The 52,500-nt window shown below is 41.9% G+C and overlaps 2 protein-coding genes and 1 non-coding gene across 3 annotated transcripts; 1 reads left to right on the plus strand and 2 right to left on the minus strand.

Annotated features, from left to right (window-relative positions):
* Nucleotides 1-14,260: 14,260 nt before the first annotated feature.
* Nucleotides 14,261-22,034, minus strand: LOC137650867 (golgin subfamily A member 6-like protein 7). The gene is made up of 2 exons (XM_068384021.1): nucleotides 21,836-22,034; nucleotides 14,261-14,499 (listed from the first exon to the last, which is right to left on the minus strand). Exons 1-2 carry the CDS (start codon nucleotides 22,032-22,034, stop codon nucleotides 14,261-14,263), a joined length of 438 nt encoding a protein of 145 aa, XP_068240122.1.
* Nucleotides 22,035-28,181: 6,147 nt separating this feature from the next.
* On the plus strand, nucleotides 28,182-28,387 carry LOC137651365 (small nucleolar RNA U3). The gene has a single exon (XR_011046097.1). It is a non-coding gene; the product is annotated as a small nucleolar RNA U3 (small nucleolar RNA).
* A 2,399-nt stretch (nucleotides 28,388-30,786) lies between these two features.
* Nucleotides 30,787-32,184, minus strand: LOC137650868 (golgin subfamily A member 6-like protein 7). The gene is made up of 2 exons (XM_068384023.1): nucleotides 31,829-32,184; nucleotides 30,787-31,021 (listed from the first exon to the last, which is right to left on the minus strand). Exons 1-2 carry the CDS (start codon nucleotides 32,182-32,184, stop codon nucleotides 30,787-30,789), a joined length of 591 nt encoding a protein of 196 aa, XP_068240124.1.
* Between the last annotated feature and the right edge of the window lie 20,316 nt (nucleotides 32,185-52,500).

Here is a 52,500-nt window from a genome sequence, read left to right on the forward strand (position 1 = left end):
ATGAAGGAACGGAAATAGTTTCGGTTTCATCAGCTCCAGTAGCAGAGCCCGTCCCCTCGACCTCCTCTGCCCCTCAATTGGCTGACATGAGCCAAACCTTGTCCTCGATTCTCTCTATGGTCGAAGACTTAAAGAAGCAGTCGACTGAGAAGGAAGTTGCGCTACTTATGGAGATAAACCAACTCGCAGCTTCTTGTATAGCTCCAAAGAAGCTAAACGTAAAAGATCTTCCCCCTTTCTCGGACGTCAACCCATGGAGGCATGCTGAGCACATGCCCATTTCAGGAGGAAAGATCTTCATCTCCGACAAGCTGGGCACATTCCCAGTCGAAGACGTGGAATTCTGGCCCAGTCAAGGGGCCTACCCAGACTGCTATGTTCGTCTGACGACGGAACCACCCTCGAAAGAGGAAACAGAGCCGAAAGAGGTCATAATCCTTGACCTCCCCAAAGCCCAAGCCTTGTTTTCAAGCACATTGAAGGAGAGGGCCTTCACTAACTCCAAATTGCCGGACTCTGAGTAATAAGCACCCGTCCTTCGTTGCTTCTTCATCCCGTGCCTTCCCCTTTATGGAAAAAGGGTTTAAGGCAGCCTTGAAGGCAGTTGAGGCAGGGAAACCATGCCCCACACTCGAAGAGTGTAGGCCATTCTCCCTCGCCCTACCATTGGACGAAGCTGATTGGAAGGATGTTCATCATACCTTCTCAGTCGGGAAGTTGGAGGCCGAGATTGCCGGACGTCAGTTCGGTGAAGACCTCCCTAATCTGTCAGACTTTCACCTGCGTCGGGAGCAGAGAAACAAAAGAAAGACTGGCAGCCTCAATGTCTCTTCAAACCGGACTGGAGACGATGGCAAGCGTCTCCCCATCCCCAATTATGTACATGGTCTTTGCCAAAGCTCACCTGGCAACAGTTACAAAGGACCTGTACAACTTTATCAAAGCCAGAAGGGCTTGTAGAGAGTTCATGTTCGCCTCGGCTGCGGTGAGGCACGAACCGAGGAAGCTGAATCATATCATCCAGCATCTGGGATAAGGACCTCTTTCCAAGCGAAGTGGTTAAAGAGGTTGTCGACAAAGCCACCACAGAGAATAGAAATCTTCTCCAAAAGTGGGGCTTGTCGATGAAGAGGAAGTCTTCCCAGGATGAGGGTCCCCAACCCAAAAGAAAGACTAAGAGGCCAAGGGCACCCTCTCGCCCACCTAGACAGCAACACTTCCCGCGGCCACGGTGTCCCAGACGGTGGCACAACCACCCACCACGTACCAATTGGTACCCCAGCAGCTGGCGACACAGTTGCCTGTCTTTACCCCAGCCTTCGAAAGGCAATCTACGACCTTTTGGCCGAAATCTAGAGGCTCCTCTAGATGCCCCTCAAGAGGCAAGGGCAACAGGTGTGGACGTGGCCAAGGAGGCAAGCCCTCCGGCCAGCACTCCAAGTGTGATGCTTCCGGTAGGAGGGAGACTCTTCTCTTTCCGGGATCATTGGACCTTCGATCCCTGGGCCCACAGCCTGATCAAGAACGGACTAGGTTGGTGCTGGAACACAACTCCGCCGACTTTCCCTCAATTCTTCCAACACTCAACCCCCATTCAGGAACTCTTAGACAAGAGAGTTATAAGGAGAGCAAAGTCCGTCAAGTTCCAAGGAAGGCTGTTTTGTCTTCCGAAGAAGGACTTGGAAAAACTTAGGGTCATTCTGGACTTGTCACCACTCAACAAGTTCATAGTGAACCACGAGTTCAGGATGCTCATCCTTCAACACATAAGGACCCTACTGCCCAAGCAGACATACACAGTCTCCATAGACATGGCGGACGCATATTGGCATGTCCCAATCAATCAACAAGTTTCCTCCTACCTAGGATTCAAGCTACAGAAGAGACAATACGTCTTCAGAGCCATGCCCTTCGGACTAAACATAGCCCCAAGGGTATTCACAAAGCTTGCAAACGCAGTCATTCATCAACTACGCCTAAAGAGAGTTCAGGTAATAGCTTACCTGGGCGATTGGCTGGTGTGGGCAGCATCCGAAGCAGAATGCATGCAAGCCTCCAAGGAAGTGATCGAGTTCCTGGAATATCTAGGATTCAAGATCAACATGGAAAAGTCTCGACTATCTCCAGCTCAAAAGTTTCAATGGCTCGGCGTTCATTGGAACTTACAGTCACACCGCCTCTCCCTTCCATCAAAGAAGAGGAGAGAGATAGCGGGATCTGTCAAGAGACTTCTAAACTCTGATCGGATATCAAGACGGCAACAAGAGAGAGTAATTGGCTCCCTCCAGTTCGCCCCAGTGACAGACCCAGTGCTGAGGGCACAATTAAAAGATGCATCAGGAGTCTGGAGAAGATATGTATCAAACGCTCGAAGAGATCTGACAAGACCAATACCAACTCGTCTGCGATCACTTCTCAAGCCATGGTCGGAGGCCAAGCACCTTAAGAAAAAGGTGCCCTTACAGCCACCTCCACCCTTAGTCATCGTTCACACGGCTGCCTCAAAGGAAGGATGGGGAGGCCACTCTCACCAACGGAAAGTCCAAGGAACCTGGTCCTCCCTCTTCAAGACCTTCCACATCAACATTCTGGAAGCCATGGCAGTTTTTCTATCTTTAAAGAAACTGAAGCTTCGCTGCTTGATCCACATCAGACTGGTCCTGGACAGCGAAGTGATAATGAGATGTCTAAACCGACAAGGTTCAAGATCGCCCCAAATCAACCAAGTGATGTTGGCCATCTTCCGTCTGGCGGAAAAGAAGAGATGGCACTTATCAACAGTTCACCTTCAAGGGTTCCGCAACGTGACGGCAGACGCTCTATCCAGGCTCATCCCGATAGAGTCGGAATGGTCCCTAGACTCAAGATCATTCTCCTTCATCTTACGCAAAGTCCCAGGACTGTAAATAGACCTCTTTGCGACGAGCGACAACAAGAAGCTACCTTGATATATAGCCCCGTACGAGGATCCTCTAGCGGAAGCAGTGGACGCGATGTCCCTAGATTGGAACAGATGGTCCAGGATTTACCTGTTGCCTCCAACCAACCTCCTGTTAAAGGTCCTCAACAAACTGAGATCCTTTCGGGGAACAGCAGCGATAGTGGCTCACAAGTGGCCTAACAGCATCTGGTTTCCTCTAATAACGGAACTGTGACTGAAGCTGGTCCCGTTGCCAGATCCAGTTCTGACTCAACAAGTGCAGAAGTCGACTGTCTCCGCTTCATCACAGAAAACCCGAAACCTTCATCTCAGGATTTTCTCGCCTTAGCAGTCAAGAAAAGGTTTGGGATTTCGAAGGACAGTATAAACTTTTTAGAAGAATATAAGTCGAAATCTACTAGAAGACAATACGAGTCATCCTGGAAGAAATGGGTTGCCTTTGTCAAGGCAAAGAAACCAAAAGAAATCTCGACAGATTTCTGTTTATCATTCTTTATTCATCTCCATGAACAAGGTTTAGCAGCCAACACAATTTATACGTGTAAATCTGCCTTGACTAGACCCTTGCTTTATGCCTTCCAGGTGGACTTCTCTCACGAAATCTTCAATAAGATCCCTAAGGCCTGCGCTCGGCCTCGGCCAGCAGCACATTTTATTTCAGCCGATTTTTACCGGGTCTTGGAAGGTAAATATAAAGGTGCTTAATCAGTATGCTGCTCTTATAGTTGTAAGGAATACGAATGTCTAGATTGGTGACAGTAGCCTGTAATTATGTGAACTATCGTGAAAAAAATCTCTCCACCGATACGCCTTTGGGTCTCGTCTGTGGATCGGTTATATACTAGGGCAATATGTCTAGTTCTCCTACCTCATTGATGGAGGATGCTGCAATCCTTGGAGGACAAGATTGGTACCTGCAATCAGTACCCCTCCCTGCTCCGCCGCTGGACATATTTACCCCAAATCAATTAATTAAATAGTGTTTCCCAGTAGAGGTATGGGCGTATAAGAAGAATATCAACACTAGCGTTAATATAGACTACTTTTTTGAAAGGGGATTTCCATTGTTTATTGTTCATAAAACCAACGTAAATCAAGATGTAGGCCATTTTATGTATTATCCAGTCCAATTAGTGTCGGCTTAACGGGATAATGTTCGGCAGTTTTTGAGATAATTATTACTAAGTAAATACAATAAATACTCGGTCAGTCAGTGGTTCTCTCAACCTCGTTTTCGCCATGCACCCTTTTCACCATGTAAGACTGTCATTCTCCTTCACTCCTTGCCATGATTATCTGCAACAAAAGTGTATTTCAAATATGCAATTATCATCATCATCATCTCTTACGCCTATTAACGCAAAGAGCCTCGGTTAGATTTCGCAAGTCGTCTCTGTCATAAGTTTTTAATTCAGTACTTCTCCAATCATCATCTACTTCGCGCCTCCTAGTCCTCAGCCATGTGGGCCCGAGTCTTCCAACTCCTCTAGTGCCTTGTGGAGCTCATACTATAATACAGAAAAAAAAAATCATATAAGTACACAAACATTTACAATTTTACATTGATTAATTTTTAGTGTTCCCTTGGGAGCTGTTAAGGCAATAAAAACACCAACAATTCTAACAGTTTGAATTTACCTATCTGTGGTCCCAATGCTCCCCTCCCCTAGAAATGCCACTTACCCCCTTCCTCCAGAAATCCCCCTTCCCCAGAAATCCCCCTTCCCCTTAGGTTGAGAACCCTTGCACTAGATTATGAAAGGTTAATGAATGGGTTGTAGTAATACCGGTATTATTGGAAAATGGGTATTATTTGTTCCAGTTATAGATTGCTCGTTCAAATGTTCTTTTATGAATCTAGACATAGTTACTGTATAGTAGTTAAAAGATAATACTTTAAACTAAAATGATTAAAAAAAATAGTTTTTTTCCTCTTGCTAAGGATATAGTTTTCCGGAACAAATAACAGTATCAATAGAGTTGAAACTCAATATCCGACATAGGCCTATGTGATATACTCGGGTTTTATTCCCTACAAGCTATTGTAAGTTTCATTTATATATTTGTTTATATTCTTCTTTACGCCTAAATTATTATTATTATTATTATTATTATTATTAGCTAAGCTACAACCCAAGAACTATCAGAAGCGAAGCTATATGAAAAATGAGTTTATATGACCATACTTTGGATTTATTGTTTCCTAGGATACGACAATAAAAACGAAACTTGACACAATTGCTGATATGCTGATCGCAAATTCTATTCCTCATTGGGCTATTTTCCCTGTTGGAGCCCCTGGGCTTATAGCATCCTGCTTTTCCAACTAGGGTTGTAGCTTAACAGAAAAGAATAATAATAATAATAATAATAATAATAATAATAATAATAATAATAATAATACCACTAGAGATGTATTGGTTTCTTTGACTGGCCAAACAGTAATACATTGGATCCCTTTCTCTGGTTACGGCTTATTTTTTTTTCTTTGCCTACACATACACAGAATAGTCTAGCATATTCTTTACATATTCTCGTCTTTCCTCATACAACTGACAACAATGAGATATTAAACACTTCTTCACCCAAGGGGTTAATTACTGTACTGCAATTGTTCTGTGTCCTTTCCTCTTGGTAAGGGTAGAAGAGACTCTTTAGCTATGGTAAGCAGCTCTTCTAGGAGAAGGACACTCCAAAATTAAACCGTTGTTCTCTAGTCTTGGGTAGTGCCATAGCCTCTGTACCATGGTCTTCCACTGTCTTGGGTTAGAGTTCTCTTGCCTGAGGGTACACTCGGGCACACTGTTCTATCTTTTTATATTTTTTTTCTTCCCCTTGTTTTTTTGAAATGGCGTGTTGGGCAGGCTTAATAGAAGGGCCATGGATGCCTGGTGGTTTACCAAGAGGTCGTCTTTTCCTTTTTTGATTCTTTTTCTTCTCAAAACCATCCTTACTGTCCTCCCTTCAGTTGAAGTGGCTATCCAGGAGGGTATTTAGCCTTGCATGGTGTATCGGCTCCTCCATGTTGACCAGTTTTTCCGACTTTTTACTATAGTCTATGGGTTTCATCAATCACTTTAATTATAATTCTGTACATGTTGTTTTTGTTATAATTCTTGTTAATCTAGTTTTTAAGTATGATATCTCCTTTTTATTTCTATTAATTCTTATGCTGTCTGGAGACACTGAGCGAAATCCTGGACCAGTACGTCCTAGATTTCGTCAATGTCATCTTCTGTATTGTAATATTCGTGGTCTGCATGCAAATATTCAAGACCTTACAGTTGCGTCCAGACAGGATGATATTCTTTTGTGCTCAGAAACTTTGGTTTCTAATATAAGGCACTCATTTGAGCTCCTTATAACTGGTTTTAAGAAGCCAATAATGTTGAAACGTGTTGCCATCCCTAGGGCCAGGGGAATGGCGGTGTATATTAGGACTGAGTACCCAGCTTCTCATAAGTCCTGCTATCAATGTGGATGTTATGAGATTCAGGTAATAACAACTTTTATTTGTGTTCAATCTACCGGAATCCAGATATGGATGATTCTATCTTCGATTGTCTTGTTACCATCATGGCTAAGATACAAGATGATAGAAAGACCTCTTTTGTCTTTGTTGGTGATTTTAATGCTCACCATAGGGAGTGGTTCCCTACCGATCGCCATGGCTTAAGAGCTTTAGACTTTGCCTCTGAATCAGGCTATGAGCAAATCATAAATGAAGCTACTCACAGGTCTGGTAATTGCTTGAACCTCGTTTACACTGACTCCTCTGTCGTTATAACTAGTAAGGTTGGTTCTTCAGTCGGGACATATGATCATGCCTTGATTTCATTAGTAGTGAAGACTGACCAGCCTGTCCCTGATGTATCATACTCTTGTAAAATTTATACGAAATCCCAAGCAGGCTGGAATGGGATTTTGCACGATCTTTTGTGCTTGAATTGGTTACATTTATATAGTAGTGTAGATCCTGTTGTCCCTTTGAATGAGAATCTAGTCAACATAATTGATAGGCTTATCCCTTCTCGTGTGCTAAGATACCGAGTGAAGGACAAACCGGGGTTCAATGATGATTGTAGACGTGCTTATTTGGAGAAGCAGGAGGCCTCTCATCCTTGGAAGGGTAACAGATCAGATTTGACCTGGAATAGCTATACTCATCTTCGAGCTTTTGCTCAAAGAGTTTATGCCTCTACTGAAAAGGAATACAATTTAACCATAAAAGAAACCCTTTCTGGTACAACTCAGGAACATAAATGGTGGTCTACCCTTAAATCTGCACTCCTTGGTATAGATGCAACAGTTCCTCCTTTACTTAAAACCAAATGGCTCAGTCACTCACTGTCCAATGGAAAAGGCAACCCTTTTGGCTGATGTTTTTGACAGTAAACAGAGTAATGAAAAACTTGAACATCCTCATTCCTGTTTTCCTGAGGCTAAACTAACTAGTTTAGCTTTTCGATCTCATGAAATTAAAGCTCTATTGAGGGACCTTGATGCTTATGGAGGTGTAGACCCAAATGGTATTTTTCTTTTGTTTTTTATATAGACAGCAGATTTCTTAGCTCCAAAGTTATCTGTTATTTTGCGCAAGTTAGCAAGAATAGGAGCTTTTAGCACTTTTTTGGAGAATTGGTAATGTTACTCCTCTATGTAAATGTGTTTGTGGTAGCTCAAGTCCTACTGATTACCGCCCAATTTCCATAACTCCCATACTATCTAAAGTTTTTGAACGTCTTCTGGCAAAACGTCTTAATAGGTTTGCTGAAGGTAATCATCTATTCCCTAGTTTGCAATTTGGTTTTCGTAAAGGCTTTGGAGCATGTGACGCCCTTCTTACAATCTCCAGTGCTGTACAGAAATCCCTTAATTGTGGTCAGGAAGTTCGTATGATTGGCCTTGATTTTAGTGCTGCCTTTGACCGTGTTATTTATGAGGGCCTTGTTTTCAAACTCAAACAGGCGGGAGTGGGTAGGTCGTTTCTTAGCATTATTATTGATTTTTTAAATAATAGATCTCAAAGAGTTGTTGTTGATGGGCACCATAATGAGTATAGGAATGTGATATCCGGTGTTCCACAGGGTAGTGTTCTTGGCACATTACTTTTCATACTATATACACATGACATGAAGTTTGACCTAGAAAACAAGCTTGTTGCATTGCAGATGATGCTACTTTCTTTGTATCAATTCCATCCCCTGAATGTAGATCTGGGGTAAGTGAATCCCTTAATAGAGATTTAGCTAAAATTAGTGCATGGTGCAAATTATGGGGTATGGAGTTGAATCCTAACAAAACTCAAAGTATGGTTGTAAGTAGGTCAAGGACGGTGGCTCCTCAACATCCGGATCTCAGTATTGATAATGTTTCTTTAAATTTGTATGACTCTTTAAAATTTTAGGTGTGATTCTCAACAGCAAATTTACTTTTGAGAAACACATTAGGTCTGTGTCTTCTTCAATTGCACAAAAAAAAAATGGCTTATTGAGAAAGTCTTACAAGATTTTCGGTAATCAATCTATTCTGAAGAAGTGTTTTAATTCTTTCATTCTACCTTGTTTTGAGTATTGTTCTCTTGTCTGGTGTTCAGCTGCTGATTCTCATCTTAATTTGTTGGACAGTTCATATATTCCACAGAGGTGTTAGATAAGATATGTATCCAGATCTGTTTTTTGACGTTGTTAATAGTTCATATATGACATATCTGTTTTGACGTTGTTACTGTTTTTAGAATGATTTATTATTAATTTGTTCTCATCATTTAATTATTTCCTTATTTCCTTTCCTCACTGGGCTATTTTTCCCTATTGGAGCCCTTGGGCTTATAGCATCTTGCTTTTCCAACTAGGGTTGTAGCTTGGCTAATAATAATAATAATAATAATAATAATAATAATAATAATAATAATAATAATAATAATAATAATAATAATAAGTGCCCTGTCAAAATATTTTTCCTCATGCAATTTGATAAAAAAACCTAAAAAAAAAGTGTTGACCTCGACGAGGTAAAATTCTTCACTGACAAAAAAACATTCAACAGTATCTCTCTCTCTCTCTCTCTCTCTCTCTCTCTCTCTCTCTCTCTCTCTCTCTCTCTCTCTCTCTCTCTCTCTCCGGGATCCTTGGTAACGGCTTTAATAAAAAAAAAAGAATATATGGAAATCTGTTTTGAACTTGTTACGAAAATGGGAGGTACGAAGTTCTCAAGTAATGAAAATAGACATCAACACTAAACACAAAATGAACTTACAGACACAACATAAACTCAATAAAAAATAAACCTAATTTTCAAGATTTCTTTTTAATCATAGATTTTAGACTTTTAAGTTAATTTTTGTGTATTCCACGGAAGTGTTAGATAAGATATGTATTCAGATCTTTGATATTTTATGGTCTTTCAAACTTGATACGAGGGAATTGGATGATATGTCCCTTAAGGTCATACACGCAGAGGACTGGCGTGCTGATTTGATGGCAATTGGCACGAACCCGCGCGACTAGCCTAATTTCTCATCCTTTTAGTGTGCTGATCGGACAGGCCTGTCCCGCCTCGATTGGCAGTATGCCCCGCCAGTCTCTTGCGTGTGTGGGCACGGACTAGCATGGTGACTGGGTTTGGGTCACTATTTTGATACGCGCAGTATGAAATTATTATATGAACATACTTCGTCCCTTGATGGGAGTGCTTTTGAATTATTGCTATATTGAAACAATTTTTTGCTATATCATTGTTATATTACAAAAGATCTCTCTTTCTATCTTTTCCCAAAGTCAAAAGATTAATGAGGGTTCTGATCCCGTAAACTGTAGTAGAGAACTTTGGAGGAGTAATCCATGTGTAGGATTATCCAATCTTTTAATCCGACATATTTCACAAGATGTTATAGATACTTTTAAAACATGCTCAAAATATTTTCTTCAAATAGCATAAATTTTCTTCAAAAAGACAGATATGCATCTCTCTATACCCTTCAGTTTGTTATTGATTTCATTTGGCGTAATCATTTGCTCTCTTCTTATCGATGATGTTGTGCATGTAAAGAAGCACAGTGCATCTATTTTAATATTCTTAAAATATGTTATTCTATTTTAAATGTTCATTACTTCTCTTTTATTTTTTTTTATTTCCTTATTTCCTTTCCTCACTGGGCTACTTTTCCCAGTTGGAGCCCTTGAGCTTATGGACTCAAGACTATGGTATTCCAGAGTTTAGTAAATTTGAAATGATAAACCAGAACAACATTTTATCCATTCAATACATACTGTAATAATAATAATAATAATAATAATAATAATAATAATAATAATAATAATAATAGCCCTAGTTGGAAAAGCCCTGCAGTTCCATTTTCTTCATTTTCCTCATGCCCTGCAGTTCCATTTTCCCCATTTTGTTTTTGCCCTGCAGTTCCATTTCCCCAATTTTCTTTTTGCCCTGCAGTTCCATTTCCCCCATTTTTTTTTGCCCTGCAGTTCCATTTCCCCCATTTCTCCTTTTGCCTTGCAATTCCATTTCCCCCATTTCCTTTTTGCCGTGCAGTTCCATTTCCCCCATTTTCTTTTTGCCCTGCAGTTCCATTTACCCCATTTCCTTTTTGCCTTGCAGTTCCATTTCCCCCATTTTTTTTTTTTGCCCTGCAGTTCCATTTCCCCCAATTCCCTTTTGCCTTGCAGTTACACTTCCCCCATTTTCTTTTTGCCCTGCAGTTCCATTTCCAATTTTTTTTCATGGTGGGGGCGGGGGAGGGGTTATTTCGTTTCCCCTATTTCATTTTTCCAACCTGTTTCATTTCCTCAATTTCCCTTTTGCACTGCAGTTCCATTTACCCCATTTCTTATTTGCCTTGCAGTTCCATTTCCCCCATTTTTTTGCCGTGCAGTTCCATTTCCCCCAGTTCCCTTTTGCCTTGCAGTTACACTTCCCCCATTTTCTTTTTGCCCTGCAATTCCATTTCCATTTTTTCCTGGGAGGGGGGTGGTTATTTCGTTTCCCCTATTTCATTTTTCCAAGCTGTTTCATTTCCTCAATTTCCCTTTTGCACTGCAGTTCCATTTCAACCATTTCCTTTTTGCTCAGCAGTTCTATTTCCCTCAATTTATTTTTGCCATGTAGTTCCATTTCCCCCATTTCCTTTTTTTTGGGGGGTGGGTTATTTCATTCCCCCTATTTCATTATTCCAGGCTGTTTCATTTCCCCAATTTTTGCACTGCAGTTCCATTTCTCCCATTTCCTTTTTGCCCTGCGGTTCCATTTCCCCTATTTTCTTTTTGCCCAGCAGTTCCATTTCCTTTTTAGGGGGATATTTTATTTCCACTATTTCATTTTTCTAGGCTGTTTCATTTCCGCCCATTTCGTTTTTGCCCTGCAGTTCTATTTCCCCCATTTCCTTTTTGCTCTGCAGTTCCATTTCCTTTTTTTTTTGTGGGACTATTTTGTTTCGCCAATTTTTTTTTTCTAGGCTGTTTCATTTCCCTAATTTCCTTTTTGCCCTGCAGTGCTATTTCCCCCATTTTCTTTTTGCCCAGCAGTTCCATATCCTCCATTTCCTTTTTTCCTGCAGTTCCATTTCCCCCATTGTCTTTTTGCCCTGTAGTTCCATTTCCATTTTCTTTTTGCCCTGCAATTCCATTTCCCCCATTTCCTTTTTGCCCAGCAGTTCTATTTCCCCCATAATCTTTTTGCTATGTAGTTCAATTTCCCCCCATTTCCTTTTTTTGGGGGGTGGGTTACTTCGTTCCCCCTAATTCATTATTCTAGGCTGTTTCATTTCCTCAATTTCCTTTTTGCCCTGCAGTTCCATTTTCCCAATTTTCTTTTTGCCCTGCAGTTCAGTTTCTTTTTTGGTTGGGGAGGGGGGGGGGGTTATTTCGTTATCCCTTTTACATTTTTACAAGCTGTTTCATTTCTCCAATTTCCTTTTTGCCCTGCAGTTCCATTTCCCACATTTGCATTTTGCCCTGCAGTTCCTTTTCCCCCTTTTTATTTGTGCCATGCAGTTCCATTTCCTTTTTTTGGGGGGTGGGTCATTTTGTTTCTCCTATTTAATTTTTTGAGGCTGTTTCATTTCCCCAATTTCCTTTTTGATCTGAAGTTCCATTTCTCCCATTTCCTTTTTGACCTGCAATTCCATTTCCACCATTTTCTTTTTATCGTGCAGTTCCATTTCCCCCATTTCCTTTTCGCCCTGCCGCTACAGTTCCATTTCTCCCATTATCTTTATGCCCTGCAGTTTGATTTCCCTCATTTTCTCTCTTCCCTGCAGTTCCATTTCCCCCATTTCCTTTTTGCCCTGCAGTTCCATTTTCCCCATTTCCTTTTTGCCCTGCAGTTCTATTGCCCCCGTTTTCTTTTTGCCCTCCAGTTCCATTTCCTTGTCTTCTTATTTTGAGGGGTTATTTCGTTTCCCCTATTTCATTTTTCTAGGCTGTTTCATTTCCCCAATTTCCTTTTTGCCCTGCAGTTCCACTTCCCCCGGTTTCTTTTTGACCAGCAGTTCAATTTCCCCCATTTTCTTTTTTCCCTGCACTTCCATTTCCCCAATTTCCTTTTTTGGGGTTATTTCGTTTCTCCTATTTCATTTTTCTAGGCAGTTCCATTTCCCCCATTTCCTTTTAGCCCTGCTGTTTTATTTCCCCAATTTTCTTTTTGCCCTGCAGATCCATTTCCCCATTTCCCTTTTATGGGGGGGGGGTATTTCGTTTCCCTTTTCCATTTATCTAGGCTGTTTCATTTCCCCAATTTCCTTTTTGCCCTGCAGTTCCTTTTCCCCCATTTTCTTTTTGCCCTGCAGTTCCTTTTCCTTTTTTTTTGGGGGGGGGGGGGGGTATTTTGCTTCCCCTATTCAATTTTTGTACGCTGTTTCATTTCTCTATTTCCTTTTTGCCCTGCAGTTCCATTTCCCCCACTTCCTTTCTGCCTTGCAGTTCTATTTCCCCCATTTTCTTATTGCCCTGCAGTTCCATTTCCCCCATTTCCTTTTGGTCCTGCAATTCCATTTCGCCCATTTTTTATTTTTGCCCTGCTGTCTCGTTTCCTTTTTTTTGGGGGGGGGGTGTATTTGGTTTCTCCTATTTAATTTTTCTACGCTGTTTCATTTCCCCAATTTCCGTTCTGCCTGGCAATTCCATTTCTCCCATTTCCTTTTTGCCCTGCAGTTCCATTTCCACTATTTTCTTTTTGCCGCGCGGTTCCATTTCCCCCACTTCCTTTTTACCCTGCAGTTCTATTTCCCCCATTTTCATATTGCCCTGCAGCTCCATTTCCCCCTTTTCCTTTTGGTCCTGCAGTTCCATTTCGCCCATTTTCTTTTTGCCCTGCCGTCTCGTTTCCTTTTTTTTCGGGGGGGGGGGGGGCGAGGGGTGGTATTTTGTTTCTCCTATTTAATTTTTCTACGCTGTTTCATTTCCCCAATTTCCCTTCTGCCTGACAATTCCATTTCTCCCATTTCCTTTTTGCCCTGCCGTTCCATTTCCACTATTTTCTTTTTGCTGCGCGGTTCCATTTGCCCCATTTCCTTTTTGCCCTGCAGTTCCATTGCCCCCATTATCTTTTTTCCTTGCAGTTCCATATTCCCCATTTTATTATTGCCCTGCAGTTCCATTTCCCCCATTTCCTTTTTGCCCTGCAGATCTATTTCCCCCCATTTTCTTTTTGCCATGCAGTTCCATTTCCCCATTTCCTTTTTTTGTGTGTGGGGGGAGGGGGGCTTGGTTATTTTGTTCTCCTAATTCATTTTTCTAGGGTGTTTCATTTCCCCAATTTTCTTTTTGACCTGCAGTTCCATTTTCCTATTTTCTTCTGGCCCTGCATTTCCATTTCCGCCATTTTCTTTTTACCCTGCAGTTCCATTTCTCCAATTTCCATTTTTGGGGTTATTTCGTTTCTCATATTTCCTTTTTTTTTGGCTTTTTTATTTCCACAATTTCCTCTTTGGGCTGCAGTTTCTTTTCCCCCATTTCCTTTTTGCCCTAAATCTCCATTTCCCCCATTTTATTTTTGCCTTGTAGTTCCATTTCTCCCATTTCCTTTTTAGTGGGGTTATTTCGTTTCCCGTATTTCCTTTATCCAGGCAGTTTCATTTCCCCAATTTCCTTTTTGCCCTGCAGTTCCAATTGACCTATTTTCTCTTTGCCCAGCAGTTCCATCTCTTATTTTGTGGGTTATTTCGTTTACCCTATTTAATTTTTCTGCTCTGTTTTATTTCCCCAATTTCCTTTTTGCCCTGCAGTTCCATTTCCCCCATTTTCTTTTTGCCTTGCAGTTCCATATTCTTTGTGGGGGGGGGGGGGGGCCGCGGTTATTTCGTTTTCTCTATTTAATTTGTCCAGGCTGTTTCATTTCCCCTATTTCCTTTTTGCCGTGCTGTTCCATTTCCCCCATTTGCTTTCTACTCTGCAGTTCAATTTCCCCCATTTTCTTTTTGCCCTGCAGTTCCATTTCCCTCATTTCCTTTTTGCCCTGCAGTTCCATTTCCCCCATTTCCTTTTTGCCCTGCAGTTCCATTTCCTTTTTTGGGGGGGGGGTTATTTCGTTTCCCCTATTTAATTTTTCTAGGTGTATCATTTCCCCAAATTTCTTTTTGCCCTACAGTTCCGTTTCTCCCATTTCCTATTTGCTCTGCAGTTCCATTTCCACCATTTTCTTTTTTGCCGTTCAGTTCCCTTTCCCCCAATTCCTTTTTGCCCTGCAGTTCCATATCCCCCATTTTCTTTTTACCCTGCAGTTCCATTTCCCCCATTTCATTTTCCCTGCAGTTCTATTTCTCCCATTTTCTTTTTACCCTGCAGTTCCATTTTTCCAATTTCCGTTTTTGGGGTTATTTCGTTTGTCTTATTTCATTTTTCTAGGCTTTTTTATTTCCACAATTTCCTCTTTGCCTTCCCGTTTCTTTTCCCCCATTTCCTTTTTGCCCTCCAGTTCCATTTCCCCCATTTCCCTTTTGCCCTCCAGTTCTATTTCCCCCATTTCCTTATTTTGGGGTCTTTTCATTTCCTGTATTTAATTTTTCCAGGCTTTTCCATTCCCCCAATTCCCTTTTGCCCTTCAGTTCCATTTCCCCCATTTCATTTTTGTCTTCCAGTTCTATTTCCCCCATTACCTTTTTTCCGGGGTTTTCTAATTTCACCTATTTAATTTTTCTAGGCTGTCTCATTTTCCCCATTTCCTTTTTGCTCCGCAATTCCATTTCTCCCATTTCCTTTTTGCCCTGCAGTTCCATTTCCATTTCCTCTTTTTTGGGTTTTTTTCCCCTATTTAATCTTTAGAGGCGGTTTCATATCCTCCATTTCCTTTTCGCCTTGCAATTCCATTTCTCCCTTTTTATTTTTTTGGGTTATTTCGTTTCCCCTATTTCATGTTTCTTGGCTTTTTATATCCCTCATTTCCCTTTTTCCGGATTATTTTGTTTCCCCTATTTAATTTTTCTAGGCTGCTTCATTTCCCTTATTTACTTTTTGCCCTGCAATCCCATTTCCATGATTTCCTTTTTACCTTTCGGTTCCATTTCCCCCATTTTCTTTTTGCCCTGCAGTTCCATTTTCCCCATTTCCTTTTTTGGGGTTATTTCATTTCCACTATTTAATGTTTCGATGCTGCTTCATTTTCCCCATTTCCTGTTTGCCCTGCAATTCCATTTCCCCCATTTCCTTTTTTCCCTGCAGTTCCTTTTCCATCATTTCCTTATTGAACTGCAGTTCTATATTCCCCATATTCTTTTCTTTGGGTTATTTCATTTTCCCTCTTTCATTTTTCTAGTTTTTTTCATTTACCACATTTCCTCTTTGCTTTGCAGTTCAATTTACCCCATTTCCTTTTTGCCTTGTTCCATTTTTCCCATTTCTTATTTTTGGGGGTTATTTCGTTCAGCCTATTTAATTTTTTTAGACTTTTTCATTACCCCCATTTCCTTTTTCCCCTGCAGTTCAATTTTCCCCATTTCCTTTTTTTGGGGGTTATTTAATTTCCCCTATTTATTTTTTCTAGGCTGTTTCATTTCCTCCATTTCCTTTTTGCCTTGCAGTTCCATTTCCCCATTTCCTTTTTTCGTGTTTTTTGTTTCCCCTATTTAATTTTTCTACGCCTTTTCATATCCCTCATTTTCTTTTTTTGGGGGGGTTATTTCTTTTCGTCCATTTGATCTTTCTAGGTTAATTCATTTTGCCCATTTCCCTTTTGCACTGCAATCCCATTTCTCCCATTTCCTTTATGCCTTTCAGTTCCATTTCCCCCATATCCTCTTTTTTTTTTTTTTCATTATTTGATATTTCTAGGCTGTTTCATTTCCTCCAATAACTTTTTGCCTTGCAGTTCCTCTTCTCCCATTTACTTTTTTTGGGTTATTTTGTTTCTCGTTTTTTAGGCTTTTCCATAGCCCCCATTTCCTTTTTTTCGGATTATTTTGTTTCCCTTATATAATTTTTCTAGGCAGTTCCATTTCCCCCATTTCCTTTTTGCCCTGCAATTCCATTTCTCCCATTTCCTTTTTCCCCGTGTGTTTTCAATTCCCTTATTTCATTTTTTTCGGCTTTTTCTTATCACCTATTTCCTTTCTTTCAGATTATTTCGTTTCCCCTATATAATTTTTCCAGGCTGTTTCATTTCCCCAATTTCCTTTTTGCCCTGCAGTTCCATTTCCCCTATTTTCTTTTTGCCCTGCAATTCCATTTCCACCATTTCCTTTTTTTAGGTTATCTCGTTTACTCTTTCATTTTTCTAGGTTGTTTTATTTCCCCAATTTCCTTTTTGCCCTGCAGTTCCTTTTCCCCCATTTCCTTTTTGCGCTGCAGTTCCATTTCCTCCATTTCCTATTTTTTGGGGGATATTTCGTTTCCCCTGTTCCCTTTATCTAGGCTGTTTCATTTCGCCCATTTCCTTTTTGCCCTGCAGTTCCATTTCCCCTATTTTCTTTTTGCCCTGCAATTCCATTTCCAACATTTCCTTTTTTTAGGTTATCTCGTTTACTCTTTCATTTTTCTAGGTTGTTTTATTTCCCCAATTTCCTTTTTGCCCTGCTGTTCCTTTTCCCCCATTTCCTTTTTGCGCTGCAGTTCCATTTCCTCCATTTCCTTTTTTGCGGGGGTTATTTCGTTCCCTCTATTTCATTTTTCTAGGCTGTTTTATTTCCCCAATTTCCTTTTTGCACCGCAGTTCCATTTCCCTCCATTTCCTTTTTGCCCTGCAGTTCCATTTCCTCCATTTCCTATTTTTGGGGGAATATTTCGTTTCCCCTGTTCCCTTTATCTAGGCTGTTTCATTTCCACAATTTCCTTTTTGCCCTGCAGTTCCATTTCCCCCATTTCCTTTTTGCCCTGCAGTTCCATTTCCCCCATTTCCTTTTTTGGGGTTTTTTCATTCCCCCTATTCAATTTTTCTAGGTTTCATTTCCTCCATTGCCTTTCTACCTTGTAGTTCCATTTCTACCATTTCAGTTTTTTTCGGGGTATTTTTTTCTTCTATTTAATTTTTCTAGGCTTTTTCATATCCATAATTTCCTTTTTGCACTGCAGTTCCATTTCCCTAGTTTCCTTTTTGCCCTTCTTTTCCTTTTTCCCCATTTCCCTTTTTAGGGGGGCGGGAATTATTTTGTTTTCCCTATTTAATATTTCTAGGCGGTTTGTCCCATTTCCTTTTTGCCCTGCAGTTCCGGTTCCCCCTTTTCCTTTATTTTGGGTAATTTCGTTTCCCCTATTCAATTTTTCAAAGCAGTTTCATATCCCTTATTTCCTTTTTTTTTGGGTTATTTTGTTTCCCCCTTTTCCTATTGCTAGTCTGGTTCAATTCTCCCATTTAATCTTTTGGGTTATTTTTCATATCCCCCATTTCCTTTTTTCTAGTTATTTAGTTTCCCCTATTTCATTTTTCTAGGCACTTTCAATTTCCCCATTTCATTTTTTTAGATTATTTTGTTTCCCCTATTTCATTTTTCTAGTTGGCGTCATGCCCCTATTTTCTTTTTCCCCTGCAGTTCCATTTCCCCTCATTTCCTTTTCTCCGTTTTTTTTATTTCCTCTCTTTAATTTTTCTAGACTGTATCATTTCCTCCATTTCCTTTTCACCCTGCAGTTCCATTTCCCCCATTTCCTTTTTGCTTTGCAGTTCCATTTCCCCTATTTCCTTTTTTTGTGGGGAGGGGTTATTTCATTTCCCATATTCTATTTCATAGGCGGTTCCATTCCCCCCATTTCCTTTTTGCCCTGCAGTTCCATTTCCCCATTTCCTTTTTTCGGATTATTTCGTTTCCCCTATTTCCCTTTTCTAGGCTTTTTCATTTCCCCCATTTCTTTTCAGCCCTGCAGATCCATTTCCCCCACTTTCTTTTTTTCCTGAAGTTCCAATTCTCCCATTTCATTTTTTGAGGTTATTTTGTTTCCCCTATTTCATTTTTTAAGCGGTTTCATATCCCTCATTTCTTTTTTATTGGGTTATTTCGTTTTCCCTATTTCCTTTTGCTAAGCTGGTTCATTTTCCCCATTTCATTTTTTTGGGTTATTTTGTTTCCCCTATTTCATTTTTGTATGCTGGTTCATTTCCCCCTTTTTCTTTTTTGGGTTAATTTCGTTTCTCCTATTTCATTTTCCTAGGCTGTTTCATTTCCCTTGTTTTCTTTTTTTCGGGTTATTTCAGTTCAATTTTCCTTTTCCAGGCGGTTTCATTTCCCCCATTTCCTTTTTTGGGTTTTTTCTTTTCCCCTTTTTCATTTTTCTAGAGTGTTTCATTTCCCCATTTTTTTTCCGGTTATTTCGTTTACCCTATTTCATTTATCTAGGCTGTTTTATTTCCCCATTTCATTTTTACCTTGCAGTTTCATTTCCTCGTTTTCCTTTTTGCCTTTTTCCTTTTTTCAAGATTTTTTTTCATTTCCTCTATTTAATTTATCTGGGCTGTTCCATTTCTCTCATTTAATTTTTGCCCTGCAGTTCCAGGTCACCCCTTTTTTTTTTTTTTTGTGTGTTTTTTGTTTACCCTATTCCATTTCTTTAGGTTGTTTCATTTCCCATTTTCCCTTTTTGCCCTGCAGTTCCATTTCCTCCATTTTCTTTTTATTTTATTTCCCCTATTTAATTTTTTTCAGGCTGTTTCATTTCCCCCATTTTCTATTCGCCTTGAAGTTGCATTTTTCACATTCCCTTTTTTGGGTTATTTTGTTTCCACTATTTCATTTTTCCAAGTGGTTTCATATCCCCCATTTCTTTCTTTTTTTTTTTTTTTGATTACTTCGTTTCCCCTATTTCCTTTTGCTAGGCTGGTTCATTTCCCCCATTTCAATTTTTCGGGTTATTTTGCTTCTGCTATTTCATTTTTCTGGGCTGTTTCATATCCCTTTTCCTTTTTTCGGGTTATTTCGTGTCCCCTATTTCTTTATTCTAGGCTAGTTCATTTCCCCATTTTCTTTTTTCGGGTTATTTCGTTTCTCCTATTTTATTTTTCTAGGCTGTTTAATTTCCCCCATTACCCTTTTCCCTCTTATTTCGTTTCCCCTATCTCATTTTCCTAGGATGTTTCATTTCCCTTATTTCTTTTTTTCGGGTTATTCCGGTTCTGTTTCCTCTTTCTAGGTTGTTTCATTTCTCCCATTTCCTTTTTTTGGGTTATTTCCTTTCCCCTTTTTCATTTTTCTAGGGTGTTTCATTTCCCCTGTTCCCTTTTTTTTGGTTATTTCGGTTACCCTATTTCATTTATCTAGCCTGTTTCATTTCCCCCATATCCTTTTTACTCTGCTTTTTCATTTCCTCGTTTTCCTTTTTGCCCTGCAATTCCATTTCCCCAATTTCCTTTTTTCAGGTTTTTTTCATATCCTCTTTAATTTATCCAGGCTGTTTCATTTCTCCCATTTCTTTTTTTACCCTACACTTCCATTTCCCCCATTTCATTTTTGCCCTGCAGTTCCATGTCCCCCCATTTCCTTTTTTTTTTGTTATTTCGCTTACCCTCCTGTATTTCATTTCTCTAGGCTGTTTCATTTCCATATTCCCTTTTTGTCCTGCAATTCCATATCCTCTATTTCAATTTTTGGTTTTTTTTTAATTTCCTCTATTTTCTTTTAGCCATGCAGTTCCATTTCCCCCATTTAATTTTTTTTCCTTATTTCGTTTACCCTATTTCATTTTTCTAGGCTGTTTCATTTCCCCGATTTTATTTTTGCCCTGCAGTTCCATTTCCACCATTTTTTTATTTCCCCTATTTAATTTTTCCAGGCTGTTTCATTTCCCACATTTTCGTTTCGCTCTGCAGTTCCATTTCCCCCATTTTCATTTTTGCCCTGCAGTTCCATATCCCTTATATTTTGTCTCCCCTATTTCATTTTTGTAGACTTATCTCATTTCCCACATTTCCTTTTTTGCCCTGCAGTTCCGTTTCCCCGATTCCTTTTTGCTCTGCATTTCCATTTCCCCCATTTCCTTTTTGCCGTGCACTTCAATTTCTCCCCTTTCCTTATTTCGGGTTATTTCATTTCCCTTATTTAATTTTTCTATCCTGTTTAACTTCCCCCATTTCCTTTTTTTGGTTTATTTTGGTTCCCCTATTTCATTTTTCTAGGCTTTTTCATTACGCCCATTTTCTTTTTGTCCTGCAGTTCCATTTCCCCCATTTCCTATTTTCAGGTTTTTTCATTTCCCTAATTTTTCTAGGCTGTTTCATTTTCTCAATTTTCTTTTTGCCTTCCAATTCCATTTACCCCATTTCATTTTTGCCCTACAGTTCCATATTCCTCATTTCCTTTTTACCCTGCAGTTCCATTTCCCCCATTTCCTTTTTTTGTGTTTTTCATTTCCCCTACTTCCTTTTTCTAGGCTGTTTCATATCACCCATTGCCTTTTTCGGGTTATTTCGTTTCCCCTATTTCATTCTTTTAGGCGGTTTCATTTTCCCAATTTCCTTTTTTTGGGTTATTTCGTTTCTCCCATTTTATTTTTTTCTAGGCTGTTTCATTTCCCCCATTACCTTTTTTTGGTTATTTCATTTCCTCTATTTAATTTTTCTAGGCAATTTCATTTCCCTTATTTCCTTTTTTCGGGTTATTTCGTTTCCCTTAGGCTGTTTGATATCGCCCATTAGCTTTTTCGGGTTATTTCATTTCCCTTATTTCATTTTTCTAGACTGTTTGATAACGCCCATTAGCTTTTTCGGGTTATTTCATTTCCCTTATTTCATTTTTCTAGGCTGTTTGATATCGCCCATTAGCTTTTTCGGATTATTTCGTTTCCCATATTTCATTTTTTTAGGCGGTTTCATTTTCCCCATTTCCTTTTTTTTAGGTTATTTCGTTTCTCCCATTTGATTTTTTCTAGGCTCTTTCATTTCCCCCATTACCTTTTTTAGGTTATTTCATTACCCTATTTAATTTTTCTAGGCAATTTCATTTCCCTTATTTCCTTTTTTCGGGTTATTTCGTTTTACTATTTCTTTTTCTAGGCTGTTTCATTTCCACCATTTTCTTTTTCCAGGTTATTTTGTTTCCCCTATTTCACTGTTTCCAGGCGGTTTCATTTCTTCCATTTCTTTTTTGCCCTGCAGTTTCATTTCCCCCATTTCCATTTTGCCTTACAGTTCTAATTCCCCCATTTCCCTTTTTCAGGTTTTTTTCATTTCCCCTATTTAGTTTTCTTAGGCTGTTTCATTTCTCCCATTTCCTCTTAACCCTGCATTTCCATTTCCCCCATTTCCTTTTTGCCTTGCAGTTCAATTTCCCCCATTTCCTTTTTTCGCATTATATCGTTTCCCCTATTTCATTTTACAAGGCTGTTTTATATCACCCATTTCCCCTTTTTCGCGTTATTTTGTTTCCTCTATTTCATTTGTTTAGGGTGTTTCATACACCTCATTTTTTTTTTTTTTGCCCTGCAGTTCCATTCCCCCCATTTCCCTTTTTCGGGTTTTATCATTTACCCGTTTTAATTTTACTATGCTGTTTCATTTCCCCCATTTCTTTTTTGCCCTTCAATTCCATTTCCCCTATTTCCTTTTTTCTGGTTATTTCGTTTACCCTTTTCATTTTTCTAGGCAGTTTCATTTCCCCCATTTCCCATTTGCCCAGGTGTTCCATTTCCCCAATTTCCTTTTTGTCCTGCTGTTCCATTTCCCCCATTTCCCTTTTATGGGTTATTTCGTTTCCCCTATTTAATTTTTCGAGGCTTTTTCATTTCCCTCATTTTCTTTCTTCGGTTTATTTTGGTTCCCCTATTTCATTTTTTTAGGCTTTTTCATTCCCCCTATTTTCTTTTTGTCCTGCAGTTCCATTTCCCCCATTTCCTATTTTCAGGTTTTTTCATTTCCCTAATTTTTCTGGGTTGTTTCATTTTCTTCACTTTCTTTTTGTCTTCCAATTCTATTTACCCCATATCCTTCTTGCCCTGCAGTTCCATTTCCCCATATCCTTATTTTGAGGTTATTTCATTTACCCTATTTCATATTTCTAGGCTGTTTCATTTCCCCCATTTTCTTTTTGCCCTGCAGTTCCATTTCCCCCATTTCTTGTGTTCTTTTTTATTTCCTTATTCAATTTTTTCTTGGCTGTTTGATTTTCCCCATTTCTTTTTGCCTTGCAATTTCATATTCCCAATTTCCTTTTTGCCTTACCGTTAAATTTCCCCCATTTCCTTTTTTTGGGTCATTTTGTTTACCATATTTCATTTTTCTGGGCTGTTTCATTTCATCATTTCCTTTTTGCCTTGCAGTTTCATTTTCCCTATTTTCTTTTTTGTCCTGCACTTCCATTTCCCCCATTTCCTTTTTAGGGGGTGTTATTTTGTTTCCCCTTATACATTTTTCGATTCTGTTCCATTCCCCTCATTTTTGTTGCCCCGTAGTTCCATTCACCCCATTTCCTCCTTTCGAGTTTTTTTTCATTTACCCCATTTTTTTTCTGCCCTGCAGTCCCATGCCCTTCATTTCTTTTTTTAGGGGTTTCTTTCATTTACCCTATTTAGTTTTTCTTGGCTGTTTCATATCCCTCATTTTATATTTGCCCTGCAGTTCCATTCCCCCATTTCTTTTTTTCGGGTATTTTCATTTACCCTATTTCATTTTTCTATGCTGTTTCATTTCCCTCATTTCCTTTTTGCTCTTCAGTTCCGTTTCCCTATTTCCTTTTCATTTTTCTAGTCTTTTTCGTTTCCCCCATTTCCTTTTTGCCCTGCAGTTCCATTTCCCCAGTTTCTTTTTTGCCCTGCAGTTCCATTTCCCCAATTTCCTTTTTACCTTGCAGTTCCATTTCCCCAATTTCCTTTTAGCCCTGCAGTTCCATTTCCCCAATTTCCTCTTTGCCTTGCTGTTCCATTTCCCCTATTTCCTTTTGTAGGGTTATTTCGTTTACCCTTTTCATTTTTCTATCCTTTTTTATTTCGCCCATTTCCTTTTTGCCCTGCAGTTCCATTTCCCCAATTTCCTTCTTGCCCTGCAGTTCCATTTCCACTATTTCCTTTTTGCCCTGCAGTTCCATTTCCCCCATGGTTTTCGACCACAACAAGGCACAGACTCTCTTGTCGAGCAGCCTGAAGAAGGTGGGTTACACGAACTCGAAAGTGTCTACCTTGAGCAAGAAGCATCCTACCTTTCTTGCTCCTGCTTCAATAGCCTTCCCCTTTACATCGAAGGCTTTTAAAGCTGTTGCCAAGGCAGTGGAGGCAGGCAAACCATACCCTACACTAGAGGAGTGTAGGCCTCTGTCGTTAGACCTACCCAGGGAGGATAAGGAATGGAAAGAAGTCCACCTAACCTTCTCAGTAGGGAAGTTGGATGCAGATATAACGGGACGAAAGTTCAGCGAGAATCTCCCGAAACTGTCAGACTTTCTCTTGCGTAGGGAGCAAGAGACGAAGGAGAGACTTGCGGCATCTCTATCTCTACAGAACTGCATCGAGATGTGTGCACGCCGGAAAAGCACCCCAGATATGCTCATGGTCATGGCCAAAATGCACATGGCCACCATAGTAAAGGACCTGTACGCCTTTATGAAGGCTAGGAGAGCCTGTAGAGAGTTCGTGTTTGCTGCAGCAACAGTAAAACACGAACCCAGGAAGCTAATATCTTCCAATATCTGGGGTAAAGACCTCTTCCCAAATGAAGTGGTCAAGGAGGTAGTTGATAGAGCCGCCACAGAGAATAGGAACCTTTTCCAGAAGTGGGGCATCTCATCAAAATGAGAGTCTTCCCCGGATGCTGGTCCGCAACCTAAGAGGAAGACCAAGACGCCCAGACTACCCTCTCGGCCTGCCCAACAACATCCCACAGTCACCAAGACTGCGGTGCTCCAAGTGGTTACTCAACCACAAACCTCATTCCAAGTGTTGCCTCAGCAGCTGGTTGCCTAGTCACCAGCATTCAACCCTGGGTTTGAGGGGCAAACCACTACCTTTCGTCCAAAAGGTAGAGGCTCCAGACGGAGCTCCTCAAGACACCCCTCACGAGGTAGAGGAAGACACGGTCAGGGAGGTAAAAGCTCCAGAAAATCGAAACAATGAGATACTTCAGGTAGGATGGAGGCTCCAACACTTTCAGGATTGTTGGACTTTCGATCCTTGGGCCCACAGCCTAATCAAGAATGGACTAGGATGGAGCTGGAGCAAGCTTCCACCATCATTTCCTCAATTCTTCCAATACTCTACCCCCTTATTGGAAGAATATACCCTAGAACTCTTGAGCAAACGGGTTATAAGGAGAGCAAAGTCCATCAAATTCCAGGGAAGGCTGTTTTGTGTTCCCAAGAAGGACTCAGATAAATTCAGAGTCATTCTTGACTTGTTGCTACTCAACAAGTTCATAGAAAACAGCAAGTTCAGGATGTTAACCCTTCAACACATAAGGACCCTGTTACCCAAAGGGGCGTTCACAGTCTCGGTAGACCTGGCAGATGCTTACTAGTACCTTCCAGTCAATTTCCCCCTCTCCTCCTACCTAGGATTCAAGTTACAGAAGAAAAAGTATGTCTTCAGAGCCATGCCCTTCGGGCTAAACATAGCCCCAAGGATCTTCACGAAACTTGCAGACGCATTCGTTCAACAACTACGCCTAGAAGGTGTTCAGGTAGCACCATACCTGGACGACTGGCTGATGTGGGCAGCATCCGAAACAGCTTGCCTGCAAGCATCCAAAAAAGTGATCCAGTTCCTGGAACATCTGGGATTCAAGATCAACTTCAAGAAGTCTCGACTCTCTCCAGCTCAAGAGTTTCAATGGCGGGAAATCCATTGGAACCTGAGGTCACACTGCCTCTCCATTCCCTCAGGGAAGAGGAGGGAGATCGCAGGGTCTGTCAAGAGACTACTGAAATCCGACAGGATCTCAAGACGCCAACAGGAAAGAATACTGGGCTCTCTCCAGTTCGCAGCAGTAACAGACCCAGTGCTAAGAGCACAGCTGAAAGATGCGTCAGGAGTCTGGAGAAGATACGCATCAAACGCTCGAAGAGATCTAAAAAGACCGATACCGACCTTACTACGATCACTTCTCATGCCGTGGATGAAGGCCAAGAGCCTAACGAGGACCGTACCCTTGCAACCACCTCCACCATCGGTGACCATCCACATGGATGCCTCGATGGAAGGATGGGGAGGTCACTCCCATCAAAGGAAAGTCCAAGGGACTTGGTCATCTCTGTTCAAGGCCTTTCACATCAATATTTTGGAGGCCATGGCAGTCCTCTTGACGTTGAAAAAACTCTCCCTTCGCAGATCAGTCCACATCAGGCTGATCTTGGACAGCGAAGTGATAGTGAGATGTCTGAACCAACAAGGCTCGAGATCACCCATGTGATATTAGCCATCTTTCGTCTAGCAAAAAAGAAGAGATGGCACTTATCAGCAGTTCACATACAAGGGTTCCGCAATGTGACAGTGGACGCTCTATTCAGGCTCAAGCCGATAGTCAGAATGGTCCCTAGACTCAGACTCATTCTCCTTCATCTTGGAACAAGTCCCAGAACTGCAGATCAACCTCTTCGCGACTAGCGACAACAAGAAACTACCTCGATATGTAGCCCCATACGAGAACCCTCTGGCGGAGGCAACGGACGCCATGTCCCTCGATTGGAACGAAGTCCAAGAAGTCATTGCTAAAACCGCCAGGGAGAATAGGAACCTTCTCCAAAAGTGGGGCATCTCTTCAAAAAGGAAATCTTCCTCAGATAGTGGTCCCCAGCCTAAGAACAGAAAGGTAAAGAGACCATGTAAACCTGCACAACTTCCAGCCGTGACCATGGCCAAAGTGCTCAAATGGTAGCCCAGCCGCAAACCACCTTCCAAATTGTCCCTCAGCAGCTGCTGGCTCAGTCACCTGTCTTTAACCAAGGTTTTGAGAGACACACGATCACCTTTCGGCCCTACAAAAGTAAGGGCCCAAAAAGAGGATCCTTCGGAAACCCCCCAAAAGGGTGGAGGAGGACGCGGTCACGGAAGCAAGTCCTCAGGAACCTCTAAACAATGAGAGGTTCCAGGTAGGAGGCAGACTATTCCACTTTCGTGATTGTTGGACCTTCGATCCCTGGGCCCACAGCCTAATCACGAATGGACTTGTTTGGAAATGGAACAAAAATCCACCCCTTTTCCAGAATTTTTCCAACACTCCACCCCCTTGTTGGAAGAATATACCTCAGAACTCTTGAACAATAAGGTAATAAGAAAAGCAAAGCCCATCAAATTCCAGGGAAGGCTGTTTTGTGTCTCCAAGAAAGACTCGGACAAACTCAAAGTCATTCTAGACTTGTCTCCACTCAACAAGTTCCTCGAGAACAACAAGGTCCGGATGCTTACATTGCAACACATAAGGACCCTTCTACCAAAAGGGGCGTACACAGTCTCAATAGACCTGGCAGATGCTTACTGGCACCTACCAGTCAGTCACCCCCTCTTCGCCTACCTAGGATTCAGGCTACAGGCTATTAGGGCTGTGGTCAACAGCCAAGAGCCTAGCACGGACAATTCTCTTGCAACCACCACAACCAGCAGTGGTGATACACACGGACGCCTCCCTGGAAGGATAGGGAGGCCATTCGCAAGAAAGGAAAGTGCAAGGAAATTGGTCGCACCAGTTCAAAACTTTTCACATCAACATATTGGAGGCTATGGCAGTCTTCCTGATGTTGAAGAGACTATCCTCTCGCAGAGCAGTCTACATCAGACTGGTCCTGGACAACAAAGTGATAGTAAAATGTCTAAATTGACAAGGCTTGAGATCACCTTATATCAATCATGTGATGTTAGCCATCTTTCACCTGGCAAGGAAGAGAAGATGGCATTAATCTGCAGTTCATCTTCAAGGGTTCCGCAATGTGATGGCGGATGCTCTATCCAGGCGAAAGCCGATAGGGACAGAATGGTCCCTAGACGCAGACTCATTCTCCTTCATCTCGGAAAAAGTCCCAGAACTGCAGATCTACCTCTTCGCAATGAGCGACAACAATAAACTACCTCGTTATGTAGACCTTTACGAGGACTCTCAAGCAGAAGCGATAGACGTCATGTCTCTCGACTGGAACAGATGGAATCGAATCTACCTGTTCCCACCAGCCATTCTCCTGCTAAAAGTCCTTGACAAGCTTTGATCCTTCAGAGGAACAGCTGCAGTAGTGGTCCGCAAATGGCCCAGAAACAATTTGTTCCCTCTAGTTCTAGAATTGAAACTGAAGTTGTTTCCTCTGCCGAACCCAGTTTTATCTCAACCGGTTCAGAAGTCGACTATTTACGCTTCATCCTTGAGAACCAACAACCTACATCTCATGATTTTCTCGCCCTAGCAGTGAAGAAAAGGTTTCGGTTCTCAAAGGACAAAATCAACTTCATTGAAGAGTATAAGTCAAGTTCAACTAGGAGACAATATGAATTATCTTGGAGGAAGTGCGTTTCCTTTGTGACAACAAGGCGACCAACAGAAATTTCAATACATTTCTGTCTCTATTTCTTCATCTACCTACTTGAACAAGGCCTGGCTTCCACTACGATAACTGCGTGTAAGTTGGCCCTGACGAGACCTATTCTATACACCTTTGAGGTGGACCTTTCAAGTAAAATCTTCAATAAGGTCCAAAATCATGTGCTAGACTCAAGCCGGCAACCCCTCCAAAGCCCATCACATGGTCGTTGGTCAAAGTCTTGCACTATGCTTCGAACCTAAACAATGAGTATTGTACTCTAAAGGATCTAACACAGAAGTCAGTTTTTCTGTTCGCAATAGCCTCAGGAGCTAGAGTTAGTGAAATATTGGCCTTATCAGAAATGTAGGCCATATTCTGTTCCTAGACATGATCATACTACATAGGAACAATTCTGTAGTGTGATTGATGAGTTTAAGTCCAAAACTCGGAATGAATTCAACCACGATGACGAGGTTGAGTGTTGTCCTCTGAGTGGGAAGCGTCTCTTGAGTATATACTTACTCCTGATCATTGAAGACCGCTCCCTCATGGGCTCGCCCTTGAGTTGAGAAAGACGTCACAGGCTGAGTGGTTGCCAGGAGAACTGAACCTTTTTTTCCCGATCCTGCCTTTCTTGCCAAGAACGAGCTGCCCACCAAGAGGTGGGATCCTTGGAGAATCTGCCCACTGAAGGAAGATGTCTCTCTACGCCCAGTAGAGTGTCTTAAGGTCTATATTCGAAGAACTTCAGACTTCAAGGTGGGACAGCTCTTCCGAGGCGAAACCTGAGGATCAAATTTATCCTAATACAACTGAGAGCAAAGCTTACCTACTTATTCGCAGAGCGGATCCTGACAGCTCACCCGCAGGTCACGATCCAAGGAAAGCTGCTTCTTCGTTGGACTTCTTCCAACATAGGGGCATTAGAAGACTCCACTCATACATTGAGTGGAGATCATCCAGAGTCTTTTACAAACACTGTACGAAGCAAGTACATGAAATAAAACATGTTGTGGTGGCGGCGTGTAGTGTTATAAAACCCGTCGTATAGCGCAGTAATGAACAGTGAACTGCTTTGGGACTGTCCAGTGCATTGGGTGCAGGGGTACATTTACCCTCGAGTGCAAATCACAACGATGATTAACACACTGTTCCATATAGGTGCATATTTGACCAATAACACCAGTGCCGAGAGAACGTTGCGTCACGGTGTTCATGCATTCCCAAAATCTGTACAAGTCAGTCAGATTTGGTTTCACATCTCCATTGAGTAGCATCATTTCGATGAAATTACATATTTTTTCTACAAGAGAAAATATGGACCCTGATGTGTTTTCAATGCTGGATCAGATTCATACCCTATTGTAACTACATTTGATAATCTAGTTGCAAGGTAGAAATACTAAACGTATTTGCATCTTATTGCTGCTATCTCAGTTACAGACAAATAAAGCATACTAGAGTTAAATAAACCCTAGAGGGGCCTAACTTGAAATCAGAGTACACATTTCCAAGGTATGTGACAGGTAATCTCTAAATATCACCTTCCGTTCCTACGGAAAATCAAGCCTTGAATCCTTATTGTCGATGTCGACACTTTCCCTGCAGGGGGCAGGATGCCCTAAGCCAGTTCCAAGCTTAGTGGAAATGACAGATAACAGTAATGTCATATACAGGTCTAAGAGACCAGATAAGGACCACATTCAAGGTAGAAGGCACTTATACAAACCCACAGATATAGTGCTTTAAAGTTAATTCTATGATATGCTTCCATCAGGACGACATGGCTGAGCCCAAAAAAATGGATTTTGAGCAAAGCGAAAAATCTATTTTTGGGTGAAATAGCAATGTTGTCCTGATGGACCCACCCTCCTTTATTGATGATCCCACCCGAAACTACTCTATCTGCGGCTATTAGCGCTTAAATGCAACAAGGGAATAGCAGCCGGTGATAGTAAGGAGAGGAGGTCCACCGGGTACCTAGATAACGGCTCCCCTTTTGTTCACCACTCTTCCCCCCTCAAAGAGTTAAATCTATTCGGGGTGAAGATTGCTATAAGTCGTATCTAAAAAATACATCCCCTGATATTATGCGACATCCTTAAAGTTATATTACGGATGAATGGCGTCAGGAGTTAGAATTCTGGAAACCTTTGGTTTATTTCTCTAGGAGTATTACTGTAGCAAATATCTCTTAGGAAGGCTACCTAAAGGAATCTTCCATTAGGACGACATGGCTAGCTCACCCAAAAATAGATTTTTCGCTTTGCTCAAAATCAGTTTTCTGGGCTCTTTCCTTTTTCTGAGCAGTTTCATTTCCCCCATTTCCTTTTTTTTAGGTGTTCTATTTCCCCCCATTTCCTTATTGCGGTCTGTTTAATTTATACATTTCCTTTTACCCGACTGATTCATTTACACCATTTTGTTTTTCAGGGCATTTCCTTTTTCCTGGCTGCTTCATTACTCCAATACCTTTCTACTGTGCTCTTTCATTTTCCCATTTCCCCTTTCTTGGCTGTTCTATCTCCTTTTTTGTGGTGTGTGTTTCATTTCCCTTTTTCCTTTTTGCCTGGCAGTTCCATTTTCCCCATTTCCTTTTTTCGTGTTATTTCGTTTCTCCCATTTTACTTTTTCTAGGCTGTTTCATTTCCCCCATTACCTTTTTTTTTGGTTATTTCATTTCCCCTATTTCATTTTTCTATGTTTTTTTTTTTATTTCGCCCATTTCCTTTTTTCCCTGCAGCTCCATTTACGTAATTTCCTTTTTGCCTTGCAGTTCCATTTCCCCTATTTCCTTTTGTAGGGTTATTTCGTTTACCCTTTTCATTTTTCTAGGCTTTTCCATTTCCCCAATTTCCTTTCTGTCCTGCAGTTCCATTTCCCCAATTTCTTTTTTGCCCTGCAGTTCCATTTCCCCCATTTCCTTTTTGCCCTTCAGTTCCATTTCCCCTATTTCCTTTTGTAGGGTTAATTCGTTTACCCTTTTCATTTTTTAAGGCTTTTTCATTTCGCCCATTTCCTTTTTGCGCTGCAGTTCCATTTTCCCAATTTCGTTTTTGCCCTGCAGTTCCATTTCCCCAATTTCCCTTTTGCCCTGCAGTTCCATTTCCCCAATTTCCTTTTTGCCCTGCAGTTCCATTTTCCCAATTTCCCTATTGCCCTGCAGTTCCATTCCCTCCATTTTCCTTTTTACCTTGCAGTTCCATAACCCCCATTTCCTTTTTGCCCTGCAGTTCCGTTTTCATCATTTCCATTTTTAGAGTAATTTCGTTTCCTCTATTTAATTTTTTAGGCTCTTTTATATCCTTTATTTTCTTTTTTTGGGTTATTTTGTTCCCCTTATTTCATTTTTTATGCAGTTTCATATCCCCCCTTTACTTTTTCTAGTTATTTTGTTTCTCCTATTTAAATTCTTTTCTAGGCTATTTCATTTATCCCATTTCCTTTATTTGGGTTATTTCGTTTCCCCCTTTTCTTTTTTCTAGGCTTGTTCCAATTCTCCCATTTCCTTTATTCTGGTTATTCTTTTTCCTCTATTTAATTTTTGTAGGCTGTTTCATTTCCCCTATTTCATTTGCCTAGGCTTTTTCCATTCCCCCATTTTCCTTTTTCCGGTTATTTCGTTTCCCCTATTTCATTTTTCAAGGCTTTGTCATTTCCCCCATTTCCTCTATTTATGTTATTTCCTTTCGCCTATTTCATTTTTCTAGGGTGTTTCATATCCCCCAGTTTGCTTTTTTCGGGTTTTTTTTCTTTTACCCTATTTAATTTTTCTATGCTGTTTCATTTTCTGCCTTTCCTTCCTGCCCTGCAATTTCATTTACCCCATTTAATTTTTGCCCTTCATTTCTGTTTCCCCCATTTCCTTTATTCTGATTATTTCTTTTACCCTATTTCATTTTTCTAGACGGTTTCATTTCCCCCCTTTCCTTTTTGTCCTGCAGTTCTATTTCCCCTATTTCCTTTTTTTTGGGTTAATTCCTTTCCCCATTTCATTTTTCTAGGCATTTCCATTTCCCCCATTTCTTTTTTGCCCTGCAGTTCTATTTCCTCTATTTCCTTTTTTTCGGGTTAATTCCTTTCGCCATTTCATTTTTCTAGGCATTTCCATTTCCCCCATTTCCTTTTTGCCCTGCAGTTCCATATCCCCAATATCCTTGTTTCCCTTCAGTTCCATTTCCCCCAATTCTTTTTTGCCCTGCACTTCCATTTCCCCCATTTCCTTTTTGCCCTGCAGTTCCATTTCCCTCATTTCCTTTTTGCCCTGCAGTTCCATTTCCCCCATTTCCTTTTTGGCCTGCAGTTCCATTTCCCCAATTTCCTTTTTATCCTTTAGTTCCATTTCTCCCATATCCTCTTTGCCCTGCAGTTCAATTTCCCCCATTTCCATTTTCAAGTTATTTAGTTTCCCTCATTTAATTTTTTAGGCTGTTTCATATCCCTCATTTCCTTTTTTGGGTTATTTCCTCTCCCTATTTCATTTTGCTAGGCTTTTTCATATATCCAATTTCTTTTTTGTTATTTTGTTCCCCCTATTTAATTTTTTCTAGGCAGTTTCATAACCCCCATTTCCTTTATTTTGGGATATTTCGTTTCACTTATTTCATTTTTTTGGGCTCAGCCATGTCGTCCTGATGGAAAGTTCCTTTAGGCAGCTTTCTAAGGGATATTTGGCTACAGTGATACTCCCAGAGAATTGACCACAGGCCTCCAGAATTCTAACTCCTGGCGCGACTTAAGATAACTCTAAAGGATATCGCATAATATCAGGGAACGTATTTCTTGATACGACACATGGCAATCTTCACCCCGAATAGAGTTTTCGCTCTGAGGGGGAAGAGTGGCGAATTTGAAGGGGGGCCGTCATCAAGGTTACCCGGTGGATCCCCTTTCCCGTACTACTACAGCATAACCCATTTCTTTTGTAGTAACGAATTAAGTATGGTGTATCTCCCATCTATTCTCGGTTTTGTTACTATTTCAAGGATTATTATCATGCATTCTCGAGCATCTTCATCCTCTGGAAAGTTGAGTATTTAATCTTTCCTGTGTATAAATTTTGGCTCCCTTTTCACAGTTAATTTGCATAATTTAGATGTGTTTGGCAGAGCAGAGCCTGCACCGGAGGCGGCCATTTTGGACCACTGTCGTATGCATAAATGCTTTATTTAGTTAGTAGTACGACGTCCCTGGTTTGTAGCTTTAATGAATTATAGCTATTTAGGCAATTTATATGGGTGAAGATAAGATTATACATGTAATATTTCCTCTTCTGTTAAATGTTTCGATAGTATACGATAAGTCCTCGGTGATGTAGTGTAGCCAAGATCCCGACTCGAGTTAGGCTAGCCTAATGCGTTTTAGAAAACTTTAGTAACGTTATCCCCGTTTATCCTCCTGTATCGTTTTTATGAATTCAATCGGAGATAGTACAACTCCTAGAATTACTAGCATAATTCAATACTCATCTCTTTTAGAGATTTAAGGATAAACCCTTCCTTACCTCTGAGTGCCGCCATAAGGCGGCAACCCTATCTTTGGTCTTGTCGTAGAGTAGTATACTCCGGCTTGACTAGGATAGTGTATCTGTCTTCCCTCTTTGCCGGTGAGCATCCCGACTTTGAAAGATGACAGTAACTCAGAGTATTCAGTCTTGTTGTCGGCAACTCTACCGGTGGGGATTAGTCATTCCTCTGCCGGTTTTACGGTTGCCGGCATAGGAAGCCTGGCTTTCCTGGCCCACAACCGATAGTGGTAGTACAGTTGCCGCCACCTTCTCCCTTGTGGTTTAGAAGACATGTCTTATATCCGGCAAGGTCTTAGGCTGAGGAATCGTTATTCTTCTGCCGGCCAAGACGGCGCCGGTATAGGAAACGATGTTTCCTTATTTTGCTGCCGACAGCAAAATATAAGACCCTTTTCCTTCCCCTTCTGTCCTTTAGTGACAGCTTAGCCGTCACAACTTCTGTGGCCGGTATTCTACAATCTCCCCACTTGCTGGGCTGATTACGATACCGGCCGGGCTTCCACAAAGGTGGCTAGATTGCCGCTTCGACCTTCCCCCTAACGGAAGCAAGGCTCCGGGAAAGGTTGTGCCGGCCATGACGGCTGCCGGTGGGAGACCCTATGCAACTCTGAGTATTGTTCAGTCCTCTCTTGGACTGTCATCCTCAAACCCTGGAACTGGCAATGCAGCCGGCAACAGATATTGTGGCTGGATAGAAGCTAGAATTAATACATTCTTTCCCCTTCCATTTGAATCCTCATTCCGGAAAGAAGGCAGTAGAGGCAGTAGTCCCTACAACCCTGATTATTGTACTAAACTATAATAATACGGTAGCCCTTCTCTCCATGCTTTCTCTCTCTCTGTTGGCTAGTACCGCCAGGTACTAGCCTAACCGGCAGTATGCTGGCAGAACTACAGTATAAGACTATTCAGTAGCCAGTATTTCTGCAGTAAAGTAAATACAGCAGTTAGAAAACTGCAGTATATAATATACAGTAGTATGATTTCCAACATATTCTGTGTTCCCTTTCACAGTCCATTGTTGAGACCGCTTTATGATTGAAGTGAAGTATTTCTTCAATACCCTGATGGATCTCAGATCATCAGAACATAATATCCTTATCCTACAGTATTAATATTCACTTGTGGTGGAGTTAGTGCTTGTATACTCTGTCTCCAGCTCTATGTTCTAGAGCTATTCCACCTTATATTTCCCTAATAAGGAAATTCTAAAATATAAACATTGGGGGAGGTCACAGCAATTGTCTGGATAGGAAACGCAGATATGTCTTTCCTATTTCTTTTCTAGCTTACTATCCTAAGCTATAATTATAATAGTAAGATCTATTAATAGAATGCATGTAATTAATTTATCAATGTGATAAATTACCCCATACTCATTTCACTCTTTCGTTCCTTACAGAAGGAGCTCAAGGTGAAGTGCGCAGTCATGTAATGCAACCACAAAAGTAGGAACTTTGGTGACCACAACATGTGCAGGTCTCATGCCCCCTGTTCCATCGCAACTGAAACCCTGAGACACTGGGACCCTAAGGGTTGCAACGTCTGCTCGGCCTTGATGACCGAGGGTTTCGGAGATCCCAAGACATCAGAGTCGAGGGATGCTGCGAGGGAAATGCTTCGGAAGTGGGACCTTACCTACCAAGCGACGCTATTAGAAGCCCGCTGTTCCCTAAGGCAACACCTGATGCGGTGGTGCCCCAAGCACGGCCCGAGCCTCCTTGCGTACAACTAGCGCTAGAGGCCGACATCAATAAGGTGCTAGAAGGCATGGACATCCATCAGGAGAGGATGTCAGAGGTGTCCTTGGACACCGAAAAGGATCTTCTTCAAGAAAACCCTCAAGAAGAGGTGGCCCAGCCACCCGAGGAGGAAGAAGAATCCGTTTCGACAGAGACGGAAGACCCTCTGCTGTCTGTGACGGCTTTTCAGCCTGTGCTGTCAACCTCATCGGCTCACACTCCTCAACTAGCCCCGCTGTTCCCTTCAGGCCAAGAGTTCATGGCACATTTCAAGCAGTTGATGGATACTTTCCGCAAGGAACAGCTTGAGATGAGGAAGGAATACAGGGAAGCAAGCCACATAGCTGCTTCTCGCAGCTCCTACAAATGACCTAGAGTATCTGACTTGCCTCAATGCTCCGAAACCAACCCCTGGAGGTATGCGGAGTTCAGGCCTATGATGAATGGGAAACTCTACGTCTCAGAGAAGATGGGGGCCATACCCCTCGACGATCTCCAATTCTGGCCAAACCTTTCGGCTTACCTGGAGTGCTTCATTAGACTGAAGAATGAACCTGCATCTAAAGAAGAGACGGAACCTAAGGAGGTCATGGTCTTTGACCTTGACAAGGCACAGGCTCTCTTGACGAGTAGCCTGAAGAAGGCAGACTATACGAACTCTAAAGTGTCTGTGCTGAGCAAGAAGCACCCTACCTTCCTTGCTACTTCCTCCAGAGCTTTTCCCTTCTCGTTAAAAGCTCTCCACTGCGTGTTGAAGGCAGTTGATGGAGGCAAACCATGCCCTACGCTAGAGGAGTGTAGACCATTGTCTCTAGCCCTGCCTACGGGGGAGAAGGACTGGAACGAGGTCCACCTAACCTTCTCGGTCGCAAAGCTAGATCCTGACATTGCAGGACAGCATTTCAATGAAAACCTCCCAAAGCTGTCGGACTTTCTTCTGAGGAGAGAACAGGAGACGAAAGTGAGACTAGCCGCCTCTTTATCCCTCCAGAACTGCATGGAGATGTGTGCAGGCATCGCAAGCACCCCAGACATGAACACGTCCTAGCCAAGATGCACATGGCTACACTGGTAAAGGACATGTACGCTTTTGTGAAGGCCAAGAGTGCCTGTAGAGAGTTTGCGTTTGCCAACACAAAGGTCAAACACGAGCCCAGGAAGTTGATCACTTCCTGTATCTGGGGCAAGGACTTCTTCCCAAAGGAAGCAGTCCAAGAGGTAGTGGCAAAAGCCGCCACGGAGAATAGGAACCTTTTCCAAAAGTGGGGCATGTCCACCAAAAGGAAATCTTCCCATAATGCTGGTCCCCAACCTAAGAGGAAGACAAAGAAGCCAAGACTACCTCACCGGCCTGCACAACATCCCACAGTTACCATGACCACAATGCCCCAAATTGTTGCTCAGCTGCAAACTACTTTCCAGATGGTGCCTCAACAGCTGGTAACCCAGTCACCAGCCTTTAACCCAGGCTTTGAGAGGCACACCACTACCTTTCGCCCAAAAGTTAGAGGGTCTAGACGAGGCTCCTCAAGAAACCCCTCAAGAGGTAGAGGAGGACGTGGTCAGGGTAACAAACCCTCCGGATCATCCAAACAATGAGATTCTCCAGGTCGGAGGAAGACTCCTTCACTTTCAGGATCGTTGGACCTTCAATCCCTGGGCCCACAGCCTAATTAAGAATGGACTTGGATGGAAATGGAACAGATCTCCACCTTCCTTTCCTCAATTCTTCCAACACTCCACCCCCTTATTGGCAGAATATACCTTAGAACTCTTGAGCAAAAAGGTTATAAGGAAAGCAAAGTCCATCAAATTCCAGGGAAGGCTGTTTTGTGTTCCCAAGGATTCGGACAAACTCAGAGTCATTCTAGACTTGTCTCCACTCAACAAGTTCATCGAGAACAACAAGTTCCTGATGTTAACCTTACAACACATAAGCACCCTATTACCAAAAGGGGCATACACAGTTTCGATAGACTTAGCAGATGCTTACTGGCACCTTCCAGTCAGCCGCCCCCTCTCCTCCTACCTAGGATTCAAGCTACAGAAGACAAAAGATGTCTTCAGAGCCATGGCCTTTGGACTAAACATAACCCCAAGGATTTTCAAGAAACTTGCAGACACAGTCGTACAACAGCTACGCTTAGAAGGCATTTAGGTAGCAGCGTACCTGGACGACTGGCTAGTGTGGGCAGCATCCAAGACTGCTTGTCTGCAGGCACCCATGAAGCTGATCCAGTTCCTGGAACATCTGGGCTTCAAGATCAATTACAAGAAGTCTCGCCTCTCTTCAGCTCAAGAGTTTTAATGATTTGGAATCCATTGGAACTTGCAGTCACACCGCCTCTCCATTCCACCGAAGAATAGGAGAGAGATCGCGGGTTCTGTTAAGAGACTACTGAAATTCAACAAGATTTCAAGACGCCAACAGGAAAGAGTACTGGGCTCTCTCCAGTTCGCAGCAATAACAGACCCAGTGCTAAGAGCACAGCTAAAGGATGCGTCAGGAGTCTGGAGAAGATACGCATCAAATGCTCAAAGAGATCAACAGAGAACGACACCGAGCTTACTGTGATTGCTTCTGAAGCCGTGGTCGAAGGTCAAGAGTCTAGCAAGGACTATTCCCTTACAACCACCTCAACCATCAGTAGTCGTCCACACGGATGCCTCATCGGAAGGATGGGGAGGTCACTCCCACCAAAGGAAAGTTCAAGGGACCTGGCCACTCCAGTTCAAGACCTTTTACATCAACAATCTGGAGGCCTTGGCAGTCCTCCTGACGTTGAAGAAACTATCCCCTCCCAGATCAGCCCATATCAAGTTGGTCTTGGACATTGAAGTGATAGAGAGATGTCTGAACCAACAAGGCTCGGGATCACCTTACATCAACCACGTGATGTTGGTCATCTTTCGCTTGGCAAGAAAGAAAAGATGGCACTTATCAGCAGTTCACCCACAAGGGTTCCACAATGTGACAGCGGACGCTCTGTCCAGGCGAAAGCTGATAGAGTCAGAATGGTCCCTAGGCTCATTCGCCTTCATCTTGGAAAAATTCCCGTAACTGCAGATCGACCTCTTCGCAACGAGCGACAGCAAGAAACTACCTCGATACGTTGCCCCATACGAGGACCCTCGGGCAAAAGCAATGGACGCCATGTCCCTTGATTGGAACCGATGGCATCATATCTATCTGTTCCCGCCAACAAATCTCCTGCTGAAGATCCTTAACAAGCTGAGATCCTTCAAGGGGACAGCAGCAGTGGTGGCCCTAAAATAGCCCAAGAGCAATGGGTTCCCTCTAGTGATAGTACTGAGGTTGAAGCTGTTGCCTCTACCAAACCCAGCTCTATCCCAACTAGTTCAGAATTCGACTGTCTACGCTTCGTCATTGAGAACCCAAAACCTACATCTCATGATTTTCTCGCCTTAGCAGTCAAGAAAAAGTTTGGGATCTCAAAAGACAACATCAACTACATAGAAGAATACAAGTCAAAGTCAACCAGAAGACAATATGAATCGTCTTGGAAGAAGTGGGTCTCCTTTGTCAAAGAAAATCAAACCGACAGAAATCTCGATAGACTTCTGCCTTCCACCTTCATGAGCAAGGCTTGGCTTCTATCACAATAACTACGTGTAAGTCAGCTTTGACTAGACCTCTTCTATACACTTTCCAGGTGGATTTGTCGAACAAAATCTTCAATAAGATTCCAAAGGCACGCGCTAGACTTAAACCAGCAACCCCTCTGAAGCCCATATCATGGTCTTTGGACAAAGTCTTGCACTACGCTTCGAATTTGAACAATGAAGATTACTCCCTAAAGGATCTAACACAGAAAGTGATATTCTTGTTCACTATAGATTCAGGGGCTAGAGTTAATGAAATAGTGGCCCTATCTAGAGATGAGGGCCATATTCAGTTCATAGAAGAGGGAGAACTGAATCTTTTTCCCGATCCTTGGAGAATCTGCCCTCTGAAGGAAGATGTCTCTATGTCCAGTAGAGTATCTAAAGGTCTATCTTTGAAGAACTTCAGACGTCAAGGAAGGACAACTCTTCATAGGCAAAACCTCAGGATCAAACTTATCCCTAAAACAACTTAGGTCGAAGCTCACCTACTTTATTCGCAGAGTGGATCCTGACAGTACACCCGCAGGTCACGATCCAAGAAAAATTGCTTCCTCGCTGAATTTCTTTCAGCATATGGACTTTGATAGACTCCGCTCATATACAGGCTGGAAATCCTCTAGAGACTTTTATAAACATTACGCGAAGCAAATGCATGAAATCAAACACTTTGTGTGGGCGGCAGGTAGTGTAATAAAACCTGTCGTCTAGTGTTGCGATGAACAGTGAACTGTTTTGGGACTTTTACAGTATAATGGGTGAACAAGTGTTAGCACCTTTGAGTGTAGTACCTTTTTTATTGAGGATCACTCCCTGACCCTTGGACTGTTCGTTATAGGCGTAGAAACTAACCAATAACACCAGTGCCGTGTGTACATTTGTACACAGTGTTTTTTACATATCTAACATCTCAGTGAAAGTTAACATAATAATTTCACAAAATATCTTTTGAGTGGCATTCTAATATATTATGACGGGCTGAGAGAAGGTTGTGACTCAAAGGCAAGTTGAAAACAACTGAGTGAGTTTATGATAGAACACTCTCCTTTATATACAAAAGTTCAAGGGAACAAGAATTTTCATGTTAAAAAAACAGACAATGTTACAGAGGAGAAACAAGACATGTTTTTTCAGGTTCTTTTAAGTGCGAGGAGAGAGCAAAGATACAAGCACAAAATGAACTATGTACGAACGTGCGATACACGGTTGGTACATGGCTCCCCCCCTAAAAATGACATACTGTACATGTTAAATAGGGCGCCCTGATCTAGAGAGGCGAACTGTAGGCGGGTCATCTGGCAGAAGATAAGCAGGTTTTAGACGATGAATGGAGACCCAGTCTTCTTTGCCACGAATATTTAGTAGGAATGCTTTCGGACTGCGTCGGATCACAAGGAAAGGGACCATGTAAGGGGGCATTAGCGGTGGCTTGCTAGTGTCGTTGCGCAGGAAGATGTGCGTTGCAGAGTGCAAGTCTGTCGGTATGTGATGCTTCGCAGGGGGCTTGTAAGTCTGGCAGCATGGAGTAAATTTTCCCACGACGTGACGTATGCGCTGGAGATCGTCGGAGGAGGTTGTAGAAGGAAAAAACTCGGCAGGGACGACTAACGGATCGCCATACACCATTTCAGCTGTCGAGACGTCGAGGGCGTCTTTAGGAGTGGTCCTTAGTCCCAGGAGGACCCAAGGAAGCTAAGTAAACCAGTTGGAATCCTTGCAGCGGGACATCAAAGCTGCTTTGAGGGTGCGATGAAAACGTTCAACCATTCCATTGGCAGCGGGGTTGTAGGCCGTTGTGTGATGTAGGGTGATGCCCAGGAGATTCGCTAATGATGTCCACAATTGGGAGGTGAAAGTGGTACCCCTGTCAGAAGTAATATACTCAGGGATACCAAATCTTACAATCCATCCTGAGAGTAAGGCAGATGTACATGAGGCAGACGTTGCAGTTTCCATGGGAATGGCTTCAGGCCAACGAGTGGAGCGGTCGATGACGGTAAACAGGTAACAATATCCTTGTGATGTGGGTAGGGGACCTACAACGTCGACGTGAATGTGTGCGAAATGACGCTGAGGTTGAGGAAAGGTGCCCACTCCTGAATCCATGTGTCGATGTACTTTGGAAGTTTGGCAAGAAGTACAGGCGCGGACCCAATCCTTAGCATCCTTAGAAATGCCGTGCCAAATGAACTTCGTCCTCATCAGCTGTGCAGTAGAACAGCACGAGGGATGTGAAAGGCCGTGAATGAAATCAAACACCTGCCGGCGCATGGGAGCAGGGATCCAAGGTCGCGGTCGACCAGTACTGACGTCACAGAGGAGGGTGGTGTTGGAGTCTTCGAGGGGGAAGTCTTCCCAACGGAACGACGTGCATGATGTCCTACATGCTTGATACTCTGGATCCTGTCATTGGGCTTTAGCCAGGGCGTTGTAATCCAATCCCAGTTGAATGGCAGTCAACGTGTCTCTTGACAGGGCATCGGCAACGGGATTCATTTTCCCAGGGGCGTATTGAAGGGTGCAATTGTATTCAGCCACGGCGGAGAGATGTCGGCGTTGACGGGCGGACCATGCGTCAGACTGTCGAGTGAAGGTGTGCACCAGAGGCATGTGGTCTGTGCGAATGACGAAGGGCGTACCTTCTAAGAAATGGCGAAAGTCGAAAGTGACGGACAGCCAAGTGCACCGCCAGCAATTTGCAATCGAAGGTAGAATAACCCGATTCTGCCTTGGACAGTTTTCTGCTGAAGAATGCCAATGGGCGGGGCGAGCCGTTCACCACCTGCTCGAGTACTGCACCAATAGCGACGTCGCTGGCATCGGTGGAGAGAAGGAGAGGGACATGTGGGATAGGAAAAGTGAGAGCCGCAGCAGTTGATAGGGCCTTCTTTGCATTGCAGAAGGCTGCTTCTTGAAGGGGACCCCACTTCAGGTCCTTTGGCTTGCCCTTGAGGGAGGCGTAGAGGGGAGCAAGATTGGCGGCAATGGCTGGCAGAAAACAATGATAACAGTTGATCATGCCCAAAAATTCCTGCAGAGCTTTGACGGTCGAGGGCATGGGGAAGTCCTGAACGGCTGCTACCTTCTCAGGGAGGGGATGGACTCCTGGAGTGATGCGGTGCCCTAAGAACGACACTTCGTTGGCGCCAAAGGTACACTTGTCGTACCGGACTACAAGGCCGTTTTGTTGCAAGCGGTTGAGCACGATGTGCAGGTGACGGAGGTGTTCCTCTTTTGAGGAAGAGAACACAAGTATGTCGTCAACATAACATAAACAGAAGGGGAGGTCCCCTAAGATGCCATTCATGAGACGTTGAAATGTGGCCCCAGCATTACGAAGGCCAAAACAGGAGTAATTGAAGGTGTATGTACCAAACGGAGTAGTGATGGCGGTCTTGGGGATGTCTTCTGGGTTCATAAGCACCTGATAATACCCCTTCAGGAGGTCGAGCGTAGAGAAAACCTTCGCTTTGTGTAGGTAGGAGGTCACGTTGGCAATGTTTGGGAGGGGGTAGTGATCCGGTTCTGTTTGCATGTTCAGGCGCCTGTAATCCCCGCACAGATGAAGGGAGCCGTCTTTCTTCAGAACGATGTGTTAGGGTGACGACCATGGGCTGAGGCCTTTTGGCAAAGGCCATTTCCTCCATTTCATCGAACGTCTGTTTGGCGGCTGCCAATCATTCCAGTGCCACACGTCTGAATTTTGCGAACACTGGGAGTCCCTTCGTCTTGATATGGTGATAAATACCGTGCTTGGCAGGAGCCGTGGGTGTTTGGCGAAGTTTTGGACGGAAAACTTCTGGGTACTATGTGAGGAGGTGGGCGTAGGCATCCGTGGTTGCACTGATGTGGAGAGCGAGGTTGGAGGGGGCGGGTTGAAGAGGTGTCGATAAGTACGAGTCTGCGTTGACCAATCATCGGTGGGTGACATCAAACCAGAGGGTGGAAATGAGAGAGGAAATCCGCACCGAGGATTGGCAATGTGACGTCAGCAACGAGAAACTTCCAATTAAATTTACCGTTTCCGAACGATAATATGAGGTTCTCGTAACCGTAGGGGGGTATTGCAGATCCGTTGGCAGCTACCAAACGGACGTCGGCAGATGTAGGCAGACTACGTCGTGTCCTGAAGAGTTCCCTTGGCAAAAGAGAACGACAAGCACCCATGTCTACCAAAAATCGCACGCCCGTTCCTGCATCATGTAAAAAGAAAAGATTAGAAACACGGGAGGCCACCGCCACGAGCGATGGCCTACTTGCACGTTTTTTGGCCACTGACAATCCTTGGCACATTTCTTCGCGGTTGCCCCGAATCTGAAGTGATAGTAGCAAAACTGCGGCGAATGGGAGGTAGTAAGTGGCTGTAGAAGTCGTTGGTTGGGGAGGAAGCGAGTGGCGGGTGGTGGGTGGCTTTGTCGCCGCTTCGGCACGTCACGGGGTAGGCGTGTATGTCCTACGGCCTTCACGTCAGCTTCGGGTGACGTTGAATAGGCGTCCTCTTCGTCAGGGGTGGAGGCGTTGATGGAGGTCTTGAAGTGGCTGTCCATAAGGGCGTCGGCTTTGGTCATCAAGTCCTTTATGGGTAAACTATCGACATCGCGTATAGGTCCGGGTAAACAGCGTATCCAAAGGGCACGAAGTAGGTTCACCTCACGAGGAGAGCCGTCTGTGGCAGGTTGCAGGCGAGCGATACCGGTCATTTCCCTGAGGGCGAGCGAAGCCCTTTGGTCCCCCAACGGTTGTTGCGAGAGCTGAAAAAGCTTTGCTATACGGGCGGCTGGCGAAGGCGAGTACTGCTGCAGACGGTATGTTTTGAGGGCGTCATACGCTATTGGGGTGTCTCCTTGTTCATAAAGCCAGTCGGATATTTCCGGGAAGGTGTCCTCGGGTATCACCGCAAGAACATAATCTGCTTTGGTGATTGAGCGAGTCACGCCCTTGATGCGAAACTGGATTTCTGCGCGCTGAAACCAAGCAAACGCCTCTCCGCTGGCGAATGATGAAAGTTTCAATAGGGGAGTCGCAGCAATAACTTCCGTAGAGTCCTCCATGGTTACAACGATGGAGGGGCGAGGGGGGGGGGGGTGGTTGGAAGGCAGGAGGAGCGAGTCAACTTCCGGGGTCACCAATGTGACGGGCCGAGAGAAGGTTGTGACTCAAAGGCAAGTTGAAAACAACTGAGTGAGTTTATTATAGAACACTCTCCTTTATATACAAAAGTTCAAGGCAACAAGAATTTTCATGTTAAAAAAATAGACAATGTTACAGAGGAGAAACAAGACATGTTTTTTCAGGTTCTTTTTAGTGCGAGGGGAGAGCGAAGATACAAGCACAAAATGAACTATGTACGAACGTGCGACACACGGTTGGTACAATATATTTGTTCCCCTGCAGGTGATAAATATATATGTACTTTAAAAAGGTAGTTATGTAATTGAAGGATTCTATTTTAATACATTCGTTGTTGTATTTAATTTTTACCATACAAATAAATACAGAAAATTTATTTGCGTCTTATTCGCTCTACCAGTAGTCGAATAAAACTAGCTAGAATCTCTTATTTTCCTAAAACTAAAATACTTGAAGTTATTCTTGTGTGTACATTCTGATAATAGCCAAATTTCACTTTATTCTCACGAATACAAACCTTGATGCCTCTATAGTCAATATTGACATATCCCCCTCATAGCAAAAACTCTATTCGGGGTGAAGATTGCCATGTGTCTTATCAAGAAATACGTCCCCTGATATTATGTGATATCCTTAAGAGTTATCTTAAGGATACTCGTGCCAGGAGTTAGAATTCTGGAGACCTGTGGTCAATTCTCTGGGAGTATCACTGTAGCCAAATATCCCTTAGAAAGCTGCCTAAAGGAACCTTCCATCAGGACGGCGTGGATATATAACCCAAAAATAGATTTTTCGCTTTGTTTAAAATCCGTTTTCTAGGCTTTTTCATTTCCCCCATTTTCTTTTCTCTGGTTATTTCGTCTCCCCTATTTAATTTTCCCTAGGCAGTTTCATTTCCCCCATTTCCTTTTTTTGGGGTTATTTAATTTCTACAAATCCATTTTTCTAGGCTGTTTCATTTCCCCCATTTCATTTTTTCTGGTTATATTGTTTCCCTATTCATTTTTTCCATGCTGTTTCATAACGCCCATTTCCTTTTTTCAGTTTATTTTGTTTCCCCCATTTCTTCTTTTCTACGCTGTTTCGTTTCCCCCATTTCCTTATTTGGGGGGGGTTGTTATTTTGTTTCCCCCTATTTTTTTAGGGTGTCTCATTTCTCCATTTCCTTTTTTTTCGGGTATTTCGATTCGCCTATTTCCTTTTTGTAAGCCGTTTCATTTACCCATTTCCTTGTTTTGGGCTTTTTTGTTTTCCCTGTTTCATATTTCTAGGTTGTTTCATTTCCCCCATTTCCTTTTTGCCCCGCAGTTCTATTTCCTCTATTTTCTTTTTTCTGGTTAATTCCTTTCCCCATTTCATTTTTCTAGGCATTTCCATTTCCCACATTTCCTTTTTACCCTGCAGTTCCATATCCCCAATATCCTTTTTGCCCTTCAGTTCCATTTCCCCCAAATCCTTTTTGCCCTGCAGTTCCATTTCCCCCAAATCCTTTTTGCCCTGCAGTTCCATCTCCCCCATTTCCTTTTTACCTTTTAGTTCCATTTCTACCATTTCTTCTTTGCCCTGCAGTTCAATTTCTCCCATTTTCATTTTCGAGTTATTTAGTTTCCCCTATTTAATTTTTTTAGGCTGTTTCATATCCCCTATTTCCTTTTTTGGGTTATTTCCTCTCCCCTATCTCATTTTGCTAGGCTTTTTTATATCTCCAATTTCTTTTTTGTGGTTATTTCGTTCCCTCTATTTCACTTTTCTAGGCCGTTTCATATTCCCCATTTCCTTTATTTTGGGATATGACTTTTCACTTATTTCGTTTTTCTTGGCGGTTCCATTTCCCCTATTTTCTTTTTTTGGGTTATTTCGTTTCCCCTATCTAATTTTCCCTAGGGGGTTTCATTTCCCCCATTTCCTTTTTTGGGGGTTATTTAATCTCCACAATTCCATTTTTCTAGGCTGTTTCATATCCCCTATTTTATTTTTTTCTGGTTATTTTGTTTCCTTATTCAATTTTTCCATGCTTTTTCATAACCCCCATTTCCCTTTTTCAGTTTATTTTGTTTCCCCTATTTCTCTTTCTCTACGCTGTTTCGTTTCCCCATTTCATTATGGGGGGGGGGCGGTGTTTATTTTGTTTCCCCAATTTTTTAGGGTGTTTCATTTCTCCATTTCCCTTTTTCGGGTATTTCGTTTCCCCTATTTCATTTTTGTAGGCCGTTTCATTTCCCCATTTCCTTGTTTCGGGCTATTTCATTTTCCCTATTTCATTTTCCTACGTTGTTTCATTTCCCCCATTTCCTGTTATTGGGGGTTATTTCCTTTCCCCTATTTTTTTCTAGGCTGTTTCATTTCTCCATTTCCTTTTTTGGGTTTTTCCTTTTACCTTATTTAATTTTTCCATTCTGTATCATTTCCCCCCATTTCCTTTCTGCCCTGCATTCCCATCTCCCCCATTTCTTTTTTGCCCTTCAGTTCTGTTTCTCCCATTTCCTTTATTCGGGTTATTTCTTTTACCCTATTTCATTTTTCCAGGCTGTTTCATTTCTCCCATTTTGTTTTTGCCCTGTAGTTACATTTCCCCCATTTCCTTTTCCCGGGTTATTTCGTTTCCCCATTTCATTTTTATAGTCTGATTTATTTCCCCTATTTCCATTTTTGCCTTTCAGTTCCATATACCCAATTCCCTTTTTGCCCTGCAATTCCATTTCCCCCATTTCCTTTCTGCCCTGTGGCCTGGAGTTCCATTTCCCCATTTCCTTTATTCGTTCTATTTTATTTCCGTATTTCGTTTTTTAGGCTCTTTCATTTTCTCTATTTACTTTTTGCCCAGCAGTTGCATTTCCCTATTCCTTTTTTCAGGTTATTTTGTTCTCTTATTTAATTTTTCTACGCTTTTTCATTACCCCCATTTCATTTTTTGTGCTGTTTAATTTCCCCTGTTCCTTTTTTCTCTGCTGTTTTATTTCCCCCATTTCTTTTCTACGGGATATTTTTTTCCCCTATTTAATTTTTTAGGCTTTTTCATTTCCCCCATTTTTATTTTTTGGGGTATTCCGTTTCTCCCTATTTCATTTTTCTAGGGGGTTTCATTTCCCTCATTTCCTTCTTGCCCGTCAGTTTCACTTCCCCCTTCTCCTTTAATGTGCTATTTCCTTTCCCGTGTTTAATTTTTCTAGGCATTTTCATTTCAATCATTTCATTTTTCCGCGCTATTTAATTTCCCCTGTTTCGTTTTTTTAGGCTTTTTCATATCCCCCATTTCCTTTTTGTGTTTTATTTCGTTTCCCCCATTTCATTTTTCTAGGCTTTCTCATTTCACCCTTTTCCTTATCCTGTTTCTTTTCCTTTTTGTGTTTTATTTCGTTTCCCCCATTTCATTTTTCTAGGCTTTCTCATTTCACCCTTTTCCTTATCCTGTTTCTTTTCTCTTGGCTTATTTCCCCCATTTACTTTTTGCCGGATTTTTGGTTTCCCCTATTTCGTTTTTCTCGGCTTTTTCATTTCCCTCTTAACTTTTTTTCAGCGGTTTCGATTCCCCTATTTTATTTTTCTATTCTATTTCATTTCCCCCATTTCCTTTATGCTGGGCTATTTCATTTCTCCATTTCCCTTTCCTAGGTAGTTACATTTCTCCATTTCCTTTTCTAGGCTGTATCATTTCCTCATTTCTTTTTTTGGCTGTTTCGTTTCCCCTATTTCCCTTTTCTGTGCTTTTTCATTTCTCGTATTTAATTTTTCTATGTTGTTTCATTTCCGGAATTTCCTTTTTTGTCGGGCAGTTCCTTATCCCTCATTTCCTTTATCGAGCTATTTCATCTCCCCCAATTCATTTCTAGGGTGTTTCATTTCCCTTATTTCGATTTTTCATTTCCTTTTTGCTGAGATCTTTCATTTCCCCCAATTCCTTTTTCTAGTCTGTTTCATTTTCATTTCCTCTCTCTGGATTTTCATTTCCCCATTTCCTTTTTCTGGGCTTTTCATTTCCCCCATTTCCTTTTTACGGGTGGTTTCATTTCCCCCCATTTCCTTTTCCCTGGCCTGTTATATTTCTCTTTCCCCGTTTTTTTTCATTTTGCCCATTCCCTTTTCCCATGTTGTTTAAAGATCCCATTTCCTTTCCGGGTGGCTTCATTTTCTACATTTCCTTTTTTTGGGCTCTTTACTTTCCCCATTTCCTTTTTTCTGAGCAGATTCATTTCCCCCATTTCCTTTTTTTTTTGGGATGTTTTATTTCCCCTCATTTCCTTATTGCGGTCTGTTTAATTTATACATTTCCCTTTTCCCGACTGTTTCATTTACACCATTTGGTTTTTCAGGGCATTTCCATTTTCTCCATTTCGTTTTTCCTGGCAGCTTCATTACTCCAAAACCTTGCTACTGTGCTCTTTCATTTTCCCATTTCCCCTTTCCTAGCTGTTCCATCTCCTTTTTAGTGGTGTGTGTATCACATTTCCCTTTTTCTTTTTGTCCGGCAGTTCCATTTCCCCCATTTCCCTTTTTCAGGCTATTTCCTTTCCCCCATTTCCTTTTGCCGGGCTGTTTTATTTCCCCTTTTATCTGGGATGTTTAATTTCCAGAATTTCCTTTTTCTTGGCTGTTTCATTTCCATTATTTCCTATTTCATGGCTGTTTCATTTCCTCACTTCATTTTTATGGGCTGTTTCATTTCCCTAAATTCCTTTCTCTGGGCTGTTTCATTTCCCCAATTTCCTTTTTCCTGACTGTTTCATTTCCCTATTTTCCTTTTTCCTGGCTGTTTCTATCCCCCATTTCCTTTTTTTCTGGGCTGTATCATTTCCTTCATTTCCTTTTTTTGAAATGTTTCATTTCTCCTATTTCCTTTTTCTAGGCTGTTCCATTTCCCCTATTTTCTTTTTCCGGGCTGTTTCATTTCCCCTATTTCCTTTTTCTGGGCTTTTACATTTCCTCCATTTCCTTTTTTCTGGGCTTTCTCATTTCTCCCATTTCCATTATCCGGGTTATTTCATTGCGGTCTATTTTATCATATCCTTTTTCACAGCGGTTTCCCTCAAAGCAGTTTCATTCCCCCACATTTCCTTTTTCTTGGTTTTTTCATTTCCCCTATTTCCTTTTTCTGGGCTTTTTTTATTTTCCCCATTTCCTTTGCAGGGCTTTTCCATTTCCCCATTTCCTTTTTCCGAGATGTTTCAATTCCCTATTGCCTTTCTGCTGTGCTCTTTTGTTTCCTCATTCCCTGTTTTCCTGGCTGTTTCATTTCCCCATTCCCTTTTTTGTGGTGTTTTATTTACCCATTTTCTTTTTTTGGTCGGTTTCATTTCCCTCATTTCCTTTTTGTGGTCTGTTTGATTTAACCATTTGATTTTTTAGGCTGTTCCATTTCTCCATCACCACTTTTTCTAGTCTCTTTCATTTCGCCATCACCCTTTTTCTGTTCTGTTTCATTTCCTCATTAATATTTTCTGGGATTTTTCATTTCCCCATTTCCTTTTTCTGGGCTGTTTTATTTCCCCCATTTCCTTTTTTGGGATGTTTTATTTGTCCAATTTTCTTTTTTCTCTGCTGTTTTATTTCCCCAATTTTCTTTTTTATGCGGTTTCATTTCCCTCATTTCATTATGCTAGGATTTTGTATTTCCCCCATTTTATTGGGTCTTTTGACTAACCATACAGTACTACACTGGATCCCTCTTTCTGGTTACGGCTCATTTTCCCGTTGCCCGGACATCCACCGAATAATCTAGCCTATTCTTTCCACATTCTCCTCTGTCGTCATACACTTCACAACAACGAGATTACCAAACAATTCTTCTTCGTTGACGGGGTTAACCACTGCACTGTAATTGTTCAGTGGCTACTTTCCTCTTGGTAAGGGTGGAAGATAGGCGTCAATGACCATAGATGTCAAGATGCCATATAACTTCTAATCAATAGGGTAGAAGAGACTCGTCAGCTATGGTAAGCCTCTCTTCTAGGAGAAGGACACTCCAAAATCAACCCATTGTTCTCTGGTCATGGGTACTGCCATAGCCCCTGTACCATGGTCTTCGACTGTCTTGGGTTAGAGTTCTCTTGCTTGAGGGTACACTGCCCCACTATTGCATCTTATTTGTCTTCCTCTTGTTTTTTGAAGTTTTTATAGTTTATATATGAAAGATTAATTTTAATGTTGTTACTGTTCTGAAGATATTGTATTTTAATTGTTCATTAATTCTCTTGAAGTATACTTATTTCGTTATTTCCTTTCCTTTTTTGGCTATTTTACCCTGTTGGAGCCCTTAGGTTTATAGCATCCTGCTTTTCCAACTAGCATTGAGCTTAGCTAATAATAATAATAATAATAATAATAATAATAATAATAATAATAATAATAATAATAATAATAATAATAATAATAATAATAATAATAATAATAATTTCCTTTCTCTAGGCTGTTTCTCTTTTCCATTCCCTCCATCTGAGCTGTTTCATTTACTCTTTTCCTTTAACTGGGCTGCTTCATTTCCCCCGTTTCCTCCTTCTAGATGGTTTAATTTGTTTCCAGTTTCCCTTTTGCTTGGTTGTTTCATAACCCTCGTTCCTTTTGTCCAAGCTGTTTAATTTTCTTTGTTTCCCTTTTCTTGGGTGTTTAATTTTTCCGTATACTATTTCCGGGCAGCTTCATTCTTCCATTTCCTTTTTGCTGTGCACTTTCTTTTCGTGCTCAATTTAATTTTCCCGTTTTATTTTATCTGAGCTGTTTCAAATACCCCATTTCCTTTTCCAATTTTATTTTATTTCCATTTCATTTTACCTGGGTGATTCATTTTCCCATTTTTTTCGGGTGGTTTCCTTCCCCTGTTTCCTTTTCTTACCCGTTTCATAACACCCCTTTCTTTTTCTGGGCTGTTTCATCTCCCTCGGTTCTTAATTTGGGGCGGTTTCATTTCCCCTTATTCCAAGCTGTTTCATTTTCCTCTCTTTTTTTCCCAGGCCAGTTTTATTTCCTCCATTTTTCCGTGCTGTTCCATTTTACCTCGTTTCCATTTTTCCGGACTGTTTCATTTCCATCGTTTCTTTTCTCTATTTTTTTTTTTCATTTTCCCGTTTCCTTTTTCGAGGCTGTTTCATTTCCCCCCGTTTCTTTTTGCCAGCTGATTCATTTCTTCGTGTTTATTTTCATACATACTGTTTCATTTCACTTCGTTTCCTTTATCCGGGCAGTTTCATTTCCTGTTATCTTTTACTTGGCTGTTTCATTTCCTTTTTATTTTTTCAATGTTGTTCCATATCCCCTTTTACTTTTCCTGGTTGTTTATATTTTCCAAGCTGTTCGTTTCTGCCTTTTATTTTTTTTCTGGGTTGTTTCATGTCCTCCTTTTATCTCTTTTCCAGACTGTTTCATTTCCACCTGTTTCCTTTTTCCAGGCTGTTTCATTTCCCATGTTTCTTTTTTCCTGGCAGTTTAATTTTTCCACATTTCTTTTTTTTTCTGGGCTTTTTCATTTACCCGCTCTGTTTTCTTTTTTGGGGGGTCTGTTTCATTTTTGCGTGATTGTTTCATTCCCCGTTTCTTTTTTCTTGGGTATTTCATTCCTCCGTTTCCTTTTTCCTGGCTGTTTCATTTCCACATTTATTTTTCCGGCCTGTTTCATTTACTCCGTTTCCTTTTTCTAGAGTGTTTCATTTCCCCATTTCCTTTTCTCTGGCTGTTTCATTTCTCCCATTTCCTTTTTATGGGGTTGTTTCATTTGCCCATTTCCTTCTTTCCGGGATGTTTCATATCCCCCGATTCCTGTATCCGGGCTGTTTCATTTTCCCCGTTTCCTTTTATCCGGGCTGTATCATTTCCTTTTCTTGTCTGTTTCATTTCCCCCGTTTCTTTTTTATGGGGTTGTTTCATTTCCCCATTTCCCATTCCCGGGCTGTTTAATTTCCCCCGTTTCTTCATTTTCCGGGCTGTATCATTTCCTTTTCTTGGCTGTTTCATTTCCTTCGTTTCTTTCTTTTTCCGGGCTGTGTCATTTCCTTTTCTTGGCTGTTTCATTTCCCCCGTTTCTTTTTTCCGTGCTGTTTCCTTTTCCCGGCTGTTTCATATCCCCCGTTTCTTTTTCCGTGCTGTTTCCTTTTCCCGACTGTTTCATTTCCCCGTTTCTTTTTCCGTGCTGTTACCTTTTCCCGACTGTTTCATTTCCCCGTTTCTTTTTCCGTGCTGTTACCTTTTCCCGACTGTTTCATTTCCCCGTTTCTTTTTTCCGTGCTGTTTCCTTTTCCCGGCTGTTTCATTTCCCCCGTTTCGTTTTTCCGTGCTGTTTCCTTTTCCCGGCTGTTTCATTTCCCCCGTTTCGTTTTTCCGTGCTGTTTCCTTTTCCCGGCTGTTTCATTTCCCCCGTTTCGTTTTTCCGTGCTGTTTCCTTTTCCCGGCTGTTTCATTTCCCCCGTTTCGTTTTTCCGTGCTGTTTCCTTTTCCCGGCTGTTTCATTTCCCCCGTTTCGTTTTTCCGTGCTGTTTCCTTTTCCCGGCTGTTTCATTTCCCCCGTTTCGTTTTTCCGTGCTGTTTCCTTTTCCAAGGAATCTGAAACACGAGAAAGGGGATCCAATAGCTGTATGTTACTCGTTGTAGACGAACCATTAGGTTCTGCCTACGACTTGAGTAGGTCACACTATACTGTAGCTGCTGCTGCTCGCTGCATCCCTTCTCCTGAACTTCTTTTCTAAGGGCATTCATGATC

The sequence above is a fragment of the Palaemon carinicauda genome, chromosome 12 (genome assembly GCF_036898095.1).
Source record: "Palaemon carinicauda isolate YSFRI2023 chromosome 12, ASM3689809v2, whole genome shotgun sequence".
Classification (NCBI taxonomy): Eukaryota; Metazoa; Arthropoda; class Malacostraca; order Decapoda; family Palaemonidae; genus Palaemon; species Palaemon carinicauda.

Bases quoted from the DNA above. Each gene is read 5' to 3' on its own strand.
- LOC137650867 (XM_068384021.1), bottom strand. From the start codon at position 22,034: ATGGGGGAAATGGAACAGCAGGACAAAAAGGAAATTGGGGAAATGGAA. The intron at 14,500-21,835 runs GTAAATGATAAA...TGATACACCTAG, and splicing joins GCATAGTAAAATTAAAACGG to AAAAATTAAATAGGGGAAAC.
- LOC137650868 (XM_068384023.1), bottom strand. From the start codon at position 32,184: ATGGAAATGGGGGAAATTGAACTGCAGGGCAAAGAGGATATGGGAGAA. The intron at 31,022-31,828 runs GCAAAAAAGAAA...ACGGAACTGCAG, and splicing joins AGAGGAAATAGAACTGCAGG to GGCAAAAAGGAAATGGGGGT.